Below are 72,089 nucleotides of genomic sequence, written 5' to 3'. Positions count from 1 at the left end.
GGTTCCATTTACTTTGAGACTTAAGACATAAATTAAGAACTCTGAGACATTACTAAGCTTCTTTATCTCTCCAGTCTACAGCCTGGATTATATTTCTATTGTCCCCTGTCATTAGTGGTGATGGCGATAGCAGCTGATGAATCATCATATTTTATTAAAGGCGGTTCCTGCTACGTCCCAGTCATTCATCTCCTCTCACAGATCAGAAGTAATTTCTTCATCATCATCTGAGTCCTCTGGCTGATCCCCCATCTTTACACCCAGTCCGCTGTCCAGATCGGTGTCATCGAAGTTGACTTTTGGGGTTTTGTTGACAGGTTCGTCTTCCTCATCACTGTCATCCTCTCTTGTGTCTGGGATAATCACCACCTCCTCCTTGGCATTGGGGTCGATGTCCTCCTTAAACCAAACTGCCTTGTATCCCTCCTCCATGCGCCTCTCTTTGGTCAGGATGGGTTTCACCTCCTTCTCATTTTCGGCCGTGTCTAAGCCCTCCTCCTTGGTATCATCTGGCAGGAGGGCGTGCAGTGGCAGTGAAGACTTAACAATGGCCTCCATGCTCACTCCCCCTTCTGGGCCACTAGAGCCTGTGCTTCCTCCATCTTCATCATTCTGGAAGGCCTCATTGGTGTATTCGACACCCTTCTTCTGACCACCTGAGCTTTGACCCAGCTTTGGAAGGAGAATACAATCAGGGAGAGAAAACAGATCAAGAACAAGGTGACTATTTAAATCTGGGACAAACCGCCAAAGTCATGACACAACCTGCACAGTCACCTGAGACATAGCTAAATTGATTGATCCAAATCTCAAAGCTCATCGGCTATCATCAGACAATGAATTAGCCTCTATGGCAGTGGTAGCCAGCCCGTCAATCGTGATCTACTGGTTAATATCGAAAATCATTACCCTGGATCCCTCACTCTCTGGACCCACTGACTGTAGTTCTACGGTGTCTGTTGTTCACACATGCTCTGTGTCCGCTAATGGTGGCAGAGCTGCTGATTTATCTACTTTATTTCCTTCAATACATGTTTGATTATGTACTTAACTAAATGTCAGGACTCTACGGTAGGAAGACGCCCATCGTCCGGTCTGTCCATAAATTAAAAGCCCAGTTAGAACAAATAAATGGAATCAGAAAGTGAAACGCTGGAGTGCTTTTACTTTGAAATGTTTTCGGGAAGTGTTTGAAATACGTATGTTGGTGTCATAGACGGATAAACATTGTGATTGACAGTAGAATAAACACAGAAAAATGTCTTTAACCTTAGTTTTAATGTTAATCAGATTAATTTATGTTACAAACATAAATGGTTGCAACACTTTCTGTAGGCGTTTCATGATAAAATGTGATATATGAGTATCAGCTTCATAGTGAATATAACTGGTATTTATCTGAGTACTCAGGACTACTTTGATACAAGGCAATAGTCATTTTTGTGGCCATTTTCCAGGCAAAGCCTATGAAAAATAATTGTGCTGCCATAGCAGCTCCTCTGCAAAAGATATTGTTGAACTGAGAAGCTTTTGTTTTTTGAACAGATACTGTAAATATGATTTAATAATAATGATCTTGGGCTTGAAAAGGTTTGTGACCACTGCTGTAGGGCCAATGGCCAGTATGGGGCTCCAAGTGACAATATCTGGGCCAAGATTCGAACAAACTTAACATTTCTCCACACAAAACAGTTATTTCAGTTCAGAGGACATTTCGGTTAATCTATATTCATGGCTATCTTCATATGAAAGCAAAACGTTTTAAAGCAGATAGCTGATGCAGTTTGGTCAATGTGTTCTGCTTCTTTTGCTGAACAGAATCCAGAAATCCTCCTGCTTCAAAATCTTGTCCTTCACCTACAGATTCTTTACTTTCACATGGAGTATCTGCTGTGGAATTATTTGCATCCTTACTCTGCAGGATAGATACTGATATGTAGGTCCATGTATATTATAAATACCTGGGCAAGAGGTTAATGAATAATTCTCCGATCACAGGGCAATCTGCTCTAGCACCTAGCCTAAGCTAAACGTTTTGAATCTAACCAAACACAAAGATGAGCCTTTAGCTAACCAAAGTCAAAATGATTTCTAGTGGAGTAGTTTTGAGGCTTCGTGAAGTCAAGTTCAACATCCTGGTGATTTAGCTTAGCAGTCTTAGCAGCACAGTGAAGATGATACTGCTGAAGGAAAGGTCATTTAATCATCTAGAAATTTAGTCCTAAAGATCATCCAATAAAAAAGAAGGCTGACTAAATCCACAGCAACTAATGTGGAAATCTGAATGGTAATTAGATATGTCTATTTATTGAAATCTGGTAAAAATAGTTAAGTTAAGTTTAATCAAATCAAAACATGTATCTCTTAATTGTACAATCTCTTTAAACAGGAGCAGGGATGAGTCTGGAGGTTTGGAACATGTTTCTTTGTGTGTACGTTGCCTTATTATGAACTTTGAACTCACAGAGCTATGAAACAGGCTGACTTCGTAGATCTTCTTCCAGTCTGCTTTGCCTTTCCTCATGCGATGGCTGAGCACACCGATGACCACCAGACAGACAAGCAGCAGGACACCCAGTGTCACACCGAGGGCTATCATGTCCTCCTGATCATAGCTGCCTGATGCTATGATAACTGCAAGAACAAAATTCACTTTATAAAGTAGTCAGTGAAAAACACTTCCTGAGACTTCCCTAGGTGATGAATATTTAATGTGACTGCAATCTTCATCTTGTTAAAAGAGTAGCAATTGACAAGTCAGGGCTCTATTTTATAACCATAAATAGTCAACAAAAAGGTTGAGGGATTGTAAACTTTCCAAATAAAGAGATTTAAACATTAAATCCTGTGGTCAAATTGATTGGATATTTAACCTCTTTCAACAAGATGAGACTAGAAGTACCTTGAAAATTTGATGTGAAGCAGAAGAAAAAGGAAAAATAATTCATCTGGAGGAATTACAGCCTAAGTTTGCGTCTTTTGTTGTGTATCGTACTTGTAGTTTGCCAAAAAGTGAAAAAAGGCAATTGAGATTTTGTAAATATTATGTAATATTAGAGATTCAAAGAGAAATAGAACAAATATTATGAAAATAAATGATACTTATATGTTTATGAAAAAATATTTAAGAAACGAAGTAGACTCCAAGCAGGGAGAATCCTGCTTGCCTTTAAGATAGACAGTTCACACAAGTCCTGATACAAATCATGATGAGGAGCTAATATGAAAATAGATGGTTTTTTTATTTGTCAAACTTGTACTTAATACTACAAGACGTTCTTAACTGATCCTTTTAACCCATATGACGGACTATTCTCCCTCTAAAATGAGAATTCTCATTAATTTACTTTATCATTACTTTATTTTATTTAAGTGGCCCTAATACTACATTGTTTAGCTACTTTTCAGGTGTTCATAATTATAGTACTGTTGATGCTAATGGCTTACTCCAGTGAGACAATCTAGTAGCTGAGTAAGTTGAAGGGTACAGACTAACAGCAGAAAATCGAAGCGCAGAAAATCTGTACAAGCAACAAGGCTCACAGTTTGAGCACAAGCAGAGCAGATCCAAGCACAAGCAGGGGCTTTTTGAATGCATGCGGAGGGTTTTGAGCAAGAACATAATACATCTGAACATGAAAGTCCTGCACTCAAACTCAAAGATCACACTTTTCGATAAAGTTAGGAATAAACCCATTTGGAGGTCTTTAGTTTTTGGGAGGGTATGCCCTCCTTTTCAAAACTAACTGCTATAATTGCAAGACAAATCTCTGAAGGTGGTTGCCTGAAACAACTTTCATATGTGTTGATATTTGTTACTGCCTGCTAACTTGCTAGGTACAATTTTCTCCAGAAGGATAATACTTGATATGAAGGAGAAGCTACTGCAACCACCTGTGGGGGGATGAGCTGTGCTGCCAGGGGAGACGCTTCCTTCAGTGGTCATACTGGTTTTAGTGGTTGAATCGCTGCCTTCAGTGGCAGTGGACGTACTAGGATGTGTGGTGGAGATTATGCTTGCACTGGTGCTGGGGATGGCAGTTGAGATGCTGTCAGTGGTCACATTTGGGTTGGTGGTGGACACAATATCCTCAGTGGTCTTGCTGTAGGTGGTGGGTTCACCTAAGGGCGTTGTGGTCATAATGTTTGTGGTGCTCAAAGGGAAACTGGTGGTGGTGAGACCTGGGAGAAGAGCACACTTTGAAACTTAGTGGTTTCACCCTTTGTCCCAGGTTTCTGCTTCAGACTGGAAGGTGAAAATGTGAATCTTCGCCTTGATGTATTTGTTCAAACCTGACGGATTGAGGACTTTTCTGAAACTGGCTACGAGCAGCCGATGGATTGCCTACGTTTTTGTTTGATGGCAGCTCATCCCGCAAGCAATAATTGATCAAAGCATGCATAAAAAGGAATAAAATATTAACTTTACCACACCTATACTTACTCACAGCTGCACATATTCAACAGTGATGAATCCCACACACTCAAGCCTACAAGACTGGCTGCTTCTTCATAATGAAACATTACATATCCACTACGCTACAAATGTTCAATAAGTTCCTTTTGGATGACCCCTAAAGTGTTATAACTAAATTTTGTCTAGTCAAATTAGTGCTGACATTGTGCAGGAATTCAAACTCTTCTTTCAATACTTAGAGCACAGAGAAACGAAACTAAAGCAGTTCATATCATTTGGCATATTGAAATCCAGGTACATGTACAATGAGAAATCAACGCAAATATTGAAAAAACGACCTCATCTTGTTAAGGAAATAAAAAAAAAAAAAAAAAAATCTCTCTGCCTGAGCTTGGCATATCGCAGGGCCAGAGATAAACAGTCATTCACTAAATGAGGAAATGGGAGTGCCCAGAATAAACATGCAGTCACCCCTAAAACTCCAAGCTGGGATTCAAACCAGGAATCTACTTGCTAATGTTAAATGACAGTATACCAACCACTGTACCACTGATATTTGAGTTGTTTCACCTAACAAAAAACATTTCAACAGGAAAAGAACACAGAAACCTCAGAGAGTTGCAAATGAGGGATCCCTCTCAGACAGAGGTGCAATAGATTGTGTGTGTAACAGAGCACATCAACAACATTAGAAGACAATGTCTAACATAAATTTAGAGGTTTATATGTTTAAAGTATTTATACAGTGTACAACATGTCTAACGGAGATGAAGGGAGAGGGGGGGATAGTAGGCAGAGGTAGTTTGAACCATTACATTTGAACTGATAAATATGGTTCAAAGGGTTTTACTCAGTCTCGTAATTTATCATGGGTGTGTTTTGGGTGTAGCGTACAATAAAGAAATCACAGAGCTGTTTCCCATTGTCTTTGGGGGGAATGGCTATTAACTCTTTTCTGCAGAAGAAACACTTTCGATTTGTGCCTGAACAGACCCTAGCTTTATGTGACATGCATAGTGTATGAGCATTGTACAACTGCGTATGTAGACACAGACTAACTTGGTCTCAATTCAGCGTCTCTGTCCTTCAGGGGACGCACCCTACCAAGCCCATGATGAACACCTCATATATCCGCCTCTTTTTTTATTTACATGTGTATAATTAGCTGTTTGGTTGAGTAAATGTTCATGTACATGATACTAAGGCATCAGATGTCTTGTCGCTTAGCTGCACCATGAACTCTTTGAAAAATGGTTCGTCACTGAAGCGCAATAAATTCTGGGATAGGTGGGGCTGTAAAGGATCCACCTGATGAATCATTTGTGTCTTGGGGAAAGAAAGGTGCTGCCAAACACTTTATTCCTAACAACTGGAGAGGTGGCAGATCCTGGGTCGGGGCAAGGGGGGGACTGGCTACTTATAAAATCTGATCAGCCCCTAAAGAGCCTCTGTCCTGTCAGCAGTCTTTTGTATTATTATTAAATTGTCTTACTAACAATAGATGTGAAAATGTTTTAAGAATTTAAATTTTTTAAGCTTTTAGTACACATTGTCCTTGAACAAGGAACCATTTTCCAAATATGTTCAATGATGTGTGGCTTTAAGAATGTGCGCCTTAATTTACACATTACTGAATCAGTAATCCACATTGGATGTTGAACATATAATTGGCTCCTCTCTGTAAATTGTGGCCACTTTTTGCCCCTGATTTATGAAAATCTAAGATCCATCATTAAGCTGGTCTCCATTAAAATGTGATACGATTGAGATGCAGCTTAATTATAAATAAAGCTCATAGTTGTGTTGTTTGTTAGAGCTGTCTTTGAGGGTTTGCGTCCTACCTGATACCACCTGCACAATGAGCTGAGCTGTATCAGATTGATCGTTTGACCCGTCTGTTGCGACCACCTGGACGTACACAGAGGAAAACAGGTGCTTAATAAGAAAATAATGAATCAGATGCATTAACCGTTGTTAGATTTTGAACTTACTTGTAGGGTTAATGTGCTGGCTGGGAGATCCTTAGTCATGAATAAATAGCCGTTAATGATAGTGAAATCGCTGCTCCCACTAATGGTGTACACGATGTGAGGATTTGTAACCTGTTTCAACCGAAATGAGAAGGTTAGTTCTGCACATTAGGGTATACTTGCAAAAGTCATCAAACCATCAACCCCCCACTCATACATTTAAAGCTGGGGTTGGCAATACTGGAAAAGTTAGTATCGCAGCCTACAAAAAGCGCAATTACAACTCTATTACAAGAAGGAAACCTTAAAAAAAATCTACATTTTACTCAGAATTGTCTTATTTCACGAACTGGATGACTCATGACATTTTTGAAATAAGAAGTAAATGTTAAACACACCTCCAGAAGATTGTTTAAAGATATTATGTGAATATTTGGAGTTCTTGGCACCAATTTTCCAGTCGGGCGCCATTACGTATTTACAGAGAGACAGGGTCCCACAAGAAAACAGAAGTCAAACCTCAGATAAATAAAGATGATGATAGAAGTATAATGGAGATAAACGTTTGTCCCATGTATTAATTTGAAGAAAGTTGTAGTTGACAGATTCCTCAGATCAGTGGTTCTCAAAGTGGGGGGCTCGGACACTCTCCAGGAGGGGTGCAATGTCACAGACAAAAAAATAAAAATAAAAAAATTATAATAAAAAATTTTTTTGTTAAAAGACAGACGACCTGTCACTGGTTAGTGAAAGCTCCCCTAGTGGCGAGATGCAAGGGGCTGGACTGACACAAGCAAATTAAATACTGTTTCGTTCCTGATCCAACAATCAAAAGAGGAGTGATATCATTTGAACGCGAGTTGCAGAGAGTAATTTACTCCACAGTCTTTTTTAGAAAGCTCATAGCCCCAAGAGCTAGCCTTCTCGCTAGCTAACTTCTTCCAACAGCAGCTAGCCCTTTTCTCCTTAACACCTACCTTTAAATCTTCAATCATCCACTGTGTTGCAACATATAAAACACCAGCACTTGTCTACTAGTGCTGGTGTTTTATTTGTTCACTCTGATTCGTAAAAGTCAGGCAACCAATGCGCCAGTTGCGAAGAAGCCAAAGCTTCGCAAATATGAGAGCTATTTGAAGTTTGGTTTCATTGTCACTGGCGCGACTGAGCAACGTTCTCAGTGTGTTTTGTGTGCCGAGGTGCTGGTAAATGACATAATGAAGCGAGCCACCTCGACACCAAACACCCTGACTTGAAAGAGAAGCATGTGGACTTCTTCAAAGGTAAACGTGATGGCCTCCAGCAACAACAATCCACCATCTCCAAGCATAGCACTGTCTCCAAGCTATCTATCTATATATTGTGGTGTAGTTGAGGGTGGTGCGGGGGGGGGGGGGGGGGCAACTACCGTTAACCAGCTTGGGGGGGGCCCGGCTTGCAAAAGTTTGAGAACTCCTGCCTCAGATAGTCAAAGGTTTAAGTGACACATCCTGTATGTCATTTTCATCTTACTTAGTCTCTTTCCATAGCACTTTGTTGTTTATGTTAGTTTTACCAATGCATCAGTTTTTTCACCACTGCGAAGCTTAAAACTTCGCAGTGGTGATTAGTTTGGCTTTTTCTTTTCTTTTATTGAGTCTGTTGTCTTGTTTTACCTCACTGTAGTCTTCATCTGTAGCGTGGATGAACAGCGGCATATCTCCATCCATGGCCATGGAGCCCATTGAACTGACGACCCCCTCGTACAGAGGCTTCTGAAATTTTGGAGGGTGGAGGCTCTTCACCTGAACACTGATAGTGACAAGGGTGGTGGCAAACTGATTACTGTTCCTCTTCTGGGCGGCCTGCCAGAGAAAAACACAACATCAGTTTTACTTAAGTACAATATTTATGTACTTCTACTTTTCTAGAGTATATTTATGTTTACTGCATTACATTTTTCTGTCAGATATAGTTACCTTTTAGAATAAAACTTTCAAAATATAATCCCTGGACACCAAAGATATGAGACTGCATAAGCAGGCAACACTAGAAAATATTAGATTGAATAGAACTAGCAGACCTATATACTGAATGTTTGTAAGGGTTTAAAGTGTGACTGCAGGAAAGGAGACTTCAGAATATGAGAGGACATAATGCATGGTTGTTGTATTGATGAATTCAGTTTTTCTCCTTGGCCAAGCTTCAATAATTACTTCAGCATAAATCATCAACGGGCTCTTGAGCTCTTTCTTCACTGATGAGTTGACCATTGACCAGAAGATTTTCCACAACAATTAAAGGAACACTTTTGCTTGCAATCAAAAAATGAAAGAGATGGCGCCCTATTTCCCCCGACCTCTGTATTTAATGGGAAGGAATGGAGCTGAAGCTGGAGCACACGAAATATGTCACAGTAATAAAATAAGAGCCTTACAAAATCTGAACATGAAATCAATAAGTCAGTAAAAAGAAAAAAAACTTATAATGCATCCTATTGATTATCTACAAAGTAGATCCTCAAAAGGGTTTGAACATACTGCTCTCTAGAGATGTGAGACTGGTGAAAATATATTCGAGACACATTCAAGACACAGACCACATGTTCAGAATGTACTGGATACAATCATGTGAAAGTTGAGTTGTTACCATCACTATCAGATTGATTGTACCCTCAACTTTGGCCGGCTTCAACATGCTGATATTCCCTGTGTTTGCGTTGATCTCAAACAGATTCCCATCGTTTCCTAAAACACAAAAAACACTGAGCTGTGAATAATCAGCAAGTTATCTCTTTTGTATGTTTTAATCAAGATGCTCACCACTAATAAACTTGTATGTCATCTCCTCATTTATCCCGGTGTCTCCATCAATGGCATAGAGGGGTCCTGGTTTCAGCGTTAATGTTCCATTCTGCAGTGGAGAAAACATTCTCATCATTATCATCATCATGTATCTAATATCAATTATTTTCAGAAGCTTCTTGAAAAGCAGTGTAGAACCAATGGTCACTCACTGAGCAATATATACCATCATGAATTGCACTTGCCTCATTGACACAAGAAAATTGGCTGAGAGATACAAGTACTAAGGAGGGCCCTCCTGAACCCCAACCATTGTACTCTAAAATATTTGCATTTTCACAGAACAATTTTAAATGTCTGTTTAAGCATTCCTCTGACATTGTGTATTAGTAGTTTTCAAACAAAAACTTAAAAGGGTGTAGCCTTATATAGATCAAGAAATAATTAAGACTATATGATAGGAGTGATATCATCATGTCAGAAAATAACAACGTATTGTGTAGTAATACATTAACTTTACCATCCGATGAGATTAGAGACACGATCTACAGGTTATCTAGATTAACAGATTCATTATCATTATTACACTGTCATATTAAAAAGTCAGCATTGCCTGTTTTGGGGTATACAAAGTACTTGCACGGGGCATGTATTGCCCCTCTGATGCTTGTCATTTGCATGTGCTTTCTTGTGTTTCTGTGCAATGAGCTTTCAGGACCACCAAACTTCAGTTTTTGTTTGTTCTCCAGTTCTGAGATTTAGAACAAGAAGAAACACTTTGACTTTAGACGTGGTCGCCCACAGGACAGCCCAGCAAAGCATAAACATGGAGCTTGTGGATATGGTTCAGTATCCGCACAGGATTTTTTTGGATGCACACCTCTTGTTCATTTATCAAAACTCTGCCAGTGTATCCTTGACTCTGGCAGATGGTCACAGTTGATCCTATCACGGTCTTGTTGCATGGCTGGAACCATGGTGGCCTGTTGTCCGCATCTAAGATGGTGACCGTGATGGTGGCGGTGGCATTGAAAGAGGTTCTGTTATCTGTTGTTGTCAATGGTGTGTCCTGAAAAAAAAAATGATGATGGAAATATGATTATTACAGGACTATATACAAATATATACATTTATTATATTTGTTTCAATTTCATTTTATGACTTTATAATCTTCTTTGCAGAAAAAAAGGGTATGATGTTTTCTTACTTCACTCTGCACTGTTTATAAAAAGATCTCTACTCAAACAATAACTAGAATCACTGCACTGCGTTTGTATGCATCCGCCAGCCAGTGCAGATACATGTTTACTTATTTCTAGATTTCTTTTTCTAGATTCATATGAGGTGCCATGTGAGTTTTAAGCACTGACATGTAATCACTTTAGCTGTGAGTCCAAATGTGTGATATCTCAAACAGTCTTGAGATATCACATTCCAGAGGCCAAAAACATTGACCTTTGACCACTGAGATCTAATCAGTTAATCAATGAGTCCAAGTGAATTGTACCAGATGTAATGAAATGCCCTACTTGCAGTACTCATATATCACATACACAGGGACGTAAGCTAGAAAGAGCTCAGGGCCAAACCCTGCAGCCTGCTCAACCACTCATGCCCCATATTCATTTGAGGTCTTTACTGATTTTGAAGAGAATATATCCGCCTGAGAATAACACCGAGAGCAATATTTGATTCAATTTATATGGAAGAAAGAAATCTGTGTTTAGAACCAGCAGTGAAAAAGACTCACCTGAGCGTATAACACCAAGTTTACATTTTTGACTGTATCATAGTCGAGAGGCGACTTGATGAGGAGGTCAGGGGTGGTGGGTGACTTCAATTCAAAGCTGTTTTGCTGAAATCACATAGGACAATAAAACGTTCAGAAACGCACCTTGAACTAGCATCTTACCCCTACTTCCAGTCTTTGTGATAAGCTAAACATGTCCTAAAAACAAATTTTACGAGATAAAATCATTAGGTCTTACAGATTCAGGTGTCAGAGTGTAGAAGAGCTGGCTTAGTTGGTCTCGGTCTGTGGCAGCAAAATTTCCAACTGTTGTTCCTACAGGGGACATCTAGGATAAAAACAGACAGAAAATATCTTGCTTCCTTAAAAAGTTAAAATACGTTCTTTAATAATTTTAAAATTTAATTTAATCTGGACTAATTAAACAACAGAGAAAATACAAGTAAACCCAAAATCTACAATTTGTACAACAATTATCAGACTCTTACCTCACTGACGCTGACTTGGTAGAGGCTTTGGTCAAAGACTGGAGGGTTATCATTCACATTTTCCAGAATTACCACAATTCTGTGTGTTAACTGGCAAAAAAAAGACATTAATTTTAGACTGCATCAATAGCCTGAATCTGTGAAATAATATCACACGTTTTTCGTCTGTTTAACCTGTGCAGCATTGTGGAAAAAACTAAAACCTGCAAAATTGCTACAGGCACAAAGAGGACGTCTCCTCACACTATCATAGTTTTATGAAAGACCTGTGTAGGTTCCTCAAACTCCTTTAAAAAAAAAACTGTATACTCTCCTCAAGCAGCTGCACAAATCCTCCATACAAACCCCCCTAAAGAACCTACTCTCCTGAACCTCTAGAACCTGGGCAACCGCCATGAAATCGACATCCCAGGGGATTCTCCTCAAGCACCTCTACAAGTCTTTTCAAGAACACATACAGTGGTGGGGAACATGTGGCCTTTCAGCCGTATTCTGCCCATTCATTACAAAAAGCCATCTAAGGAATAATTGATGTATTCATGATAGCGATGATTTTTTTCTCTAATGAAACAACCAGGTCCATTCAGGATGTTCCCCTCTGGCTGTATGCCTGTCAAATGATGGTCAGTGCGAATTAAACAAACCTGCTCTTATGATGGGTCATCATTGATAAGCATTGTAGAGGTTTATCACCACCTGTGGCTGCAGAGGGCGCTGTGCTCAGTGAAACTTACATATTGTTGCTTTAACATGTGTTGAGGAAATGGAGTTTTACCGTAGCGCCTGTAGCTGTCTCAGTGCAGGTGATCAGGGCTATTGGTGATTCCCCGGTCTGCAAAAGAAACAAGCTTCTAGCTTAAGAGTCAGTTTTAGAATGTAAACAGAGGCATACGTTTGGAACTTGTTGGCACTTTTAGTCATTATCTGCAGTACCTCATAGTCAAACACCTCTGCAGCTAACAGCTCGTTTCCTCTGAGCTTGAATTGGAGGTTGGAGGGCGGCATGAGCTCCAGGGTGACCCCTTGTTGCACAGTTATCGTTGCCACAAGATCATCCACTTTGTTGTTTTCTTTAAACTGCACAGAACCTGGACCAGAACAGACTGTTGGGAGAGAAGCACAACTTTGCTGTCATAACATTCAGTAAAGGCCACGAAAGTTTTTTTCTTCTCCAAAAGCAGATTACAACATGGATGCTTATCCAGACCATGGATCAGAATAACAACCCAAAACTTGACAGCATTGAACACTTGAACCAGACCTACATTACATATCCAAGCATCAGTACTGGTTGAATAAGTGGTCTGGAAATTGTTTAAAAAGTCTCAGTGATTTGCTTTTTTGAACAAATTGAGTGCACCTTTAGGCATTTAGCAGAACCTTTTCCTGACATTCATTAATATTTAGTTTATAAGAATAAGTATAATATTATAATAAAGATTTAAGTATTTCTATAAAACTCAACCTTGACTGTCCCTCACCATATTCAATACACCATAATTATACAGCTGCTAACAATACCTCTGATCTCTAAATCTAACCACAATGGGAGACTGTATGTGGGAAGTAAAACATGATCTGAGAGGGAAATATCAAGTTCTCCCTCTCAGAAGGTTTTACAACTTCAAACTATACTTTCATTATTTGCCCAATGATTCATGAAATTTTTGCCCAATGATTCATGAAATCCTATGCATAACAGCCCTCCTCAGATTGACCTGTTTTGAGTGCCCCGCCCCCCTCACCCCCGCTGCTGATGGCGCATCAGCAGCATCCTTCCACACTGTTGAGTCAACGTTTAGAGGTGTCCCGGGGGTCCCTTGTTTATGCGGCCACTTAAATGTCTGACGGGTAGCCGGGCTCGCTAACCGGGCCGGTGGAGCCAGGCTAGTGTTAGCTCGCTTGTCCAAGGCATAGTGTGACTATGACGTTTATTTTGGTCCTAATCCCATTCGACGCACTCTAGCGTATCGTTTCTGACATAGAGGAACCACAACAAATCACGGGAGTTGTTTTTTTCCAGAGTTTTTGGGACGGTAGACATGCCAGATACCCAAATTAACGTGTAGAAGCACTACAAAAGTGGAATTTTCATAATATGTCCCCTTTAATGTCTCAAAAGTCAAAAACATATCAATGCCAAATCTTCTGAGAAATTGGATATTGTCTTCTAGAAAAGAGGTTTGAAGATCAACATTTGGCCAGGAGTTGGGCTAAGTGGGAAGAAACACAAGTTAAACAATCAAATACAATAAGGAGGGTTTTGACAAAGCAATATGAATGCGGATCTATTTTGATGATATATTACATTTTTAAACCGTTGTCTTCCCAAACAGCTTTTGCCTACTCAGGCATATTTTCACTAGTAATTTTATTATTTGTACAGAATAACAATGAATAACAACAATTCCCCCCCAACTTTAATTTTGTGTGGCTCAGTGTTGAGTATTTATAAATATAAATAAAATAAAATAAAATAAAAAAAATTGAATTGAATCTCTCTTTTCCACTACAGTGCTGGATATTTACACCATTGTCTTGTTGGATTTCATAGCTCTTTCATTAAAGAAAACAGGAAGAATCAGGGTTTACTTTATCAGTTGATTCATATGACATTATTACACTGTAAATCACAGGCTTGTGTTCAGTGTTACTGAAGTATTTCAGCTCCGTACAAATGTAAACCCACACACTATTAGGTAGGTAGTAAGTTGATATGAAACTATTTAGTTACAACATAACAGTAAGTGCTGACTGGGAGTCATCATAAACTCACAATCACCTTCGGTGGCTGGTTTTCGCTACAGACGTCACAGCACTTGAGGCTAAGCCCCATTTTTATCTGCTTAAAGACGCATTAGTCTGTGTCTCTTTACATATACTACTTTTAAATGCCAAATAGGGAGACTTAAAGGAAGCGGTTAACAGTGAGGCTAACAAAAGCCTCGTTCTGTGTTTGAGAAATGAAAGTGACAAAATAATTCCATAGATCAGATAAATATCAAAATGTGCACCTCCATATTGAACATCAACACTCTCCCTTTTGTCCTCCATATCCATATTTCCTTCTGTGCTTTTTTTATATCTATATTAACACAGTGTGAGTAGTTGTACAACTGTACCAGAAGTGCCTGTTAGCAGATGGTCATTGAGCCCATTATAGTTTGTCAAGTGACACCATCAGTCTGATAAAATAAACTCAAGCAGCTGAGTTCAGTACTCACTTGACCCGCTGGACATTTGGAGCAGGCTCAGAAGTATTAAGATGAAGGACGTCCTCACAGTTAAATGTGGCTGAACAGCGTCCATGTCTCTGTCCGTCCTGTCTGCACTAATCTTCCTCCCTTCTCTGTCCTCTGCTTATCTGCCCGGAATTACGACTGCTGTGGACTTTTCCCCGCCATAAAACCACACAAACAATGTGCTGGGAAGTCGCACGTACCATATATATATAGTACCTTTTTAATGGAAAGTAAATTAATTGAGGAATTATTGTCAGTAATGATAGAGTATCTGAGAAGACATATTGTATATCAAGCAGTCTATTTGAAATCATAGTCCACAATCAGCTGCCATCTCGATCATGGTCCACCATCACGATCGGATGCCAACATGAGACAGGATCCGCCATTACGATCATGACCTCTGATTCGTGATCCACAATTCTAATCCATGATGTGGCCGCTGCCACGGCCCTGGATCTGCGGATGATAATGCAAAGGGACTCCAGTGAAGTCAAGTCAGTAACATGTATTGATGAAATCCATTTCTTCATTGTGATAAGGAGTGAGAAGAGGAAGGAGAAGCTTGAAAGAGAAGATCTGTGTGTCATCTGTCCCCCAACATTCTGGACCTATAGCAGCATAACTAACAGCAGGTCCAAGACAAACCTGTACAAGTTCTAACTAAGCTTGTTAAAAAATGAAGCTTTTAGGCCTACTCTTAAACATAGAGATGGTGTCTGCCTCTGATAATTGTTAACATCATTATTCTGCCACATTCAGACACTGAACTAATGGACGTCCATGGCCATGTGAATTCTCCATCCTTGCTTCCTATACAATGTAGAGCTGCAGCTTCAAATGGGACATGAGACCTTCAGAGAAACTAGCACTCAACTGAAGAATGCTCCAGGGTTGAAGTCAGACGTCTTCCTGTGTACGATATAATATCACCCGTTGATCCAGTAGATTAAAAGCATATACTTACTTGTTGCTCCAACATTAAGCAACAGCGTCCCAACATGTGTCCTCCTTGGTGTTGTCTTTATACAACATGTTCCGAGGATCATACAACTCACTGTACTTCTCCACTTCAATTATTAATTTAATGTCATCCATGTTGAAGAACTTCGCTGTTTGCTCCGTTAAATGTCGGGTGTCGGTGGTAAATTACGTATTCTCCACTCAAACCTATGTGGAGAACGTAGCCCCCTCTCTCTCTCTTTTTATCTGTATCACTGCTTGTGTGGCTGTAGTGGATGGGCAGAAGGGGATATTTAATAATGTCATTGGTCAAATTAAAACTCCAGGACAACAGAAGGGAACTTCAAAGTATGGGATGCATATCTGATCATTTATATCTTATAAAATATGTCATCAATATAGTTTAAAATCGTCTTTCAGTTTGTTTCCTGGTGCGATACACTCGCGTCAAGCGCAAAAAATAGACTCGACGCCGAAACGATCGCTGCACAGCGCGAGGCAGCCTCGCGGTGCTTCAGCCTCCGGTGTGACCCGCACAAAGTTTTAACATGGGAGTGGATAGGAGCCAGCTGTTATTTAAGGCTTGACGCTGCGCTGAAGCGTCCGGTGTGAACCCGGCGTTAGTAAATAACTCACAATGCGTTGCTTAGCATACGTCACATACTACGTTGCTCTGATTGGTTGTAGGTCTATCCAATTGAGCGAAGAGGAATTTTATTTCCTGGTCAGTTGAAACACGCCCCATAATCACAGCCCAATGGAGCAGTCTCAGACTCACATTCTGACTAGATTTGTGAGTCTGACGTCAGGCTATAGATGACTAGTCAAAAATACAAAATGGCTAATTACAGGAGAAACATGCGAGCCATTTGCTTTCCAGAAGAAAGTGTAAATGCTTTGAAAAACAAATTTATGATGAATGCCTCACAGCCAAAAATGCAAAGAAATCTAAAAGGCTGAAAGGTAAAAAATGTTCGGTCACTCACTGCTTGCGAAACAGATGGAAGCCAAGAAAACTAGGAGGTGACTAAGACTGAAGAATGATTTTAGACAAAGAAACAGTGAACCACGTGCCATATAACATTTTCCCCAAGAAGAGTAGGTGCAGGGAAATCCAGCTGCCCACGAGTATAAAGCTAAGTGGTCTCACTTTATCACATTGATGAGGTAAAAGCTGGATTTCCCCATAAGGTGTGCTTGCTCTTATTATTTGGTTTTGTGTTTGTTAACTGTGAAGACTTAAACATATTCATGATTACTATAAATTCAAAACAAACATAATTCTTGCAATAATTTACTACTTAACAGCACTAATTAATTTTGTGTGTGTATGTCAGATAAATCCTGAATTCCAGCGGATCACTCCAGTCCCTCTTGAAAACTTTAATGGTGCGGTCTACCCTACCTGACGTCCCTATTCCAGATGAGGGGAAGTGTTTTGGGACAAACACTTGCAAAACATCTGGGAATCTTGCAAGAGGTACACATAACTACAAATTGCCAAATAGACTTAAATGTACCGGTCCTGCACCAAATGAAGATCAAGGTAGTTCTTAAGTCTTTGCTCAAAACTAAAGGTGACCAGGCTTTTGCACTCAGATCTCCCCCTGGACCTCCCTGCCTGAGAGCTACAGATGTTCACCAGATTGGCAGGACCTCACAGCATATGGACATGTTGCTATTCAGTTGGTTAATGGTAATAGTTGGTTTAAGGTGGACTTACGGATTCTGGAGAACAAAGAAAGACAATTGACAAAGAGGAACAGCCCTCCCTACACAGCTGCTTCAGAAGTTTTGCCATGGTACACCACCGCTCTCAAAAACAAAGAGGTGGGGCTCTGACACAAAAACAGAATATCTGTAGGTTTTCTCTCACCTTCTCTCTCTCTCGCTGCCGGATTCTGCTATTATTGGTTGAGGAATGTGATGGAAATCCGAATATACAAGAGGCTGGAACCCCAAATTTATCTTTGTGTATTTGAATAGGGGCTTTATGCAGAAAGGATCAACACAAAGAGTCACAGGGATCTCAGAGTGTTGAGTACAGTCAAATACAAGAATCTTATATCCGAGAACTAAGGCTGTTTGTCTGAGACAGGAGTTAAGACACAGGAAACTAAATTGCACAATTTGCTTTCGAAGATAAAGCAGACGGAAATTAAGTTCTTGGACAGTCAATAAGTAATAGAAAGGTCATAAAGGTATTAGAAAGGTCATATAGGTTTCAGGTCACAAACAGTTCAGGTCATAAAAGTCTCAGACAGGATTGCTTTTCAACTACAAAATGAGTTTCAACCACACTTATTTAATTTACCCTATGGGAAGAAGGTAGGAGCACTTGTTGTGATGCAGCTATAGTCTCCTTTTAAAATGCAGCAAAATCTTTCCCATTGGTGTGAATCCAGATCATATTTTAATATGATTAAGGTCTACTCACTGGACTTGTGGCTCTCAGTCCCAAGTTCATTGGTTCCTACTGAAGACATCATCCTTTAAAAACAGCTCATAAATATATAAATTTCATTTGGTAATAATGCTCTTTTCATTTCCTGGAACAGCTTTACGCTGTAGGTTTGATTAACAATCAGAGGAAAGTATGCATTTGTTATGGAATCCACATGATGCTGTAGTGAGTATTTACAGCAGGACGGTGGAATTGAGTTAAATTACAGTGTTTGTTTTTTTTTGTTTACAGGACGTCCAAGGAGATGATATCCAGAGTGATATGCAGAAAGCCACCATGGGCAGATGCTGTATGCCATTAACAGGGAGGGTGGGGAAACCAGACACTGTTATGACATTGGAATGTGTGTAGAAGGAACCATCATCCTGTGCTGTTAGAACGTGTGACGCAAGTATCAGGAGATATACTGGGATGCTGGGGGAGACATCTTCAGACTTGGGTGACACTTGCTCATGTTACTCTGTTATTGTTGTAAATTGTTTCAACTTCTGGTCTCCTTGATGCATCATGTCTACTGCTGCCTGAGTTTTTCTTTCACCAGCTTCCAGGAAATTTCCTTAACAGTGTGCATATCACTACTGCTCCCCGCAGGTCGTCCAGCTGCTTGACAGGGAAAATGGATGGCTGTCTCTGTACTCTGTCACAAACAATGGAGAGGCGAAGCCTGAATCTTCTCTCAACCATGGGGCCACGCAGTTTTGGTTCGGAAAACACTTCCACACAACTGCACAAAGACAGTGGTCAAGAGGCAGTAATTGCCCAAACCTTTCCTTATTAAGGCAAGAAGCTCTCCTAACACACCTTCCGGTGCAATGCTGTAACTCTTTTATATTTATAATTTCAACATTTTAAATGATGCTTCTCTATAATGTTTCTATTATAAAAAATATATTCTTAAATGAAGATCTGCAGCAACACAATGTCATTATGAAAGATATTATAAATATAAAGCGATACAAATGTTAGTTTGCAGTCCTGTTTGTGGCCACCTGATGAATTTGATTTGATGATTTGGTTTTAGCTCTGTTTTTGGTTTTCACCCTCTTCTGAGGAAAATGTTGCTCTTTGGCCTCTAAATGCTTTGCTATGTTCACCATCTAACTGTATCTGCTGTTTGCTGAACAGTATTCATTATATCAAATGTTGACTACAGCAGCTTTGAGGGTCCTGTTCATTTTTGCCTACTAAGCACCACAGAGAAAGAGCTTGTTAATTTCTTCAGTGTGAAATTGTATTTGTTTTTTGTGTGTTGAGTTTGGCCTCAAGCAAAGGGTCTGCAGATCCAGCCCTGACAGAAACCGAGGTGCATTCAGGTGTCGGATCTCAGTCTGAAAAGTCTATATGCCACCAGCAGTTACACATTTCAATAAAATTGTATTTGTATGGCCCATATTCACAAATCACAATTTGTCTCATAGAGCTTCAACAAGGTGTGACATCAATGTTTGATTAACAGAATGTGTTGAAAACTATTGCTGCTATTAAGTAAAATGTGTCAGTAGAGTGTGTTATTATATTTGTAAGAATTGTGAGGGGATTTTATTTTCTTGAAGTATGCTGTGTTTCCAGCTACTGTGTATATATATTAGACTTGACAGTTCTGCAACTAAACCAATGGGATGAAATTGAATGCTGAGTGTGAACCACCCACCTCATAGATGGTTTTATTGGTGTCATAGTCCTGGTCAGAAGAAAATCCCTGCAGTGACGGAAAATTATCCCTTCAGTTGAAAGGTGCTCTTAAAAATATTATTTATTAGAAAATAAACCTACCTCCCTCAAGTGTTGGGGAAAGTTGAGTTTAAAAGATTTTTCTTATCATGTAATCAAGGAGAAAAGGGTGAAAACAGCCAGATATTGAATTACATCTCACAGGCCTTTGTAGTAGATTCACTAATGAACAAACATTTATTTCCACTCAATGTATGATTTATTATAAGAACAAGTTGAAAAATTGTCTTAGCAGGCATGTTGGTCAAACACTAAAGCACAAGCTCACTACAGGTAAGTGGAATGCAAATGAAAAAAATGTATATAATAATAACCAAAAACAACCATTTTATGTGATTTAATGTCGTAACAAAATCGAGATGATAAGCGCACAATTTCCCTCTAATCAATTATTTATTAATGCATTTCAACAAGAAACTTGAGGTTAACCAGTAAAGCTTTTTTTCATACTGCCAATATGTGCAAAACAGTGTCAAGACGAAAGCAGCAACCAAAAAGGCAAAAAAAGCCTATAACCAATAAACTGCACAAAACAAACTCATTTAAGTTTCATTTATTTATTTTTGATAATTGATTATTTACACACAATGAACGATAAGGCTATATTTGAAATTTGATTAATCATTCTTTATTTTATTTTTTACACTTGAACTATTGTGAGAAGGCAACATTGGGACATTGATTATGGGGCTGCGTGCCCCTCAAACACACTCTGGAGAGACATTCAGTACCTTGCCTTCACACAGGGCGGCTGGGGTAGAGTGAGGGGTAGAGTGGTCGTCCTCCAACCTGAAGGTCGGTGGTTCGATCCCCTGTCTGACCCATCTGCATGCCGAAGTGTCCTTGGGCAAGAACCCTCAATGGTCCCCCATGGAAAAACAAAGTGCTGTGATTAGATGCACTGTATGAACGTGTGTATGAACGTGTGTGTGAATGGGTGAATGTAAAACTGTACTGTAAAGCCCATTGAGTGGTCATCAAGACTAGAAAAGCACTTTATAAATACAAAACCATTTACACTTTCCTGAACTTCACCCTGCAGGTCCTTCTCCTCAGTTGTCATGCATGCAGTTCCGGTACAGCAAGCATTGATGACAGCAAAATCCAACATGTTATAAAATACTGCAACGGGCCCAGTGTGCCTGCCACCTTGAGAGACAGATATTATAGATTAATTAAATATCTTATTTTTTAAAAGGGGGAAATTTTACCCAGTGGCGGTTTTTAGGTATAAATGGCTGTGATTTTAATATGGACTAATCTTGACTATATTTAACGATCGGAGTGCAACACAACACAATTTTAGGAAAAGCAAAAAATTGGGGGTCTTCAAACTTTATTAAAAGATAGTTATGTACATTGGAAATGCTGCGGGTAAATTTGACCTGTTGGCAGTTCTATTGTTAAGAGACTCACCTGGACAGATCCTGCTCAGGGACCAGATCAGACCTGTAGATGGGTGTCAGACTCCACGTTATGTCCTTTTGTACCCCCCACAGAGATCGACCCGCCAACAGACCCGATTTTATTGTTTTGAGTATTTACAGTGTCAACATTATCAGTTCGGAGTCAGATTTTCCAGCCGCTGATACGGTTTGTTCTCTTCATAAAATGTTAATGTTATCTGACTTCCTTAATAAGCTGTAATCAGTATTGATCTTCACATTTGTATTGTTTTATGACTGTGTCCTTTGTGCTCTTGTTTGCTCCATCACTGACCTAAGAGATTTGGCTTAGGTTCGTTCTTAACTGATGGTGCAAGGGGGTGATGCTGGACACCAGGACTGTTTCCGTCTGGAGTGCCAACCAGACTGAATAAATAGTTAAAGGGACAGCATACTCGGCGAGAACTGCATATGTCGAAAAGCAGGAGGTGATTATACACCAACGGGTATATACTTATGATTATATGAATTTTCTACCATCAGATCCTAAATCCTTCACGTTGGACATTTAATGTCTCTTGTTTGGAAGTCAGAGGTCAATTGTGCAGGATAAAAACAAAACAAATAACTTATTTTTGTCAAGCATTATTACCTAACTGTATGAAGGAAAATGGATGTGTTTCGAATTTTAAAAGAATTATAAAAGATCCAAAATCTTGTGTTTTGCCTATTGTGTGTTAAAATAATGACTATTCGTTTCTTCTTAAAACTCACTTACGCAGTTTTTATGAAGATTCATTTTATTCACCAATGTTTTCTTATCTGGGATTTGTTCTAATGTTAGAGCAGAATCTACTCACACTGAAGAGCACTATCACGCACTCTTGACAACTGAAAAGCTTCAGTAAAATAATCAGTTATTGTGTTTTGATTTAATTCTACAGTTGTATAAAACGTATAACTTGTATAACTTACCATTGTATTTTATCACGTTAGCTATGTATAAATTCTGTGAAATTTGAAGTTCTCTCTACAATCAATGGATTTACTTGTTAGTGATTAGTATGTATGATAATTGCTTCCATTGGCTTGTAAGGCTCATTCTTTTCATGAAGTCTTGAGGAATTTTATGTACGATTGTATTTGTCGATTAACTGATTCGACACATGTCATCATAATGGTCTTAACTGAGCCTCAACAGAGTGACACAAGGTATTCTTCTAGTTTCTGAATACTGTCTTCACAAAAATCAAATTCTTATTCATCAGCTGCTATCTGTGTTAAAAATATGGAGCTTTTGTGTCTGCAATAAAGTTGAAAAGTTGAATTGAATTCAGTGACAACATTCAAACAGTATTAATTATGTTGACTTTATGGAATCATAAAACCCTGCGCTGTAGTGGTTTAACTCCTTAAAGAGGGTCTGCATGGTCTACAGTCACAGCAGTTCATGATTCTTATAAGCAGCCTATTGTGCCAGCTGGTAACTGGGATGAAAGCAAGTCAAACAATGTAAGGAAAAAATAAAACTTCTATTAGCATCATATCGGAATTTCCAGTTCATCCAACTTTGAACCGACCAGTTGGTAATGTTGGTCACTGTTACTTGAGAAGTGGGACAAAACAGGATCCAATATAAAAAAATAAAAACTTAAAGGGATAGTTCACAGAAAAATGGAAATGCAATCATTATCTACTAACCACTATCTCGGTGGAGGGGTGGGGGAAGTGTTTGGGTCCACTAAACTCAACAAAAAGTTGTCACCATTTACTTCAATTACATTTAATTTGGCTGCTACACTGTTTACTCCTGAAACTCCTTAAGTGTCTAGTGGACTCAAACACTTCACCCACCCCTCCATCGGCATAGTGGTGAGTAGATAATGAGTGAGTTTGAAAAGTTGGGTGAACTATCCCTTTAAACCATTAAATTTGCATGTTTTTTGTTTTTAAGCTTTAACTCATCGTCATCCAGTTTAATTTAACCACCTTGGCTAGAGAATAAACACAAACATGGCTTTCAATCAGTTACAAGACTTGAATTTATTTTTGGTAAGTTGACAGCGCTTTCTCCCCTTTTAAACAACTTTATATTAAATGAAATGAATAACTACTAGACCAAAATGCTAGCAGGGAGGTAGCCATTAGCTTGCAATTACAGAAGTTCACTTGCGAGACCTCGCCATGTAACTTAGCATGTAGCACTGCATATTTCTTAGAGGCGCAAAAGGGAATTTCGTTACGCCATTTTCTGTTGTGTCTGCCTTTTGGTCTCCAGGTATAATTTGTAAATGCAACATTAGCTAGTAGCAAGCCAGCTAACTATTCTGGCTGAACAGTAACATACATTAGCTTCTGTCTACTGAGCTAGATAAGTGGGATATTATGGCTGACTACGGGCTGACATGTTCCCGGCTAAATAGAATGTTAGCTATACTATAATCACCAGCTACAGTATGCCACGTGTATAGCATTGTTAGCTTCCAGCACCAACATTCTCATGAAAAGATGCAAATGAAGGTACCTCTTTCACACCAAATCTGAGATTAATTCTATGATACTACTGTAACACGAACATGTTTTATTAATCATTTCAGCAGGCTAAATATGAAGAAGATATTCAATCTTCTCCTGATAAAAATGTCACCTCAGTCATGCATTTTCATGGTAGCACACAAGTGGTAAGTTTTAACATCCAGAGTGAGTATTCATCTAAACACAGAATTAAAAAGATGAATCTATATAAGAGAAAGAGCTGCGCTACAGGTCTTCACAGGTCCAGGCTCTAATTGAGACCTCAGTCGGGCTCATCATGTCTGTGAGGGCATTTGGTTATTGTTGTAGTGGTGCATCACGCTGCTGCCAATGCTGGTGTTTACTCTGTTGGCGTTTTTGAGCAGGTATAATCATCCTTGCCTTTACTTAAGAACAGTTTGTCTTTTATTAAGTAAAAATAACATTGTTTTTCCACGGGTCTGCTTGGTACTGGGTCCAACATATTGAGCCTGTGAAGACCTGAAGACAACTGTTATAGACAGCTACATCACAGAACCCAGGCGGGTATTTGGTCAGATTAAAATCAGGACAAAGCTAAAAAGTGATTGATCAGAGTTTTGAAAAGCACCGTGAGCTGCTACAGGTCCTCTCCTCCGTCAATTTGAGTCCAGCTCAACATCAGCAGGAAGGAACAAAAACTGCTGTTCAACAAATGAACAACTAACTGAAATACAAAGAAACAGCTTCTACTCAGAAAGTCCAGTGCGGATACCCAACTTCCAGTCTGATTTGTCTATTTTACAAAACAAAGATCCAGATATATCAAATAGAAACCATCATATTAATTCCAAAAAAAACATTATTTAAATTTTGAATGATCATCATTGTGCACCTAATACAATAAAATGTGTAACCTTCATACAAAATAATCGTCCCAGTTGGTGTGGAAGAACTTGACTGGTCTATAAGCCCTAAACACATGCAGCACATTTGGGATGCAGCTATGGAGTGATACATTGGGCCATGTAGTGTAGGAGGATCACACAAAGCAAATAAATTGTTTTTGAAAAAGGAGGTAAAATTGCTTTGAAACAATTTTCTTTGCACAAACATATTTGTGTTGTTTGTTGAATCATTACTCCTGATTCTTGGAAGGTTCATGTGATTATCTTGAGGTTTTAGGAAAAAAAAAAGGAACCAACTGACAGCTCAGTTCAGAATGAAAGCTACAGATACAATTTCAGCTCATTTCAAAGACTATGAAGATTACCTTCAAAGTTAGTTTGGTGTTAAAACAGGAAACTTTCACGATGACGTGTTGTCGTGTTTGCACAAACAGACTGAAGTGATTTGCACATCGGACAAAGCGATTGAAAACATTCATATGTACGCTGTACAGCATCCTGAGCCACAACCAGCTTGGCTGACTACTTTGGTTTTGATGAAAGTTACACTTTTCCAAATTGTCCTTTTCTATGCTATTGAGAATTCATATATGTAAAAATACAACTTGAAAGCTACAACTAGGCTTAGATCGTTTCCTGAGAAATGATGGAAACACTAACCCAACACTAGGTGTGATTTTGAAATCAAATGTAACAGAAGCCTTCACACAGCTGAAAAACAGATAGTGACTGTTAAAGAAAAATTCAACAGTGAAAAATAAATCACATGTCAGAATTACCTTTTCCTTCGAGTACTTACCATGTGCATGGGGTTCTACTTTGTGAATCAACCCTTGACCTATAGGGATAATTTGACCCTGGGAATGACTGGCAGGTGTCTGGCATCCTTCAAACATGTTACAGATAATTCGAAATTCAGGAATTGGTTTTGGTTGAAAAATAATTGAAACTATTTCAAAGTGCAAATAAGATTAAGTTTCTAACCCAGTTGTATGGCAGAAGAGCTGCAGTCAAGACCACTGACTCACAAGTTGAGTCAGAGACAAATTAGAGTCGAGTACGAGTCAAAACACACTCAAGGCAGAGACACATCTGAGATGATAAAAAAACGGATAACAATCAAGACGAGACTACAGCACCAAAAAAGACAAATCTAGAAATAAATGAACAGGCAATTTAAGTCAAGCTCAGGACAAGTCCAAGTCAAAATGTTTCAGAGTCAAGTCCAAATAGGGGTCGAGTTTAGTCAAGATTGGAGTTACAATTGAGAGTAACTGGTAGCCAAGATTAAGACATGTCAAAGACAAAACAATCACAGGTACAAGGTGAATTGGAGATAATTGAAAATAACTTTGTCGATAGAGATGTGACTTGAGTTCTACAGCAATTCAGAGAATTAATCCTGGACAAGTCAAAGCTAGACAAGCAAGTTGAAGTCCGAGTCAAAACCCCTTACATCTACCAGACTTCATCCTCAAGACAAAAGACTGTTAACCAAGACAAGTCAGAGACAACAAAACTCAATTCAAAAAGTGACAAGATCAAGACAAGTCTGAGTTAAAGCGGCTACAAGATTGAGGTGTCAGACACCCGGCAACCACTCAGCTGTCACAACAAGACACCAACAGTGTCATCCACAACTAATCCAAACTCTAAGGTTGAAACATTTCTCTCCACAAGGTCTATCATTTTGTGTTTGATTTCTAAAAGCAGCTGCTACTTCCAAGGGGATACATATAAAGCAGATCAAGGCGATTTAAGGAAACTCATTTTGGACATTATTAAACCCAGGAAGTTACATTGTCATACGCCATTCAACATCCTGTTGAGTCTCCTGGTGAAGGATGCGATGAGTGTTGCATGACTATTCCTGCAGCAGTAACATAGGCGATGGCTGGAAACAGAGAGAAGACTCCAGTGTCTGATGGGGGGAAATTGGGGTAAGGGTTTATATTGCACAGGGGTTGGTGAGATCCTCGAACACTGCCTGTTCTTCGATCCCTCGTGCAAACAGCTTGATCAACTGGCAGTGCACTCTGGGGGAAAAAAAGAAAGGAATAGGTATCATCTTAAAATGAAATCCAAACAGGGCTACAATATTTGAAAACTGCTAAGTCATAAAATCACGCAGCCTTGTGGTACCTAACGTCGATGGCCGTGTGGGTCAGGATCTCGCCATCGCAGTTCCAGCTGCTGTAGGCGGGGGCACAGCTGCAAGCTGGGTGGTCTCGGCAGATCTGGCTGAAGATCTGGCGTTTGCCATGCTCTTGCAGGTCCAGCTCCAGGTCAGAGTCACTCTGGCAGTGACGAGGCGTGAAGCGGAAACGCCGCACTCGGTGGACCTCGACAAAGGTCAAGTCAAACTGTGTGAAACGAGGGAAGGAGGAGACCATAAGGGAGATCCGGAGGAAACAGGTGCAACTATGCCAGGTGCCAGGAATTGACTCAGGGGACTGACTGCTAGTTAACTCACTAACACAGTCGGTCTTCCTTGGACATTGATATTTTACTGTAGTGATTAGTTGATTGAACTTTTTTATCACTTATCACGCTACATAAAAAGTGATTCACTCTTGTTACTTCTGGAATTTTCGGCTTGTTCATGTATTATTAGATAAACAATCTTGAATTTGGTCTTTTGGTCTGATAAAACAAGAAATCAAAAGTCACCACCTTGAAAGACTGGCAAATGAAAAGACTAAAGAACATTTTTCATTCATTCTGACAATTTAAGGAAAAACCATCAGAGAGTTGAGAGAAGTAATTCGCAGATTCCTCAATGATTAACATAGTCACTTGTAGCAGCCCAAATTGATTCATTATCTTGCTCTCAGCTGTACCTGGTCATCTTTGCTGGTGTGTCGCAGAAGGTGTCTGAGAAAATTAAAGCGGGAACATTTCCGGACCAGAATGAGGTCGGTGGTGCCGTCAGCTAGGTGAGCGGCAGGTGAGAGGCCCTTGGGGCTGCGAGGACAAGCACAGCTCATACTGGCAGCATTTATAGCCAGAAACTTCCCTCGGATCATCTTCCACTCACCGTCACTCTCTGGAAGAACAACCCCCCACAAAAAAGGCATCTTTCTCACTGTTGTTGTCATAATGTTGATATTCACAGCACAGTTGTAAAATACGATGACCATATCATGAAACATTCAGCATCATATAAAGTGTCAGAACCCATAGTTGTTTCTTGAGCAAAAGACCATGCTGTGGTTCCGCCCTGGGCTCTAGTCAGAGACCACTTTGATTTTCCAAATACATTATAAATATCCTCTGAAATGCACCATATTATCCAAAAATATCACTTTGCTCCCAAAACACAGGCTCTTTTGTGGTTCTAATAGTCTGTAAGCGCAGACTGGGAGGTAGAGCCTTCAGCTACCAGGCTCCTCTCCTGTGGAACCAGCTCCATGTCTGGTTTCGGGAGGCAGACGCCATCTTTACATTTAAGGTTAAACTTAAAACGTTTTTGATAAAGCCTATAGTTAGAGCTGGATCAGGTGAGTCCTGCACTATCCCTTAGTTAGGCTGCTATAGGTCTAGACTGCTGGGGGAACTCCCATCATGCACTGAGCACTTCTCCCAATCTCTCTGTACCCACACTCTTTCTCTCTTTGCAGGTATCTCTGCCTCCAGAGCTGCAGGATATCAACCATTGTTATTATTATTATTAACAATAATATGTATTATTAATTAATGATTATATCAACTGTTGCTACTATCATTAATAATCAATAAAATCCTTACACTGTTAAATATAACTAGTCAGAGTTGATACCTGACGGTGCGCAAGTGTTCCTGGTCTCTCTCTATCCTCTCTCTCTCCCCTATCTCTCTCTCTTCTCCCCCCTCTTTTCCACCCATCTCTCCTCCCCATTTTCCCCTGCTCACCCCAACCTGTCGAGGCAGATGGCCATCGACATGAGTCTGGTTCTGTTAGAGGTTTCTTCCAGTAAATGAGGGAGTTTCTTCTCTCCACAGAGTGGTTCCACAGGAGAAGAGCCTGGTAGCTGAGGGCTCTGCTCATTGTGGGAACTGTTGGGTTTCGCTATAAAAAATAAAATAATTTGTAAATAAATATTTCTATGCAAAGTGCCTTGCCCTGTTGGACTCACCGCTATCTGATGCCTCATCCATCTCGTGCCTCTCAGATGTTTCTGCAAGTTGCTGCCCGTTGTGCTGACAAACCTCACAGCTAGATATACACAGACACACAGACGTCATTAAAAGAAGAAAAGAAAAACAACAATAATCAGATTAGTTAGCAGGAACCTTAAATGACTTGACTTAATGCAAGTGTCACCCACCTGACTCTAATGCTCAAACTTCTTAAGTGAACCATTGCTATGCAGAGCAGTTAGCTGTGCTTGAACTTGGCATCAGCTTGACTGTGGTGAAGTAAACCAGAAAGGATTGGTATCTAAATCCAACTGTTAGATTACCTGAACTAGACTAAACTGAAACATTAGATAACTTTCTCTACTTATTTGAACTGCTAAACTGAAATGTCAGTTTATCTTAACCAAACTATTACAATTGCTTAACTGACCCGAAGCTTAATGTTTAGCAGCTAACCTGACAGCAAACTAGGACCAAACTTTTGTTTGCTTCTAAACTAAAGGGTTACATAAATTGACCAAACCTTGGATGCTAAACAAAGTGATTGTCTTAACATAAACTTAACAATTGGACTGATCTGTTCACCTCTGATAGCTAACTTGAACCAGACTTAAATGACTCCAGCCGGAGTTAAAATTAAACAGAGAATGTTGATTATTTAGATTTTTCAAACACAGTGTAACACCTGTATAACATCTCTCTCTAGCCCTTACCCTGATAGACACCTGGCCGCGTCTCGTGGCGTTCCCATGATGCCTCTGGCAGGCAGGTAGGACACCGTTCCTTCATAATAATGATGAGTCAGGAACATTTTCAGACCTGCATGTGTCAACATCATACCAGTCCATTACAAAAAAAATTGATTGAGGATGATTCAGTATCAATATTATTCTTTGTAACTTTTGCTTTCTGTTCATAAAAAAAGAGCAATCACACTCTCTCTTACATACAGACATAATGCATTTATTGCTGCATCGGTTCTGTCCTGTAGCAATTCTGTTTTTGTTATTTGTGAGGTTCAGGATGAAATCTGATGCTCAGTCCCTAAACATGACATCATAACTTTGAAGTGAAGTTCTGATATTGATTCTGGAGAACAGCCCCACATGCACTATAAAAATTATTTTCCAAAGGAATTTCAAATGGCCATGTGTACATTAAATGCTGCCCCAACACTGTTGTTGTTTTGTATGTTTTGAATTTGATACAACAATGTGTATTTAGAAGAATCATAATTGCATTGCTAACAACTATTAGCTACAAAACTGAAATATGTCCCTGCACACTGGTGGTCACAAACATCCCACTAACATCCCCTGGTGGTATGCATTCATTGTTGTTGCAGAACATACACTGCGTATTCTCCATCTTGTCCCATGTTCAAAAAGGCAAAGTGTTTAGTTTAAAAAAGCATTGAGGTAATGATGTCTGATCTACTGAGCAGGCTAAATGGCTTTCATAGTACTGCCATACAAACCAAAGCCTAAGCGTACCCTCAAGTTCGGATTGTATCATTGATTACAAGCCCAAAATACTTGGTGGCGCTAAGGTGCACAGATATGTCCATAACACGACAAGGCACCAAGTAAAATCTCTGGAGAATGTTCAAGTGAGCCAATGTGAGAACACACCAGGAGAATCTCCAGAGGAATCACAGCGAGCGTGTGGGTCTGTTGATGACATATCTGACACACTACTGATGCAAAACAAAAAAAGAGTCTAGAATATCTCAGGATGAACATGTCAAGAGAGTTTTTGGTGACACTGGTGTCGATGTGCTGTAAACAAAAACATGTGATCTCCGAGGTGCAATCTTTATGTTACGTACGGCCTGAACACTCATCATTATTAAGTTAAAGTGTAATGAGTTCCAAAAATTTGCATTTAAATTAAAAAAAACATCACACCATATGTACCATACGTGGTTCATATGTATTGCTACATTACATTCCTGAAACATCATCATCTCTTCATTCATGTAATGATGCGTGTGTGTGTGTGTGTGTGTATGTGTGTGTGCGTGCGTGTGTGTGTGTGGGGTTTGGACTGTAACTAATATCAAAGATTTCCCCTCAAACCCCCCACGTGCTAAACACTTAACAACACTTAACATCACTAATTAAGTGTTGGGCACGTGAAGAGTTTGAGGAAAAATCTGTTTGTACAGAGCTTGTTGTGTGTCTACCTGATAAGTCGTATCTGGCCGGCCCCATCCATCTCTTCCTCTCACTGTCAGTTAGCACGTCGCCATAGAAACCGTATCCCAGCAGGGAGACAGAGTATCGCAGGAATGTGTTGTTGTGGTGAACCGAGCATACGTCCATGGGCTGGGAGTCTCCTGTACGCACAACATGTAAGCAAACACATCATCAACAAATCAACCTGGAATTATTTTTCTTCAAATTAGTTTGCAAACAGCTACACCAGAGCCTCCTCAGATCAACACCGGCACTGACCCAGAACAATGTGGGCTCTAAGGCCTTCAGGTAGTGCAGCAAGTGTCCTGTTCAGAGCATGTTCTCTGAAATAACACTAGATGGCAGCGTTGGGCAAATTTCAGAACATTTAAAACATTTTAGAAATGACCGTATTAGAAAAGGGAATTCTTCAAAAACAATTATAACTTTATGAAAACAGAAGAAGAAAAGATTTTTAGCATCTTGATTTAGAATCCGCACCAACTGTGTTATGTTAAAAATTGGATGTAATTTGGATAATCCTAGGGTGAGATAATTAGTTAATGATATATTATCATATTATAAATAAAGACCAATATTAAATCAGTAGTTGGCTTTTTTTATTTTCAGAATCAATTGGTATTTTTTACAATTAATTAGTATTTAAACAGTTTTACCAAAGCAGCGTCACTTCTCACATTAGAGAGCCAGAAGGATCATGGACTGTTTTACCTGATGGACTACTCGAGTATTTGTTTGACATTAAATACAAGTTGTGCAGATTTGTTAATGCTATTTGTGAGGGAAAATGTCGATACAAAGCATTTGAATGTGCAATCGTAGCAAAATATTGATCAAAAGCAATCACATATTGTTTATCTGTGGTTATTACAGGGGCAACACTTTTAGAGTTACAGATATATTAACAAAGACAAAACGTAAATCAATTCATCTTCTTTCAAGATAAAATTATGAATTAGAGCTTCATCACTGCATGACAAACTTCTTAGCTTGAACCCACACATTAGTTTTGTGTGCACCCTTTTAAATAACCTCTGTGGTGCAGAATTGATTCATGCTACAGTTGATGTTGTCACTGACCCACTATGATGTGCAGAGCAGAGGTCACAGGGTCGTTGGTGCCCACAGTGGCGAAGCAGATACAGTCTGTTGAACCTGGAACAGAGAGGAAACAATGAAGATGATGATAACAGAATACAGAGCAAACAACACTGCACTGTCATGGAGACCCGGCCAGGCCTGGACAATGATCAACTCTTCTTCATACATTGATAACTGAGCTCGACAGATTAGATCAGTCGTTGTTTTTTTGAAGCTGTTTGAAACTTAATCGCTGGCTTTTTAAGAGATATAATGAGAGAATGTTTGAATAATTATTATTTTTTATGCAAACAGGCAGGTTATTGAGGAATTATTATGATCTGTGGATGTAGCTCAAAGTTTAAGACGCAGTATTTGGATCACAGTGATACAAATCTGAGTCGTATATCTACAAGAACAAAGTTGTAATATGACAAGAGTAAAGTTTTTAAATTACTAGAATAAATGCATTAAATTAGAATAAATGTGGAGCATCTTGTTGAATTCGATTTACTATAAGTTTCACGGATAACAAAATACTTAATCTTTTCTCAGATTAGCGTTAAATTGAAAACAATGCAAGAAACTGTCTATTCCAAAGAAAGAACTACACAGACCTGGAGGAAATTGCCTCTTTTGTACAGGATGACATTGGTCAACAACCATTCTGACCCAGTAGGACTCTTTTCTTAAAATGTCTTGTAAAATTACTTCTTTGTTCTTATAAAAAATGTTAACCTTTTTTTTAAAATATTGTTTAATTACAACTTTCTTCTCGTAATAATTTACTATTCTTTATATGTTCTTAAGTTCTAAGAATTGAATCACACAATTAAAAAATGATGATGTTGGCATTTGTCTGTCTGTTGAAATCCATCCACATAGACTTTGGCAATTTACTTAAATTGTTAAATAATGTTGCTGAAATGTGTTGATGCTTTTTAAGAGTTTCATTTTCACAGATGTCTCATGATGATCTCTGAAGTCTCTTGCACATCTATAAAAATAGACTTTTACACATTAACCTATTGATCCGATGGATCCCTCACATGACCTTTGATCGGTACTAAAACTCTCGTCATTCTGCCTTAAAGTGCAAGAGGGTCTCATCCAGGGTTATAAAGAGTTGTTAATGTGCATTTTACCCGACAACACAACTGCAGCACCAAGCTACACAGACACACACACACACACACACACAGATGATATATATATATATAAATATATATATAATAAACCAGGTGAACTGTTCTTCTTTCAGAGAGAATGAATGTGTCCCTCGTGGTTATTTGAGGGAACACTTGACGGAACAACAGAAAACACAAATGAAACAACCAAAACTGATGAATGAGGCCAAAATCCCACCCTGCATTTATATCCTGATAACAGAGAATCAAGCTCTCTGATTGGTTATTTAAATCATATAAGTGTTCAAACATGGTAAAGGCCAACTGGAGACTGTCTATGCATCTGTGAGTACACAGAGCATGTTGTTATTTATGGCACAACCTAATTTTTAAGTTGATGTGGAGACAGGCTGAGTAAAGTGATGTGAAAACCTCACAGAACTATTTATATTTTCACGCATTACATCAGCGTACGACGTACATCAGCCTTTCACAGTAAAAAGTAGAAAAAGGGTTTAAATAAATACGTGAATGAGCTGTTTTTGAATTTTTGACATTTTTGTACTGTCTTTGTGTTTATAAACAGTGAAACATTATTATTACAACTTTGATCTGTTTAACTTGATTTGAGTCTGAGATCCTGTTCAGACCTGGTATTAACATCCGTCCTGAGTGATTTGCTCTCTAGTGGTCAGCCCTAAGTCGAGGTCTGAATGCATCCTCATAGCGGAGCGGAACCAAATTCGTCCAGCCCCTCCTGAATCCTATCTCGCTCGACACACACACAAATAGTGACATCTTTAACAGTCACATCTATAAACTTAGACTGGGTAAAAACAACATAATTTGGTATTCATACACAAATGGCGTAGATGATTATTTGCATGGGGGGGGGAGTGAGAGTTGATCATAAGTGCTCACAGGAAACACATTTAGGAACACATGTAGTTAATGCAGTCAACTCATGATCACATCTCTCAGGACGGATGATAACCAGGTCTGAACAGGGCCAGACTTAGCAAAGCGGAGTTTGTAATAGATCAATTTGTCCAACATAACAGCAGAGAAAGTCATGAAAAATAGACCCAAAACATCTACAGAGTGATAAACTGCAAGTGACCATCTCAACACAAATTATGCTACAGGTTACGCCATTTCACTCAGGGACCACAGGAGCATCCTCAGTGCACCAACACCTCTACAACTCCCTCAAGGACCTTTCAACTCATCATCCTCTTATTGCTCTAATACAACGACTAAAGGTGGAATCTGAACAGAAGGATGGGGACTGTATTTTACTCCAATCAAACGTATTATTTGTTTCTGACCTGCAGGAATGATTCCGATGCGAAGTGTGCAGGGAAGCAGCGCCTCATCCGCACAGTTTGGATCTACGCCACCATCGATCTGCGCTCTCAAGATCAGCCCGTGGATGATCTCGCTGAACATGCCGTCCCCTCCAACGCACACCACACTGAGCCAGGGTCAGAGTAAAGTGTTAGGAGATTACAAAAGTGAAATTAATTATCTGTGTAAAATGCAAATCCATTGAAGGGTCAAATATAATTTCTGTAAAGTGTATAAATTTGCCAGTAAAACAGCAGCCAGAGGAATGTTTTCTCTGTGGGGCTTTTATTATACATCTCAATAGAGAGCTCAACGGCCTGGTTAGAATCATATGAGTTGAGAATTTGATTATTAGCCATAATATTTTCATCCAAGGTAGATTTACCACAAACTACAAGACTGACACATTTTATATGCTGCTGTAGAAGCCACACGTTAATATATCAACTGCATTTTAAGAAAATGTCAAGGAGAAGTACTACACTGTGACGTCTCTGATTGGTGGAGCTCACTGTTGCCATGGAAATGTTTAACATAACCATTAAAATCATGTCAGCTAAAGTTGGATGGTTCAGCATTACATCACATTTACCACAGAGTAATCATTATTTCTATTTCTAACATGCTGCAGTTTTTTTTAAATGGGATGCATTGTTCCTTCACCCTCAAAGTAATTATGTTCACAGTCTCGTACCTTCACCTTTGTTCAATTTAACAATGTTGTTTTTTGCTCCGAATCAATTGTTTCATGTTCTTGATTCATCTCGTAGCTGGTGTAAAACTCTTTAAGTCTTTAAATGTCATTGGAGAATTAATGGGAAATTTACTTACACAACCATTCTAAAAGTGGGCGGGCACTGTTACGTTGTTTTGCTGTGTGTTCTATGATGAAATGACAGAGTTCACAATGTTTTTAAGAAACATTTTCATGGAGGGGGCTGGTGTGTCAGACTGGGTCATTAACATGTTCCTCAATATGGAAGTCTCCTCTACAACCTTGTTACTCTTTAACTCTGTAAATGTAATAATTTACACTTCCTGGTTGTCCGGTTACATTTCAACAGTGACAGAAATCAAATAACTCGATGGGGAGTTCAGAGCATTAAAAAACATTACCATTGACTTTACTATTTCTTCTTCAATAATATACATATATTGAATTTTTTAATATAGGCGAAACACCTTGAAAACTGTTTTGAAGAGGTCTATACAAATAGAAGGTATAATTATATTCCCTCTGCTTTAACTAAAGAACAATTACTTAATAGGTTTAAGGTCTTTCAGGATACATGGGAATCCTAATTTATATTTTGAACTGTGCTTTGTGTAGGAACTAAGCTGCAGGACACTCACCCATCATACTTCTTCAGCTCCGCCTCTGTCCTCAGGTGATCCCTCGCATGATTGGCATACTCTGTCACTATAGCAACCAACAAACCGATAAAACATGTTAAGGTGTAAAATCGCTGACCCAGGAAGTCGTAAAGGTAATGCAGGACGTACCGATGACATCTGTGGAGATGCCGGCCTCAGCAAACAGTGGGACGACCTTCTGCTCATAGATGCGTTTTCCCTGTCGCTTCCCCCCATAAGGGTTGATGTAGACCAGCAGGTGTTTGGGTCTGGTGACTTTAAACAACAACTATGTTACTGACAGTTTCTAGGAACAATCATGTGAGTGTTACTGCACATTCACACATACAAAGAGGTTTGGCGTAAAATCTCAAATTTCTCTAAATGAACTTAGTCGGTGTGTGTTAGTCAGTGTGCGTTACTGTTGATGTATTGTCTTACTGATAGAGGCGAGCTGCTCTCTGATGCTGCTGACCCAGAGTTGACACAGTGCCTCATCTGAACACGTGAAGGTGACCTCAGCACACCGCCAGCGGTGCTGCTGACACCTCTCCACATATAACACTGGAACCCAAAAAGCACACACACAAAAAATTCAAATTCTAACATCATAACGTTACAATAATATGGGTATTTTGCAGCATTGATGCCGCTTCTTTCAGTCCGTACTCAGAAAGTACTAAGAGCCAGAGAGTGAACAAACAGCAGCTTTGTTTGTTCTATTTACAGATGTTTTTTTCCAGACTGAGTGTCTAGGTTTGTTTCAAGAAGCTTTTCAGACGAGCTCAATGTGTTTCCAGGTCGGTCTATTGTGCTTCCTGATGGGTCCACATGTTCTTTGTGTTGCGAACACATGTAATGCAATTACAAGTGTTTTTTCAGATATTTTCACTGTGTTAAAGGTTATGATTTCTAAGGGTGTTTCAAGGTACGAGATGATACTATGCTTCCAAATATTTACAGGATTGTTTCAGGATGTGCTTAATGTGTCACCATATTTACTCATTGTGATTTTCAGGAGAGTTACCAAGTGCGATTCTAGATATATTAAATGTTTCTACTTGGGTTTCCAGATGTGTTTACTGTAAATCCAGATGTGTGCTCAGTGTTTTCATGTGTGTCTAATATGTCTCTAATTGAGTTGAATGCGTGTCAAGATGACTTCAATGTGTTTCCAGGTGTACATACGTTTCCTGATGTGTTATTATGTTTCCAGTTGGGTTTACCTGTGAAGGTCTGCCTGCAGTCCTTCCCGTCTCTCTCTTTGATCTTCCTCCAGCTGCCATCGTCTCTTTGTCTGCTGCTGTATTCCTCCTCTTCCTCTCTGACAGAGATGATCTCCGACACTGACACACTGTGATGTACAGCTGAACACACACACACACACACACACACACACACACACACACACACACACACACACACACACACACACACACACACACACACACACACACACACACACACACACACACACACACACACACACACACACACACACACACACACACACACACACACACACACACACACACACACACACACACACACACACACACACACACACACACACACACATTACAGTTAACATTATAGTCCTGCAGCTGCCGCTTGTGCATCAGATTTCAGAGCTTCTTGGCAGCAGATGAATACATCAGACAGCAGATTAACTTTCGGTTTGAAGTCATTGACCAAAATAAAATCACATGTTCACTGTAATGCAGAAGGTTTCACATAAAATTCAAAGTCATGAAAGACATGAACTGAAACCACTAGTGGCTTGGAAATATGAAATTGATCAATAAGCAAATGAGAAGTGGACTGAGTGATTGTTTTTAAAGCTTATAGCTTAACGTAGGGAAATCAGAAGATCCATACCACAGCTGCTCCTGTTAGTTACTTAACTGCGTCTTTTCCTTATATTTGTAGTGAGATTTGTGTTGCCAACTACAGATTACTTGAAATTGATGATGATAATTACATATGATCACATTGCAAATATAAAAGCCTTGCTGTGTTTCAAATGAAGCTCTATTATTCCCCTCACAATCACTCAACTCAAACATGTTGCTGTGTATCCTCAGGCCACATTGACATTAAAAATGTAAATCATACTCCGGTTGTTAATGACTAATCACTTGACACCTTCAGTTCCATGTCGGGCATCTGACTCCTGTATCTGTATCATATGTTCACAGATGCATTGGCGTCTTACATAAGAAGTGGGAGGGAACCTGATCAACTTTCTGGAGTGAAATCCTGCTCCTGTTTCCACAGAGAAGACCAGAGGGAAACTAAAACACATGAGACGGACCAAGGAAATGTGACCCGAGCTGCGATGACATTTGCATTCAATAAGCATTTACTCTCGGTACAAATGACTCTGCAGTGGACACAGGTTTTTAAATCGGCTCCACAAATCCAGGTGAACGCGCTAATCTGGCAGCGAGGTGAGAGTATGCCTCATTTTTCGGTGTGTTTATAATGTCGAAGATGACGCACTTTGGGAATAATAATAGAAAAGACAAACTCCTTCTCTGGATGGGGAGATGAATCAAACACCGTTTTAGAGGATTTACTTGCATTTAAAAAAATGTGCGTATACCTCCTCATTTGTGTGTAAAAAGCACTGACGTTGAAATTGTCCAGTCTCACACATGTCTGGGAATTTCTCAAATAAACTTAAGATGTTTGTGATGTTATCACAATAAAGAATCTGTGTGTCTAGTTATACAGTCGACCATCGTGTCTGTGTCTGTGCTCGACTACAGAGATATCCTTCATTCACATGTGAATCCTTCTGCTTCTAAACAACCTGACGGCATTGATACTTGTGCTTGTGTTCTATGACTAATATGTATGATCCCATGATCCTCTGCACTATTGAACACTGACTAGATATAAAGATGGACAACATGCCTCCACTTCCTCCCACTGCACATACATATGGCTTAAAGTGGAGCAACAATATCGAGGTACCACCGACACACAGCAAGTCCTGAGTCAGTCTAAGCTGTCAATCATTTATTCGCAGCCCACTTTTCAATAGAATCAAATAAATTAAAACCAGACTTTTTAGTCAACCACCAGGGGGCAATCAATCATTTTTGGCTTCAGTTTTGTGAAGCTGTATAGACGATAAAATCACAAAGCTTGTATGCGTATGATGAACCGCTGGACTGTGATGAGATGAAACACTGAGTTGGAAAGAAGAAGCCAACCAACACTGTACTGAGCTTCCTGCAGCAACAGACTGGTTCATGTCAACGTTCATGTTTGAACCCCATTCGGAAACCAAAAGTGCCCCTTTGTGATGTGTGATAGAAAAAGCGCTACAAAAATACAACTTACAACTTCAAAAGGTGATCGACTGTAGCACTAAATATATTGCTTATTGACAAACTCATAAGGTAAGCCTACAATGAGACGGTTGAGATAAAAAGGGGAGAGAGAGAAGTAAACTACAACTCCCAGGTGCATATCACAGTAAGAATCGTGGAAACACCCGATCAAATAGATTCACATTCTGCTGTCTGCTGTATAAGTGTAACCTTTTTAAGAGCTATGAAAACATACAGCAGTATAGGGTCAATGTCTGATTCTGGATCAGTTTAGGATATTCAGCTGCAGGTCACAGTGAAATCATAACTGCCAGGGTCTCATTTGAAATTAAAACCGTGTTGCTCTGCTGTTTTGAATATTCAAATACTAAACTAAATAAACTGTATCAAGCCACAGCTCAGCTTTGAATCAACATCCTATAATGTGGAGACTTCAGGGATTAAGAGGATTAAGATGCATTTATTAGTCCCAAACACATGCACAGACATGCAAAGGCACACTCATGCAGGTAGGGAAATTGAATCTCTGCTTTTGACCCATCTGGTGCAGGACACACAGAGCAGTGAGCGACCATGTACGGCGCTCGGGGAGCAGATGTTGGGGGAGTAAGGTGCCTTGCTCAGGGGCATGGATTTTTGGACAGATCAATCCAGGTTCGTCTTTTGTTCTCTCTCCGTGGAGTCGAACCAGAGACGAACCAGAGACCTTCTCTGCCCATAGTCCAAGTTTCTGCCACTAGACCACCGCCTCTCCATAATGTTAAAAGGACTTTATGTTTCTCTTATTTGTTTAATTTTCTCCCAAAAAAATGAATGATTCCCAGGCAAATTCTGCAGTCAAAAGAATTTTTGCTATAATTTCCAATCACATCTATGAATTTTTATTCATATACAATAATAACCTCAGACAGTGGAAGGCACACTGAATGGAAAAACGATTTTACTGCATCATAATGAGAATTTCTGAATGAAATTGACCTTGTGCTCCCCCTCTCTCATTTGATTGTTGTCATTTGTGGAAAAGAGTGTTTGTTCAGACATTGTCACGATAATCTATGTAATAACATGCTGTGAATTCTAAACAAACCCACCACAGAGGTGCACCACAAAACAACCAAAAGTATTATCCACAAAGCGACAGAATTAGTTAAAATCCTTAGTGGTGTGCTGGTCTCATATTCATCAGATTAGAGTGGATGGATTAACCATTAATATAAAAAAGTGTTTGAGTTTACTTACAACTGTCTCCCTAAACCATAATGTTTTAACTGGTATTTCTGCTGCGGTCCACAGCAGGAACGACATTCAGCGCATAGATGACATGTGGGACACTGTGATCCATGCTGAAGGGGAAGTGAATGTGATTCTCCTCTAAACTTCTCTATAAAGTGAATCAGGTTTGGTTTGCGTGCCTGCAGCCTCACTCTGACCTCCACAGATCGAGTGTTACACTGGATGTAATGAGTTATGTAACCGGATGTATCATGTCTCACTTATTGTCCCAGGCCAGACTGAATCATGCCACTCTGTCCTGCCAACTAATGTGTATTATCTTTATGTCCAACATGTCCCTCTGTATCCTCTCTGCCCTTTGTTTACCACGCAGGATGTAGCGGTGCGTCCACGACAGAGGGGATAGAGACACAAACACACACACGCAGCGGACAGACATGCTATCTTTATCCGGGTCTTACAGGGTCTGAACGGGTGGTACACCGGGCTGGAGATCCGTCTCTTCCAGGTGAGCAGGGACCGGCTCAGACTCACATCGTACGCGGCGTTTCTGACGCGGAGCTCGGACAGAAGCAGCAGCCTGCGCGGCCTCTCCATCTGCATCTATCCGTTCTGCCAAGTCCTTCAGCCGGCTGGGGAGGCAGCAGCAGCCCGGGGGACGGTTACCTCTGTCCGCACATGTTCTGTGCTGTGTGTCCGGAGTGACAGGCTCCAAATGAGGATAAGCAGGGGCCTCTTCCGAGCAGCGGTGACCTCTGAGGAGAGAGTCCGTGTAGCGGAGCTCAGCTCTGGATGTTTTTTTTCAGACACATAGCGGTTTCTTAACGGAAGTAGGAGGGGCCAGGTGGCGCATTCAGGCGCTGCCAGAAAACTCGGATTACTTTTAACGGAGTTGTAAATATTCTCATCTCATCCACGATGCCTCATCAGTTCCAACTGACTGGATGAAAGACTCTGTTAGGTAAAGGGATGGCTCAACGAACAGTACTTTTCCCCCATTATCTACTCAATATAACGGGTAAAAAAAAAAAAAAAAAATCAAATACAATTTAGGTTACTTGTGAGCACTTCTTCAAACGTAATAAAGGAGGGATGCTTGCTGACTGATCAACCCAACATGCCCCTATTAATTTTGCCCATGGAGTACTTTCCTTCTGAAGCACAGACGATAGTCAGTCGTTTACGACCGACTCTATGAAAAGTTGGCTTCCAGTAGTTGTTACTCAGCGAAGGTTCATGTGGTTTGGGGGCGTAGCTGGAACGAGAGGGTCGAAGGGGGGATTGGAATGTATTGGCTGCATTTTTGCAAAGCTTAGCCTGCTCTTTTCCAGGATTATCAACCCTAGGTTTAAACTTTAGCACACTGCAAATTTCAACGGCCCTTGCAACAACCCCAATGAGGGTGAATGTATGGATGTGACTTGGGATCTGAGTATTTATTTCACCACTGTTACGAGAAAAGTGGCCTTACAACTAAAATGCGTTATTCTTTTACAATAAGCTATATCACCAGTTTCAGGTAAGATATCTGTACTTTTACTGAAGTATGGCTTTCAAGTACTTTCTACACCATTGTTTCTGAAAGGAAATATGTTTTTGACATATAAAATGTAAATTTTGACCACATAGCTGGAACATTATCGTTGATTTATCTAAACTGATTTATATAAACTGTCAGGATAATCATCAGTATGAAATGTTTGCCTCTTTTTACTCATTTCACAATCAAACACAAACACAACATAACACATTGCAAATGATGCACCCCACTCTTCAAGCACTAGTAAGCATCAGAAATATGCTGCATCTGACCTGACTAACCTCGTGATCAGGGGAAGGACCTGATCACATTAAGGGCAAAAATATACAGCATTTTAAAAAAAGGTCCTTTTTAAATAATAACCAATAGTCAACTATGCTGTATTCATAATAATGTGAAATACCAACAGGGTTTAATCACAGCACTCTGACTAAAGTGGAAGAACAATCTATTCATTATCTATTTTGATTTGTTTTATAATACTTCTGACTTTTCCTTTCATTGTAAAGCTCCTTCAAAATTTCAAGGGCTCAGTTTATTAATTTCTTAAAAGATGGAATCCACCGTTCTCCATTCATCATTATCCAGCACTGGAAATAAATACCTGAAAATGAAAAGCATGAATCGAAACAAGAAGCTTGTGGTACGAAGAACTTTTACTTTAATCTGGAATATTACTTAAACAAAATCCTTACTATTTATCTTTTTTAAAGAAAACCAAAACATTTATGTGTCTTTTAGATGGACTGACAAACTGAAAGATGTTCTGAACATCACTGCAGTTTTTAAAGACATTTCTGTGACAGGTTGGTTCTACTGTATATGATGTGTTGTTTGCTAGCTCCTCTTATTGGGAGGCTTTAGCCTGAGACAGCAGGGGGCGCTGCTGCTGCACACACTGCTCTCTCTGTCTCTCGCTGTGTTTATGTGCACGTAGATTATGCTAAGAATTTTCTTTGAGTGTTTCTAGTCATTTGAAATTGTTCGGCCTCAGCTCAAACAGCTTGACCCTTGAACACCTGAAATCATAAATTCACAATTTACCTGGAGATGAAAGTCTCGTCTCAGTCTACACTTGTGTCCCTTTTAATTAAATCCAACTATTTTTTGTGTCCAGGAGGCAGGGGACGGCGCAATGATGCCCGAGTATCCAGGTTCAGTATGAGGGCAGCTGAATATTGTTTTATTTCAAATCAGTTATTGTTTAGTGTGGCGTTGGTGGCAGATATTTTAAACTGGATTTTGTCTGAATAAAATTAATTTAAACTCTGACTTTCAGGAGGCTCTCTATGTGCTGCTGCATTGCTGGAAAAGCAATTTCCTGCCTTCAAGGAGAAGAAAACCTCTTGACATTTGGCATTTGTCTGTGGTCTGTGCGGCCTTTTGCTCATCAAACTGGATCCCCATTTTGAATCTCTAATGAATGCTGAGCAGATTTCATGGTGGTTTGATACAGTAGTGTTGTAATGTTGCAGGGCAGTGACAGGAAATCAACCACCTGGTCAAAAGATCAGAGCTCTCCGTCATTTAATATTCACCAGGTCGACACAGACAGGTGTTCCTGATAGGTAACTGTCTCAGCTCAACCTCAGTTGGACTTGGTCATTCAAAAAGTCAGTAAATACCCGAGGAGACTGGGCAGATGTCAAGCTGAACACCACAGAGTCCAGAAAACTTCAGCCAGGAAGTCTTCTGATTTGTCTTATTCATCCACAAGTAAATTTCACACTTTTAATCAGATGACTGTTGGGTGTTTACAGCATCAAATCAGATTTTGCCACAATTTCATTCGGCCAACCACGTCGTTGCTTTCAAACATTGAATCTATTCTCGTCTCTGTCAGCTGTCATTTCAGTAATTCACGGCTCACTAGATTTTATCAACCACCGTCAGTGTATAGACCCCATGGGTTTCCTTTACCATGCGGCCACACCCCCTTTCAAACTTGATGACATCATAAGGGGTCTCCACACCAAATACTAATTTATATCACGTTCATCTTATACATTGCATGACAATACATTAAGTACATATTCAACTGAAGTCTAATTTATAGAACACACGATCAACCTGCCAGTCACCTGATGAACCAGAACGTCTCATCACTAAACTGATCTCCCAACATCATCCACAGCTTCCAGATCATAAATACTTTTTTAAGCATCACTTTGTCCCTGTAGTTTAAGTTGATGTTCAGCACATCAACTACTGTGGACATACATTATTGCTGATTAATAGTTTCTTCTGCCAAAGGGGGCACTGCAGTTGGAATAAGGTTTCAAAAGTAGGAGGCCAGGACTCAGGTATTTCCTGCTATTAATGATGTAATGGCTCAAAAAAATACTGTCAATGTGATCTGGATAAAGACCCTTATTGTTAAGACCTTTGTAATGGAAAATATCACTGACCAGTGTCTAAGGTATTGGAAATCCCCTTACTAAGTGTCTCACTGCTGTGATACTGTCTACCTGTCAGGATGGAACCCTTATTTGGTGATGTTTTTATTTTAATTGGTACCAGGGACGGTAGGGTGAGATTTTTCTTCTAACTGGTACCAGGACGGAAGGACACAGCAGATAAGACAGAGGATGAACTCATGTCTTTCATGTCTTATGAAACGCCTCGTTGTATAAGTTCTGGCTTCTGTGAACTTGGGGCCAGTTGTTCCATTTTGAGCACCCGTGCTTGTTGTGTAAATTCTGCAGAGCTTATTATTATAAAGACTCAAAAGCAACTCCGGTCAGAGAATTTCATTATTTCAAATCTCAAGATGAATTTCCATCACACCTTGATGTTCAGTCTGACCCTGTGACCTCCAGTCTGAGGTCATCCTGAGCTCCCTAGGGAGAGAGAAACGGATCAAAGCAGACGGCAAGCTCCTCTCCAGCCCGTGATGGATGCTGCAGCCTGTAACTCTTAGACCGTGTTGAAGGAGATGAGGCTGTGTCATGATACATCGTGACACAGCCCCTCCAGCTGTGTCCACTCAGGTGTTATCTTAAATGGACGAGGGTGGAGTTGCAGCTGTCCCTGCACAGAGGGGGCACATGAATAGTCCATTTTGCCTAGGAAGGTGAGTGAGTTAAATGACCAGGTAGTATTTTGGCAGCGGCCATAAGAGATGTTTTTAAAAGGAACAGAGCTTCAATGCTTCCCATCTCCTCTCATTGGAAACACTAGACCAACCCTTAGGCTATTAAGGAGAAAAAAATGCCATCCCACTCTTTGTGTTTAGTTTGTCCAGTCTGGGCTGCTGTAACAACATGGCGGCCTCCGTAGAGAGGACCTACTTGTGATGTTAATATAAAGCAATTCAATATAAAAAGGTCTGATTGTAAGGTAAGGAGAAACAATTCATAATATTTAGTTCCATCTGACAAAACAAACCAGGTCTCCAGAGCTAAATAGCTTTAATAATAATTGCATTGAAGTTACTTTTCTTTTTATTTCTCAGTGTAGAGGTTTGTCCTTCACTATAATCGGTCCAACAGCCGTTTCCTGTTCCCACACAGCATCTGCAACACAAACACGACAACTCCACAGTAGCAATTATTGGCTAATATGTTAAGGTTTGAATTTGCATGGTGCAAAAGCCATCTCTTAAATTGAAAAGCTAGTAATTAAGGGGGAACTTTCACAATTGGTAAAAATTAAGTTATGCCAACCTAAAAAAAATAAAATTTGTAAATAATACAATTATATACTGTTTGCAATCAGAATTACCTTTATTACATAAAGAGATAAGGTAAAACTTAAAAACTGCATACACAATGTCAAGAGTGCGACTGACTCGTGAGGAGGAAGTTGTGATACTTAAAACTACAAACATTTATTTTAAGATGTTGATTCAGTTCTGCACAAGTGATGCCAATACAAAAATGAACGAAAAGGGAAACAGTTCAGTGTTTCTCATGCACCCCACCCATCCACTCACCTGCTCTTGACAGCTGACTCTGGCCTCCTGTCCCACAGTCTCCATCGCAGCATGAACAGGCTTGATTGCTGCCACTGGCCTCCAACCACCTGTCAATCAAAAGCTAGTAATTTTAGATAATGCTATCTGGTTAGATGATCAACAAGACACTAATGAATCTGGGAGATAAGCAGATTGTCTCATCAGTTTGACAGGAATTACAAATTAAAATCAAAAGGATGCAATTTTCACTAGTCAATTGGCAGAACAAAGTGAACATTTTAGGAAAAAATTATATAACCCTTCTCAGGATTGATGAGGTTATATGAGAGTTGCATTTTCTGCATCTCACCTGTTGGAGAACGAACAGGCCTTGTTGTTTGCATCAACAGCTGCAGTAGCAATCGTAGCTTTCAGACTGCAGGTGATGTAGATCTGCAGAGACAAAGAGGGTTTCAATCTTTGATTTAAAAATAGGCCATCTGAAAGGGGCAAGATGTAGAGTTGGAACCTCACCACGCCACTGTGGTCCTGCTGGAACTTGAAGGCCTCAACCTCAAACTGGAGTTCGTCGCTGAGAGTCCGAGGTAGGAACTGAGAGCTGGACCCGGTCAGCTGACTGTCAAACAGACACCTGAACGCAACACAGGACAAGATAGACAACTGAATGTCACAAGAAAAGCCGAATGGGATATTAAAAAAAATCAACTTTAAAATAACCAGCAAAGTGAACTGACCCTTTGTTTCCCATGAAGAGGTATCGAGGGACGGTGTCAATGTTTGGTATCACGGTGGCCACACAGCTGTCCACAAACACTCGGAGAGGGACGTGGTGAAATTGTATTACTGAAACTTTGAACTTCATCTTGTCTCCCAGCAGGAACTGACTGGATGGACGAGGGTACTGCCAATCATCTGAGAGAAGTAATATCAGGCAGAGCTATGGGATGTTTTAAAGATTCAGTGTGTAATATTTAAATGAAATTTATCCATTTTCAGAAATTTTATATAAAATAATCCTACTGATGTTTTAACTAGTGCGTTTCAACTAAATTTTTGTTTTCTCAACCCTATAAAAAAGGGGCCCTTTATATTTAATATTTACATTGGGAGGGGGTCCCCTCAGAGGCTCCATGGTTATTTTTGACAGTAGCCCAGACTGGACAGAAGAAGCACCTTTTGAGTTATTAATGACAACTGAAGGCTGCCAAAGATTCTTCTTCATGCTAGGAGCGGGGGGGGGGGGGGGGGGGGCAACTTCACCACAAGATGTCACTTAATTCTACACACTGAACCTTTAATCTCTGCATGTAAAAAAAAAAAAAAAAGGGATACTGCAAGACTACTTGAGATCATCAAGTCGAGAATAGAGTCTGAACAAATACCAACCAGTCATGAGTTTAAGGGAGAAGTAGAGATTTTCCTCAGCAGATTTAGTGTCAGTAAATGGATTCCAGGTCGGCTTCATCCTCCCAGTGCTCACGCCATGCTTCCTAAATACATTGAGAGCAAACATCTAAATGCAGTTGGTTTATACATTGAGAAACATTTCAATAGAACAGACACTGAGACGGTTGAAACAACAGAGCCTCCATGGTTGGTTCCAGTCCGACCTCTGGTAGTGACACAGGATGTTGACTGAGACGTCTATAGTTCGGACGATTGGAGTGTCTCTCAGAGGACTAGGGGTGTAGATCAGTGTGAAGACGTAGATGAACGAGTCCTCCGACATCTGAAATATAGGCGGGATGAACCTACAGTAAATTATTTCCAACTGTGTAGCTCTACTTTATTTGATAGAGACAGAACACTTTAAAATAAAAAATGTTTATATCCTGGAGTCGGCAAGAAGGTTAATCTATATCTGTTGTCCCTAGGCAGGTAAGAAACAAAATAACATGAGACCGATACTGTACAAAAAATGAAACATCTGTTCACAAAAACATAAAGAGAAAAATGCTAAACTGAGCATTTAGCCTTGTTAAGCTTCTAGATTTTGGATGTTGACTTGTTGCCCGGGAGCTACAGTCAGATTTGAAGCACAAGATCATCCATGTTGCACTGAAGAGCAAACAGAGTTTCATTGTAACAAATCTATCAGAGAGTTATTAACCAATTTACAGAGCCAAATATGGACCTTAAGTCACTCATTACAGCAGTAATCTGATATTACAGAAGTAATGGCAATTCTCTCCACAATCAGTGTTTGCTCGTTGTGAGAACTAATGGGCTTCTCCATAATACTGCAAGTTTGAATTTACTATAAGTGCCATGAGAAAATGAATGTTGTGATTTTGTGCTACAAATAAAATGTTCCTATACAAGCCTTAAATTGTGTTTTGCTTTGAAAGTGATCTGTGCATTTTTTTTTCTAAAATATCACAATTGAAGCAAAGATGATAATGGGACAGGAAATTCAGAGCGAAATGAGCTACTTACTTGCATTCAAAACAATTTGGTGATATGAAATCGGCATTCTCTAAAGAGCTGGATTTAAATTAGTGCTCATTCAAGTGAGTTTAAAGTTTTATTTAAGTTACAAAATATGAACCTTCCCCCACTTTTTATAAAGCACAAGAGAGGTGCAACGCTATCTCATGTAGGAACTGAGCCAATTGATGCCCCTTGTGGTTGATTGGAACAGCAACAATTAAAATTGCTCAACCAGAACAACGATGGTTTATCCTTTTTTACAAGCCATTCATAAAATAAAAAAATAAAAAAAAACAGTTGGATCTCACCAAATTTCAATATTGATTTGAGCCTGAATAAAAATGCCACGTCTAGTTGGAGTGAAAGCATAATGTAAGGTCTCACCTGTAGCTGGCTGCCGCATCCATGCAGCTCCGATTCAAACACCAGGACTTGAGTGTTAGGATCCTCCCCTGTGGCAGGACACCCTCCCAGCGAGACGTCTGCAGTCAAGACTGGTTTACCGATCCCCAGCAGATCTTTCTTTACCTCCACCCGCACAGAATCCTCGCCGCAGGTGGCGCTGATGGAGTTGACTGCAGTTGGAGTCTTCAACTCAAAATCCGGAGGGTACAGAGGCTCTTCCTCAGCTGGTGGGTCTGGAAACCTCCAAGTCAAGGGTTCATGGAAAGACTGCTGCTCTTGTGATTGCTGCTCTTGTTTGACAGCTAAGATGGTGGATGATATCATAATTAGTTTTAATTAACATTAATTAACATCAATACATTTTTCAATTATTCAGCATGTTCCCCAAATAATCTGATCTGCTGTTGAATGTTGACGCTGAAGACACACAATTTAAAGCCAAAACGTAATACTAAGCATGTAGGTTCCTTCAGAGGAGACAAGACACTTCCAGAAGTCTTCATCAGACAAGAATATGCTGATCGTAGTAGTGGCCGCTGTGATGTGGATCAGACATACCTGCTGGTTGTTGGACTACTGGTGGATGTGATCTCAGGTCTGCAGATTGAAAGCTCCTGTTTAAGCTACGAGCTGTTGCTCCGCAGAACAGCCAGAGAAGTACTTTGATGGTTGACATTATGTTGTGGGGTATAACGTTCACTGCGTTTTCTTTGTTTGAAACACTCACTTCTGCAGCAGGTTGTTTGAAGGCACTGAAGTTTGGCTCCGCCCACCCTCTGATTGACCTGATGTCCTCCAGCAGTGTCTTGTTCAGCTGCTCCTACCTGCACACACTTATCTGTTTTTACTATGACTGTGGCTCTAAGCAGTCTGCTGCATTTCTTATTGTTGTCCTGGAAAATAATTTGGCTTCCACAAACGCTGTCTTGTAAGTAGTTTTTCTAGCTTCCTGGTTGTGACAACTCCTACACAGTTCAGAGCTCTGCTATTATTACAACCTTGTCTGAATTAACTACGACCCATAGATACTCTCTTCACTCTCAAAGCAGTACCCAAGGTCAGGTTATAGATAAAGGATCAGTAGAGTAAATTGTGTCTACGTTGAGGGACGTTCATGTCTAACTCAGATGCTCCAGATAGAGAAGCACCAACTTCAACTCTCATCAACTTCAACTCTTCTGCGTATTTCACCAGTAGCAAGACGTAAGGACACAATGTGATTTAGGAGGCAAACTTTAGGCTTAACTATACAATAGGATGCGAACACCTACATGTAACATAGGGAGTGACAGCAATTCTAACCATCCTTGATGTGCTTTTAGAATGGGTGATGCAAGAAGCGGGGGGGGGGGGGGGGGGGGGGGGGGGGGGGGTATATACTGGGATGCTGTGGGAGACTATATCTATAGACTTGGGGGTGACACTTGCTCATGTTACTCTGTTAGCAACCCAGTCTCATTAGAAAACTTTCAGTGGCAACGTTGGTCCACTTGGAACGACGTTACCATCTCACAATCTGGCCTCTCAGATTGTGAGATGGTAACACTTAGTCCTCCCATTGTTTTGCATTGGCGTGTTCTCACGTCACGTGACTCACAAACTCCCGTCTGCGGAGAGGAAAACATGGCGGATATTCCTTGTCTTTTCAGATAAAAATATAATTTTGTAACTTAGTTTTGGCATAAAAATATATTCTGACACCATTTCTAGCGAGAAATGTGTGCTCTTTGCTTCCACAGTCTTCAGCCAGTTCGTGCTTATGATAAATATTTTAATAGTTATCACGAATGTTTTTATTGTTGCTATGAGGGTTGCTATGACGCTGCCATAACACCACGGCGTAGCGTGCTGTTTAAATCACCGTCCCTGCAAGGTGTCGTTCAGTGATCGTGAATGTTATTCACGTTATATAATATTAATATTTGAGGCTAGATTACACCTCTAATGCGAAGGATCCTGCATGAGATAGTTCATACCGAGAGCTCCACGGACCGAGAGCTCCGGGGACCGCGAGTTCGCGAGCGGACATGAAGTGTGGCTTGTAAACAAAACATCCGGTCCATTTAACTCAGCGCTCCGTCATAGCTGGAGCGCTTCCTTCTGTCAGGTAAGTAGTTTATTGTTTTTAAAGATCGTTAAGATCTAGGTTTACAGTCCGAGTGCTGAGACAGCGGATGGGGACTCCGTTGAAACACACTGGATGCTATTCATCAGCTAATACGCCATTGTTGGCCACATGCTACAGCCCACCGTAGCCTGTGCTACCTGGGAGGAGAATACATGGTTGTTGAAACCAGTTCAAGACGCTTAGCTCATCCTTGACGGACGCTATAATATAAATATAAACATGAATTTGATTTATGAATGCTTTAGATTAATAAGGAGTGTATTTCTCTACCATTACTCCACAATATCAGATCAATTTGGTTTAATGTATAGTATGCAATATGACAATATTGTTACCATGTTATGGAGTTGCGATTCATTTTATAAAACAATTGCTATGTTCTGTTTTTTAATCAAGGAGGATCCAAGTGAAGCTACAGGAGTTTCATTAACGTCAATAACTTGGACCGAACACTTTGTTTTGCTTGATGAAGAGCAGGAAGGGCAGCCTGGAGAGAAAGAGAAGCCGGGTTGAGCCCACTACCATCATCCACGTACCACGAGGAAGATGAGTGAGAGAAATGATCCTACCATTAAAGAGGTACTTTTAAGTTACATACCAGAAACACCATTTTATATAATGTGCCTAATATACATTTTTATTAAATCCCCAAAGTACACTTGCTGAAATACAAGTTAATATCACAATGAAAGAAGTTTGATCAATCATGCTTCCCTGCTGTGATTGTTTAACTGGGAAAACAACTTTTTCCACAGGAAGGCAAGTAAATTTAAGGAATATGTGTGCAAAGTTTTCCTCTGTTATGTATAATGATGACCCCCATCAAACATAATGTTAGCAATATTTACACCTTTTAATTTGTACTGTTTATTTCTGTCTACATGTGTGAATTTGCCTTCATTAGTTTCAGAAAAGAGCGATGATGTATCGGTCACTGCGCGGCAGCACGAGACTCCGCAAACTAGTCTGTAAGCAAAGTAGACGAAGGCATCGAGGTTGCGGCCTGCCATCATTGTTATTTTGCTTAAGGGACTGAATATGTTTCATGTAGAAATATTAGCATTTCCCTTATATCTACCAAAACTGCTTGTTTCACAGACTGCAGTTTTGTTTTGATCCGATGTGGTGTGCAAATACAACCGTATCTGCAGTGGGTTGTGGGGCATTAACATTTGTAACTCTAATTTTGTTTTGACAGACTGTGAAAAGAGCGTTGAGAACATCACCACTCTACAGGAAGACGCAGTTCAGTAATGGGTGTCAGAAGTTCAGTAGTGAACGACAGGTACTGTGGAAAAATGTGTCATTGTTGTACAATGTCCTTTGACTCTGTTTACACAAGGTTAACACAAAAAGGTTTGATTGTAAACTGATATTGGTATGAATTCATGTTATTCTCCTCTTCACAAGAAATAAACAATCCAAATTACCTGCAGAACCCATTTATTAAAAAAAAACTACACTAGAATTACCGCACTGCGTTGTATGACTCCGCTAACCAGTGCAGTGTCCGTCTACATATTTCTACATATTTTCTCTCATATAAATGACACTGTAATCTCTTGACAACTGAAACCATAAGATGAGGTCAGTGTGGCCTTGACCTTTTGACTTTAAGACAAATACACAGTTAGACAATCCGAAAACATGCAGTTATTAGTGTAGTAGATTGGATTTTATTGGTGTTACATTGGACATCTTGTATGGGTACACCAAAAAATATATTTGGTTACACATTCTAGATGCAATAAGCAGAGACATCAACTCAGGAAAAATATTTCTGTAGAAAAGAAAGCCCTGTATGTTTGTATGTATATGCACTATTGAGACGTTTTGTTTTTTATCATATATTCTCAGGCAGGACAGATGCATGTACTGAGACGGGACGTGAGGGCCTACTCTGCGTGCTCAGAGTTCAAGCCCAGCAGGCTGCAGCGGGCCTGACATATTCCGGAACAGCAGCACAGTCTTTGGATGAATCCTCTGAAGATGAAAACATGGCGAGGTACTTCTCCACTGATGAAGAACTGTGAGGGCTGTGATTAGCTATACTCTATTGCTACAAGGCTACTCTTGCTACTCCCTGGCAGCATTAGGAAGGCATTAGCTTGCTGTTGGGTAGCTATTAGCTTCAGCATTTTTAGTTTTTAGCGGCCTGTCTGACGGTTATGTTTAAAAAAACAAATCAGAGGGAACCATCTTAATAATTTAACACTATGGTTTGTTTGTGTGTCCTTCAGTTCTTCTCTAGAGAAGCAGTACAGGTGTGCCTCAGCTCCACGGTCCCTCCTGCAGCGTCCGCTCCTGATGCTAACCTCATGTCTCCATCACACCAAGCAGCAGACCTGGATTGACAGACCTTTCTCCAGAGCTGCCCCCTGCCTCTGAAACCCCCCTCTCCAAAACACTATTTGTGGCGTTTTTAAAGTCTTATTTGCATGAGAATTGTTGATCATAACATTTCCAGCAGATGCCTTAATGTAATGTTTGTGCACAATAAATTACATTGATCATAACATAATGGTATTTCCTTGCACTTCTACACCATGTTATTGGCAGATAAGATGCTGATTACATTAAAGCAGTGAATGCTCTGCTTTAAGCAACATAAACACACAATGATCCAATGGATCTGAAGTAGAATGGGCCCATTACATTCTTTAGAGAATGCCTCAGTTATTGAAGTCAGAAAATAACTTTCTTTATCTGAGGTTCCAGTCATTTATAGTCACAGTAAAGTTTTTGTATCAGTGCAAAATACACTAAAATTAGGTGACCCAGATGTTTCACAATGCAATCTGATAAGGTCTTATGAGAAACATTCTCAACATTAAAGAAATGAACACATAGGATAGCAATAGATGTTTGACCCAAGTCAGTAGCTGATAATCCGCAGCCTGACTTATTCAAACACATTAATACTACAATGAATGAGGCAGGGGTTTTCTATCAGAAATCAACAGGTAGCACAGGCTACGGTGGGCTGTAACATGTGGCTAACAATGGCGTATTAGCTGATGAATAGCATCCATTGTGTCTATCAACGCACTCCGCATCCGCTGTCTCAGCACTCGGACTGTAAACCTAGATCGTAACAATCTTTAAAAACAATAAACTACTTACCTGACAGAAGGAGGCGCTCCAGCTATGACGGAGCGCTGAGTTAAATGGACCGGATGCTTTGTTTACAAGCCACACGTCATGTCCGCTCGCAAACTCACGGTCCCCGGAGCTCTTGGTCCGTGAAGCTCTCGGTATGAACTGTCTCATGCAGGATCCTTCGCATTAGAGGTGTAATCTAGCCTCAAATATTAATATTATATAACGTGAATAACATTCACGATCACTGAACGACAACATGCAGGGACGGTGATTTAAACAGCACGCTACACCGTGGTGTTATGGCAGCATCATAGCAACCCTCATAGCAACGATAAAAACATTCGTGATAACTATTAAAATATTTATCATAGGCATGATCTGGGTGAAGACTGTGGAAGCAAAGAGCACATTTCTCGCTAGAAATGGTGTCAGAATGTATTTTTATGCCCAACCTAAGTTACAAAATTATATTTTTATCTGAAAAAACAAGGAATATCCGCCATGTTTTCCTCTCCGCAGATGGGAGCTTGTGAGTCACGTGACGTGAGAACACGCCAATGCAAAACAATGGGAGGACTAAGTGTTACCATCTCACAATCTGAGAGGCCAGATTGTGAGATGGTAACGTCGTTCCAAGTGGACCAATGTTGCCACTGAACGTTTTCTGATGAGACTGGGTTGCTGTTAGCGTTTGTATATTGTTCCACCTTCTGGTCTCCTTGATGCATCAAGTCTACATTAAAATCTTCATTAAAAAGGCATCAGCTGCTGAAAAAATCATTTTGATTTTGAATGTGTTGGCAATTGTGAGATGGACATTTTTCATTTCACAAACAAATTTTTTATGTGGACTAGCTCCATCAACAGGTCATAAAGTACAGTTTTGTCCAATTTATCATTTTCTTTTCACCCTTTATTTGTTTTTTCCCTTTATTTGTATTGTCTATTACTAACTTGTTCAAGTTGTTATGGGAAATAGCTCTATATTTATTAATTTAATCAGAAAATTACCTTTTTTTCTGACCACCTACACAGGGTTGTCTTGCCTCCTTGTCCCATTGCATCCAGCTGATTGTTATATTTCTTATAATTACTTTTCCTGCTTTGCTGTCATAGCACATTGTAAACTCTGTTCTTAAAAAGTGCTATACAAATAATGTTTATTATTATTGTTATTATATTCCAATCAGCCTCCACAAAACTTTGTGCTAATGCTAGCACGCTGACAAAATAAATTACGATTTTTAACAACTTCTTAACATTTAGATCAAAGCACCACAGCTGGTGACATTTAAAGAAGCCAACCTAAACACATTTAGGTATTACTCAAATATTGTGTTTTTTTTTGCATATAATTTTGCGCTTATATATATTGTACTTGCTTGATCTTTTAATTTTTAGCACACTAATTTGAAAAAGCAGGGCTGTAGCAGGTGTTGTAAGCACAGATAATGTTAATGAAGCTGTCATAGCTGTCTGGAAGATATGTTGAATAGAGCACATTATATCATATTTTATCTATAGAACACATTAGAACCCTGTATCCCACAATGGCAGGAAACGTCACATTTAAAAACAGCTAAAAAGATACAACAAAAAAATGTAGATAAATACAATGAAGACTCAGTACATGAGTAAATTACTCTCTGTGCTTGAATATGACAATACTTTGATGAAATATGGTGGTTTAAATTCCTCCTTGTGTGGCTGCTCAGTCATGATGAAACACTTTCAGATAGGGAGGAGGCAGATCAAAGCTGAGGTACAGAAAATACATCCAGACTTATCCTGGATCAGTCCGGCTCAGTGCGGATCACCCCTCCGCATCAACAGTGTTATAACTGACTCTGGTGCTGTGGTTCAAACCAGACTAGATTTTTTATAGTGTTTTTATTCTGGATTACTCTTGGTTTTAGTACCAATGTTTATCAAAATAACTCTCTGTAGTGTAAATACCGACCTTTTTATTTAATTTCACTACAGTGACCCAAACATGCACTCTTGCATATAATTCGACAACAGGTGGTGTTACATGATAATGTCCACTATAATATAACAGAATTATTTCTCTCTCACTCCCTCTGTGTGTGTGCATTTGTCACACTGACTAATTAGGGTCCTGATGGAGTTGATCCTGTTAAAATTGTTTATGAATCATTAGAGGCAGAAAAATGTGCTCTCCCCCTGTGTCCTCTATATAAATAATTAGTCCATTCAAGGTCACACGGACACACACACACACACACAGACCCACACCCATACCCACTTACACACACATTTTGGTTTCCTGTTGACAGAGGTCCTTTAAAGGAAAAGAGAAGAAGAAAGAAGGGAAAACAAGGGGGTGAAGAGTGAGCAGTCATACAACAATCTAAATATGTAAACTCATATGTAAACATATATAGTCTGTAAAAGAGTCTCTCTGTCTCTCGTTCTCGCTCTGTGTGATTTAGCATTAGCAATAGCTCTGGTCATTTCACTCCATTCATTTCCCTTGTAAACAGCAGCAGCCTCCTGGGGCTATTAGCTGCTCACCTTCACTGATATTAATGACGTCTCTCTGCTCATTTCCTGTATTTATTAACTGCTAACCGCCAAAGGAAAAGGGTGTGTGGATGTGAGTGTGTGCGTGTGTAAAGGACTCAGCCGTTTAGTGTCGTGTTATATTTACGCAAACGAGGCTGTTTTTGTTTCTGGAAAACGAAGCAGTTCTGTTAATGATGATGAGGGCAGCGAGTTTTGGGGATGACCTTGATGAAGGAGAGTTTCTAGTTGACAAGATGTTGCAGCTGCGACAGTTTGGTTACAGGCAAAGGGACGAAGATGCAGTGAAAATATTAATAGAAATGATAACAAAACAGTGAGAATTATAAAATGAATTCCATATAAGAACTAACAAAGCACCATACAAAATGATGTGAAAAATAAATATAAAAAGAAAAGAGGGAAAAAAGGATCCTCATCTGGATCAGGATATATGAGGATCTTAAAGAGACAAAAAATATGAGAACATCATACCTCTCAGATGTAAAAGGCCCCCTACCTTCCTCCTTTCTTGGTTCTTGGGTTTAATTAGGGCCCGAGCACCAAACGGTTTGGAGGCCTTATTGAAATTGTAAGGATTCTTATTCTTATTATTGTAACCCAAATGAATTGGCTTTTTGAGGGCGCTAATTATTTGTGTGTTTTTTGGACATTTAGTGTTTTTGTACTACGTAGTGGTTTTGTATTTTCTTTTTGTGTTTCTTTGGCTTTTATGTCTCTCTTTTTTAGATATTTTGCAGACCAAGGGTCTCTGTGGTTTTGAATGGGTCTTTCATCATAAACCACTCCCAGCTGGTGCATCAGTGATTCAGTGTGACTGCAGAGAGGAAACGAAGGGGTGTGATTGGAAGATGCTCAAGGTCAAAGGTCAGACAGGGAGCGCAGGACTCAGCAAATTCCACCACAGCATTTTTTTGTACGTTTGATGACCTCTGTTTGTCTGGGCAGCTACATCAGCTTCACCACATCTCTGTGATTTCTTGTGTCGTGCAAAACACACACACACACAAAATAAAGCCTTGAGGGTTTAGTGTTTACTGACTTTCTTTGTGTCCACTTTTCAAAGAGGAACAGACAATTGTGATGCACAGGTGGCGCTAGAGGACAATTCAGGGGATCCACAGAGATGGTTGGATTCATCCTCTGCAGACCACAAATGTTTGCCAAATTGTGAAAAGAGACTGGATCATAGAGATAAATTACTCCCAAAGATGACAAATGCATGTTACATGAAACACAAAAAGAAACATTTTAATGTACATGACCTGTCCAAACAAATAATCAATTTGGATAAATGCCCTAACTCTATTCTGTGTTTACATGCTTGTTTCTAATTTAATATGAATTAAATCAATTATCAGTCTACAGTTAAACAATTATTTATAATATTAGATGGAATATAATTTGCTTTTACAGCAACTTCTAACTTTAAATTCATATTCACTGACTCCTGCTTCATAATTTGCTATTTAGAAATGACATGTCACAGCTCCTCTGTGCCCCCCAGTGTTGTTCCACTTCCCCTTGTCTTTCTCCCCTCTGCAGGTGTGTGCCATCTTCCTCTGATGGCTGTGCGGAGGTGGGGCCAGGGACAGCTCAGCGCCTCACTTGCAGACCAGCACCTCACCTGCAGGATATCTGCCCTGCTCATTCATTCATCGCCAGTCCGTCTTCGGCTCTAAAGGGGTAGTCGCCCGTTCTTGGCCGCTCTGAACAGTGCATTGAGCATTTTCCCCGTGTCTTTACTTGTGTCCATTCACAGTGTTTCTCTTTGTGCCTCCAGGATTCACCCTCCGGTTTTCCTGCCTTCCCTCCTCTCATCCTCGTGCCACCTTCGATCAGAAAAGCACCTTGAACTGGTTGTACTATGTTCTGTCTCTGCACTGGGGTTTAAAGACGCTTTAAACACGACATTACATTTCCTGATGCATTTAAAGGCAGCTTTTAGAGTTCAGAATCTGGGACAGGTCACGTATGAGGCTTTAAAAAAGCTTAATTTACATTGCTTTATGCATGTCATGGTCAATATTACTATTATTAAAAAAGTTCTATGAAGAAATACAAAGAAAATGTACATGATATGTTTTTAAGAAAACGTTAAAATCCATCCAGATGGATTTTGCATAGGGAAATATGCATTAATAAAGAAAGTCAAGGGTAAGAGAATGAGAGTAGTAGTGATTTAGTCTCAAAGGTCCTTGTGGCCCTCAGCTGTACGTGTGAATGATTCTGTGGCGTTTCAGGAAGTGCATCAGGATGCACTGTATGTTGGCGCCATTTTACCTTAAAGAGCTGTAAGTACCTTACTAAGTACCCATCTGTTCGTTTAAGAGTAGGCTAAAAACCTTCCTTTTTGATAAAGCTTATAGTTAGAGCTAATTAGAGCGCCAGAACGTTACTTGTTCTATTTTAGGACACATGACACACAGAGCTTCTTTTTCCAGCTTCTCCTTCCTCTTCTCCATCCCTTTCCCCCTTCCCCGGAATCCCTTTGCTTTATCACCCGCAGATCCAGGACCTCTGTGGCCGCACCATGGATTGCGGTTTTTTGATTGCGCACAGGGGGTCGCGATGGTGGATCCAGTGTGGCGGATTCTGTGTCGTGTGGGCTGGTCGTGGTGGTGGTGGCTGGCCCTGTGTGGCGGATTCTGTGTCGTGTGGGCTGATTGTGGTGGTGGTGGCGGACCCTGTGTCGCGTTGGCATCGGGTACGGGCATTGGACCAGGACCGCGGCTGTGGCTCGTGGTGGGTGGTGGTGGACGGTGACTGAGGACTGGAGTGGCGTTCTGGTCTGGATGGTGGATCGTGGTCCTGCTGGTTGCTGACCATGGACTGTGATTGCAGTGGCACTGCTTGGCATGTCATGTTGGGGTTGTCCTTCGGGATGCTTACCCTCATCAAATGCTGCTAGAGACTTTAATCTTTAATCCTGAAGACTTTAATCTTGATGATGTTTTCCTGCACGTGGCATCTATTGCACTTCTGTCCGTCCTGGGAGAGGGATCACTCACATGTGGCTCTCTCTGAGGTTTCTACGTATTTTACCCTGTTAAAAGGGTTTTTTAGTAGTTTTTCCTTACTCTTGCTGAGGGTTAAGGACAGAGGATGTCACACCCTGTTAAAGCCCTATGAGATGAATTGTAATTTGTGAATATGGGCTATACAAATAAAATTTGATCGAATGATTGATTGATTAATTTATATTAACATCCCCTTTTCATTTGATAAATAACTATCTTAAAGAAACACTAAGTTCATTTAAAACATTCTATTAAAGGCGCATCACAGAAAAAATCACCATTGGCCCGCATCCTCTCATCAAACCTGAAAGGCCAGGAGATACTTTTACAGCTTCCTCCTGAGAGATGGACGGTTGTGAGTGTGAGAGCTTTCCTGCATCAGATCATCCGTTCCAGCTTAGGATGACTTGATGGAAGGAGACAGGAGGTCCAGGAGGAGGACAGTGCCTCTCAGCTCTTTACCCTCCGTCATTGACTCTGAGAGCTGGAGGCTTTGAGAACAGTAAAGGAGTCGAATCATGTTTCATGATTTATAATTAATTTGTGGAACGAACAGTACTGACACTGAGATAGAGATAGCAAAAAAGAAAACCCACATAATGTCAGGACACAAAAGCATTTAAAATGAAATGTATAGTTTCATTTTTTAACTGTTTTTAACGATTGTGTCTGAGGGGTTGATTAGCAGAAATCCGCATGAGGTGTCATCAATTTCCCTGAATCCCTCCCCACATAGTAATGCAAGACTTTTTAAAACAAAAAGACAAACCAGCTAAAAGAGAGGGAATAATGGACTGACACCAGAGACACAATATCTTATTACACTGAGTCTGGTTCTGCCAGAGGTTTCTCCAATTAATGAATACCTGATGAAGGTGTAAATTAGCAAATTCCAATATTAACATAAAGTTGTGACTCAAAGAGGTAATGACAACAAAAGTGAGGCAAAAACATCAGGAGTTTTTACTCTAGAAAGCTACGTACACGTGTTAAAAAAAAACACATTTTCACCATTTTTAATTAACCGAAGAACATTTTCATCCAAAGCTGTGTTGCTAGGCTGCGGCTATAACGACGGGACTAGCTGGTTGACGCATTAAGTAGATCAGCATGTCTCATTTCCGTTCAGCCGGCTGTTGGAGGATGCAGCCGACGTTGGCTTATTTTTTGCTGCCTTTAAGATTCCTAAATTAGACAAACAAAAGCAAACATACAAACAGGGACAGAGTTGTTTTTGTATTTTATCTTGTAGTATTTCAATACCATTGAATGAAAGTGCTCTAAAGAATGATGAACCTTCTATAAATGATAAAAATACAATTATCTCTGTTGCTACATATGTGTCTTTATTGCAACTTCCTCTCAAACAGTTTTTAATGTCTTTCTATTCATACTTGAATTTTCTTTTTCTTTCCAGGTTTGTAAAGCACTTTGGTTTAACTCATGTTTTTAATATACTATATAAATATATCTAACTTGACAGAAAAACAACAGCTCTGGCCTTCAGGAGCACTGTATATTAAATATAAATAGCATGAGTAGCATCAAATTCCAACATAATTCCAGTCAATAAAAAAAACTCATACTGGTATGTGATATCTTTCTAGAGATAAATAGCTCCTATGGTAAATCAATGACCATGAAATTTCACCTTAATTATGAAAGGTCTGATGAGTACATGTTTCAGTTGGAACACTGGAGATCATCTAACTGTATTTGGGTCCAAACTGCATAGACTTGTGCAAACTGTCATCGCCACTGTTCTTGGATTGGTTATTATTAGACAGCCACAGACTCTCCAGCTTTAGTGCGAGTTCCTCTTAGACCTAAAAACACAGGGCAGACATTTTTAGGAGTTTGTTTTGACTCAGCCATTTAGAAGAAAACATTTAACTTTGTGGTAATTTGTGAATATGGCCTCTGATATCTTTTTGTGCATCGTCCCAAACTGAATATATGCCTAATAAATATTTTACATTTTTATCGGCCTCTTTTATTAGTCAGAAGCCTGGTCTCCTTTGAAATGTACATTCTGAAATTTTACAACCAAATAACCTGCATGAGAAGAAAAGATCCTGAATCTAAGTTTACAGGTCAACATGGCTGCACATGGGAACACATGCATGGCTGTAGTGGGACCTTTTCACACAACAGGCCCAACTGGCACAAATCTGATTTCTTTCCCCTGATGTTACAATTTCATATGTTGTTCTAAGTACATATCTAAAGCTGTGCTACCAAGGCCATAGGGTGGAACAATGCATTTTAGTAGCCGGAAACTAGCAGGTTAAAAATCCTGCTGCTGCCCATGTATTTTCTGACACTCGTGCTAAACTGATACTTTTAAAATGGTTCTTGGTGATTTGGTCCAGGAGACCCTGATTGGCTAAACTGCTGAAACAAACACATATTAGATGTATTAACTGAGAGGACGGATCACGTTCCCAGTCTTGCTTTGGAGAGAAATCATTTTCAGTTGTTCAACCCTCAGAACCGCACTGTACGATGTCCTACAAGACTTCAGGATTCAGTTTGCTTGTTCGTTCTCTCCTCCCTAAGTGCTGTCTGCCGGAGCTCAGCAGTCTCCCTCTTATGAAAATATCCTCCAGCATTCATTCTTACCCATCTATATAGTGTGTTGTTAACAGTGGCAGGGCGCTAACTGCTGATAATGATGGTGAACATCGTGTGACTGTGGAGAGTGAAGACTCATCAGTTTGTTCTTGTTGGATTTCACTGATGTCCTTCCTGTCTGAACCTGCAGATTGTTTGAATCCAGATTTGGAGGTTCAGACGGGCCACACTGGGAGTCAGACCAGCGTCTCTGTGAGTCTGATCTTTTTGGTCTCTGCTGTCGGCTTGAAGATGATGTGAGGGACCTGATCTCAGTCGGCAGCTGTATGGCGTGGTGGAGAAATCTGCAGAGGGATTTGAGCTGGTCAGTGAAGGATGCTGTGGTCAGACTGGACTTGAGTCTGACTGTAGGGATGTCTCTGTTAGAATAAATACTGCATTGCTTCTTTCAGCTGTTTCCTACGACTGAAAACTGACCTTATATTATTAAGTTATGTCTTCATCTGCAGGTTTGTGCAACGTTCGGTTGATTATTGATTTCTCAGAGAGTAATCCATGATTGTGGTTATCCAATGAATTTAAATGTGGTTTCACAAGGGGACTGTTGGTTTTTAGTATGAACTGTACTGATTGTCCTTCTCATTTTGTTCATAGACTTGAATGCGCCATGGGTGCTGATTGGCAGGGTTGGGGGTCTTCCATCTCAGAGATTCAACATCACAATAGGTCAAAGTGAACTTTTTCTGTTTTAAACCATCTTCCATAACCATTACCTTGAGTTGTGAAGTCGTTGTTCAGACTTCCTTGTGTTCATGTACTTCGAAGTCAGAATGTGGACAAAACATTGACAGTGTAAACAAAATATTGTATTTAAATGTATGTGTTTATTTTGTTTGTTCTTGTATCAAGATTCTGCTGATACGCAGTCACCAGTCATGAATCAGTCACTCATGGCATTTCCTTGTGTGTTAATAGTGCTGCATACTATTTAAAACCAACTTCCCAGAAAAACACTTGAACAAACATCAGTGTGATAAGAACTACCTCAAAATTACAGAAAGCATCTTTGACATTTGACAGGTACGTTGACATTTTTGAGTGGTCCACGTCCCATCTGCTAACATGGAGGGGACAGGGTTTACTGTTCTGTAACCAGCACTATAGGGGTGGATCAACATAATTTGGTTTCACTTTTAGGCAGCTGTCATGTCATCCTTCTTTATATACTGTTTAAGGTCTAAATTGAACTATTAAATTGAACTTATCACAGTAAATGTGTACTAAGTGTAGACACTGAATGGATGTTTGTGTTGGTGCTTCATATCTCTGAGCAGAGTAATTGTTTCTCTCTATGTGTGAAACTTTTTCTTCAGGCGATTGTGTAAACTTTGATCATTTTTCGAGGAACATCCAATTACATAATGACACATGCTGTAATTGAGGGAATAGCTCATTATGTCACATTAGTCTGATATAAATAGTGAGCTATTAGCACTAATTTATAAGGAGTACTTGTTGTCCACTGCGGCTCCTCAGTCTCTACTGAGAAACAATTCAGTTTCGGAATGAGGCACCAGTTTGATAAAATGTCCAACCTTTTTTTTTTATCTTTCTCAGCCAGAGCAGTTTCTTTGGTCTGGGATTTTATTGAAAGGGCGTAACTGGCATATAAGTAAATTTCTAGCAGACCACTGCTCCACCCAAAGAGAGAGAGCTGCTGTTGACTTGTGTAATGTTATAAAATCATGTGATAATGTGAATAATGTGTATGTGGAAAACCAAGCCGGTTCACTGAAGCTCACATGAGAACTGCTTGATACTCGATGATACAGCTAGGTGATACTTCTGGTGATATATAAAGAGATGCTAGCCTGTTTATGAAGTGAAAGTAGATAATTATGAGGCTAAGCATTGTGCTTCTGCAGATTAAGTTTAAAATCTCTTTCCCGATCTTCCATGTTTAAAGTGTCTGACACCCAAGTTTTCCCTTGTGTTTTCCTCTGATCAAAAGGGCTCATTTATCATCACAGAGACTCCCTCTTTCTCTCCCCACCTATGTTGGAACAATAATATCCCATTCAGGTGTGATGGACGTCGGTCAGGCGGTGACAGCTGGTGTGGGTGTCCAGGCAGAAAGTGAAGGAGTAGCAGTGGAGACCAGCGTTGACATCAGGAGTGTTCATGGTGACATGGAGATGCCACATCCTTCACTTGCAATAAAACACCTCTGTTGTCCAAAAGTTCTTCAAGGCTCAGCTGTGATTGCAGTGTGGCATCAAAAAACATAAGAAAACGCTTCATGTCCAATACTGTGAATTATTGGATCAGTTTGTTTTCCACTTCTGAATTTATTGTTTCTGGCTCAGTGTGCAGTAACTTATTGGAGTAAACCATGAGTCTGTTTTCTATGCTCCCTGAGAACATATGAGGTTTGGTTTAGGAAGACATCTGCAGTTGAAGCGATGAATCTGGACTGAAGATGTTAATCTGTTTTAGCTTGGAGAAACTCCTGGTAGAGTCACCAAAATCAGGCCCTGCGTTTCAATGTCAAATTCACCAATGCACATGCACTCAGATCCAAATAGCTCCTGCGGGCCTTGGCAGCTGATTGGCTAAAAATTCAAAATTGCAAAATGAAATGGTCAAACAAAGCAAAACCACACAACCTCTTCAAACGATCAGCTCCCCTTGCTTGTACCCATATATGAGAGGTACAGCTAGAAAGACTGGATTTAAAGTAAAGGTGATGCTTGTGGCAAGTTGAGTAGTTTGTGACTGGTTAGATTATACTAACCAGTGTAATCAAGCAAAACAACCAGACCAGGGGTGAATGGCACAGCACACAGGAAGGAGACACCCAAAGACACCAGCCCCCACCACCTTAGGCTCCTGCAACATATAGAGGACACACACGCATCAGTGGGGCGCCACACAAATTCAATCAAGAAACGAAAGTAAAGAGACATTCCGAAAACAATATTAATTTATATCAGGTTCAGGATAAAATGAAAAAGAACCATATCTACAAAAACCCTAAAGACCTAAACTACACAATAAATCTAAATCAAATATAATCTACTCCGCACACTGGAGCAGCCAGTGGAATGACCTGGCACACGAGTAACACCGGAAAAAAGGCGACAAACCCCAGACAAACATGTGCACTGTGAAAAAGGCTCAACCTTAAATGGCAAACACTCTGACGTGACACTTTAAATGACCAAAGGCAAGGTAAAGCAAAGTAAGACAAAACAAAGCAAGGTAAAGCACAGCGAGATAAATCAGAGTAAGCAAAACGAAACCTCATAATGAAGCAGCCAAACCCCAACCCAGGCTCATTGTGCATGTTGCAAATTTGATTTAAAATATGAGATGGCAAAGCATTTCATAATAGGGATCCTTTATAAATCAAACCATACTGCAGTTGAGATTTCATAGTTGTTTCCATTGAAAGAAAAAGTAATAGGCGATTATATGAGAACAGATCAAAGAATGGAGGAACTCTGTTTCTCGCAGAACTGTGAACAAAAAGGCATTTTACAACTGATCAACTTAATAAACAGTGAAATGTCTGATTCAAATACAAAGGTAAGATGAATTAGTTTTAACTTCACAGTCAATTATTCCCAATACAGACTGAGAGAAAGAGGAGAGGAGGAGCTGAGAGGGAACCACCTTAGAACTGAAAAGGAGAAAAGCTCTGGAGGAAAGTGATGCCGAACACTGCAGGGGTACATTCACCAGAAAGGGACAAGGGTTGAAAAACTAATTTGAAGGGATTAGTCAGAAGACTAACATTCACATTAACAAAAGTTATTCATAAGAGAGAGAATCCCGATGAAGATCAGAAAGCTGAACACACCAGGTAAGTAAGCGTGGTGAAGGAGAGATGTAATCTGATGGCTTGATCACACTGGCCTACACTTCAATGTGTTTGTGTGTGTGTGTGTGTGTGTGATTAAAACATCACTGTGCTGGAGAGATAAATACATTCCATATGACAGTGTTACCTACAGACTTCCATAGAGTCTCATATATAGTAGGTATTGATTCATTCAATGAGGAAATTGAATTCCTCCAAACTGGAGAGTTTTAAACAGCAGAACTTCCCAAAGCAAATCGAACTACAGTATTCTGCCATGACCTAAACCCAGGCCAACTTTGTTATAAATCGACTTTGACCTTGTCTAATCTGGCCTAAACAGAGTTATGTTTCAGTCTAAACCCACGCTTACCCGGTCACCTAGCCTGGTCAAACCCAAGTCCAATAAAGACAGAACCCAGTTAAGTTCAATCTTATTAATTCTAAGGCTGTCAGTTTTTCCAAAAATCAAGTTTGAACAAATTTGACATGACACACATCTTCTTTGTATGTATGTATTTGAATTTGATACTAAATGCCAGCACGCTACGGTATGAAGACATTAATGTTCAATAACAATAAAAACCTTGTACTGTGGCAAATATGAATGTTTGTTACATATTAGACAGATAGAAAGAGACACTGTAGTAAAACATAATTTCCCCTGTCTATTTTGCTGTGAACCGCATCCTGCACGTGAAGAACTGTTGTCACATGTAGGAAACGCGCCTGAGACACGTGTCACTCTCTGCTCAAACCTGATAGTATGGCTGCCGAATTAAAAAGCAAGATGTTCCGCCGATGCACACACAGCACTCATGCATATAGTGTAACTTGGGCATTGGTCTCAGTTCGGTTAGGCTGTATCTTCAGATCTCGGCACAGATACAAGTTTGTATTGTCACGACCCGGCTCATGGTCGGACAAATAAAAGGAACTGCGCAGGTAAAAGTAACAAAAGGATAATTTATTTCCCTAACCCAAGGGACCAAAATGACGGCAAAGCAAACCAAGATAACACAGTAGAAAACGAGGGGCTGCGGCGGAGCGGCACACCGCTCTCCCTCCGGAGCCAGGCGATGTCAGGAAGAGACCGAGGCAGGAGGAAGGACCAGCTTAACACAGGTTTGGGAATTGGCCACGCCCACCAGCTCATCACCTGCAGGTTGACAAAGCAGAGGCCACCATACACGCATACACACATCCACAGGCAGGAGGCCGTCACACCCCCCTCCCTGAAAAACGGGGCCCAACCCCGAACTCGACAATGGCTCCCTCATTATTAAACCAAAACCAATTTTTTTTTTTTTTTTTTACTTTGCACATATATAGGCTACACATTCTACCTACTACAAAGTTTATTTTCTTCACAAATATATACATTCTACTTACTTTGAAGTTTTACTTTTTTACACGTATAGAGTTCACGATGTTTAAGGCACACACACAAGGGCACACACATCCGAGGACAGGAACACCAGCTGCTGTTGAGAACCACACAGCTCACTACGCACATCTTCCACAGCCCCACCTCAGCAACCTGGTACCAGTGGGAAGCAATTTAAGAGGGAAGGATGACAGAAGAGGGAACAGGAGCGCAACAGGACAACATCATAACAGCAATAAAGTCTTAGCTCAAACCTCAATCCTGAGGAACGCGAGACAGTGCGTCGGCTACGACGTTTTCCGCACCCTTTATGTGTCTAATATCAAGCCAATGTGACTGTAGAAATAACGACCAACGTATCAGACGCTGGTTAGGACATTGCAGCGAGTTCAAAAACAAAAGTGGGTTGTGGTCAGTGTACACCACTACGGGTACCGCTCCAGAGCCCAAGTACACTTCAAAGTTTCTCAGAGCCCAAACTAAGGCCAGTGCCTCCTTTTCAATCGTTGAATAGTTCAATTGATATGAGTTAAATTTCTTGGAAAAGAAACAAACTGGTTTTTCCAAACCCAACTCATCGGCTTGCAACAAAACGCCACCTACTCCGATGTGACTAGCGTCGACTTGAAGCGCAAAAGGTCGGTCAAACCTTGGAGCGGCCAGGACCGGTGCTTCACACAGCAGAGATTTTATCCTCTCAAACGCCTGCTGACAGAGAGGAGACCACACAAATGGGACACGCATTTTAAGTAGATCAGTTAATGGTGCAACGACTTCTGAGAAATTACGGCAAAACCCCCTGTAATACCCCACCAAACCCAGGAACCTCATCAGTTCCTTCTTAGTAGTGGGCGGAGGATAGAACTGGACAGCTCTTATTTTCTCTGCAACGGGACGGACTTTACCCTGACCCACAACCCGGCCCAGGTACGTCACCGTGGCCCGTGCAAATTCGCACTTGGCGAGGTTGATGGTCAGGCGCGCCTCAGCCAAGCGCAGGAACAATGCACGGACACGCTCCACATGAGACGGCCACGAGTCTGAAACCACCACCACGTCGTCCAAATACACAGTGCACCCCTCTAAGTCCCCCAAGACTCTGGTCATGAGCCTCTGGAACGTGGCAGGAGCGTTTCTTAAACCAAAAGGCATAACATTATACGAGAAGAGACCATTTGGTGTAATAAATGAAGACAGGTCACGTGCACGCTCGGACAGCGGAACCTGCCAATATCCTTTCAACAGGTCAAATTTACTCACAAATGCGGCGTGGCCCACTTGGTCAACGCAATCCTCCATACGAGGCAGCGGGAAAGAATCTGGTTTCGTTACAGCATTTAGCTTGCGAAAATCAGTGCAGAACCTGAATGTTTTGTCTGGCTTCGGCACTAAAATGCAGGGAGATGCCCAACTGGAAAAGGAGGGAACAGCAATACAATTATCCAACATATACTTCACTTCCGTATCAAGGGACACACGTTCTTCAGGACTAACGCGGTAAAACCTTTGGCGAATTGGGAGTGCATCACCTACATCTATATCATGTTCAATTACATTTGTTTGAGTAGGAGTGTCACCAAACAGAGATGGGAAGGAACTTATCACTTCAACTAGGTCGGCTTGTTGTGACTCAGACAGATGGCCCAACAGAAGATGTAATTTGTTCAAGGACTCCGAGTTTTTTAAACGACCTTGCTGCACCCCAGCATCAGCGTCGGGCAGACCATCCTCCACCCCGGCAGGCACCGACTGTGGAGGGTAAACCACAGACACTCTACTCACAGAACACACAGGCCGCGCAGGCACAGAGGAGGCGGAGACAGCTTCACCTGGAGGGACACGTTCATAGTAAGGTTTCAATAAGTTGACATGACACATCTGGACATTCCGTCTACGATCAGGCGTAGCAATGATGTAGTTATGTTCAGACGTTTTTTTCTTTATTTCATAAGGACCTCCATACTTCGCCTGAAATGGAGAAGTAACGATGGGAAGTAACGCCAAGACCCGGTCCCCCTCACTGAACACACGCTTCTCAGCCCTCCGGTCATACAGTGTCTTCATCTTACTCTGTGCAGTACCCAAGTTTTTCTTTGCCAATACCCCTGCAGCATACAACCTATGACGGAACCCATTTACATAATCAAGTACATTTTTTGGTGGAGCAGCATCCTTCCATTGCTCGCACAAAAGATCCAGAGGGCCGCGCACAGTGTGCCCAAACACCAAATCGTTGGGACTGAACCCTGTGCTCTCTTGGGACACCTCCCTCGCCGCTAACAGTAACCAGGGCAACCCCTCCTCCCAGTCTCCGTCCAGTTTCACACAATATGTACGTAACAACGACTTCAGAGACTGGTGAAAACGCTCCAGGGCCCCCTGACTCTGAGCGTAATATGCCGATGCTTTATTGTGTTTAACCCCCAACTGTTTCAAAACTTGTGAAAACAGGTGAGAGGTGAAGTTTGATCCGCAGTCAGTTTGAATCACCTTCGGGATACCGAATATAGCAATGAACTGTGTCAGGCCGCGCACCACAGAACGCGCTGTGATCGTGCGTAAAGGATACGCTGCCGGATAACGGGTGGTTTGACACATGACAGTAAGCAAATAAACAGCACCCGACTTGGAACGTGGCAACGGACCCACACAGTCTATAATAAGGTGTTCAAATGGCTGACCCACAGCCGGTATCGGAAACAGAGGAGCTGGTTTAATCACCTGATTTGGCTTCCCCGCAAGTTGACAGGTATGACAGGTTTTCACATACTCAGACACATCCCTCTTTAATTTAGGCCAAAAAAAATGTTTCAGCACTCGGTTGTATGTTTTTCTCACCCCCCAGTGACCCGAGTCATCATGGGCCCGGCGAAGCACCGTCTCCCGGAGCTTCGAAGGCAGGACAATCTGGAGGACGGGATCCCCTACAAAATCGTTCCCGTGAGGCACCCATTTTCTCATGAGCAATCCCTTCAACAGAAAGTAACAGTGAGAGTCGTTCTTTACCTCCGACGCAGGCAACACCATGTCAAACAGTCCCTTCAGGGACGCGTCGGCTCGCTGTTCACTCTCCAACTCTTCCTGCGTAACTGAAAGGGAATCATCAGACAGGGAGAAACACCACCCATCTACTGCCTCACCATCACCCACGCCACACTCAGGCGGCTCTGGTGGAGAATGTTGGGACATAGACCGCGTCACCGCACACGCTGTGAACACTTCGGGGAAACTTATTTCATCCTCATCAGGCTGCTTCCTCACCAGGGGAACTGAGGAAACCACTGGAGACGGGGCCACATCACCCCACACATGCTCACCTGCAGCACCGTTACCCGGGATCAGAGTGACCCCCTCAACAGGCAGCGCCGGCCACACACCCACAGCTATCTCGCCCTGGAAGAGATCAGAGTGTAATGGCTGCGCCATGGGACCCCCCTGGGGAACCCTGGGTTTAAGTGCGTAACAATCAGCTCTGAAATGACCTCTTTTATGACAATAACTGCAGGTTTTCTCAAAACCCCTCGAGTTACGTTCCCTGGCGTCGGATTTACCTGAACGACCAACATAACTCCCCAGAGCTGCCTCAGCACGCTCTGCAAACGGTCCACCACGGCTGCCACTATGCGCGCGCCACTCACCAAAAGAGCGTTTATGCGTCAACACATAGTCATCTGCCACTGAAGCAGCTTCAGACACACGTCTTACCTTGAGATCGTTAATGTGTTGTGCAATGTTTTCAGGTATGGACTTTTTGAACTGCTCCAACACAATTAACTCGGACAAATCCTCAAACGTCTCCACTTTTAACGCGGCACACCAACGCGCAAAATGACCCGTCAGGTCACAAGCAAACTCGAGGTGCGTCTGCTTCTCCACTCTCTTCCATGAACGAAAGCGCTGACGATAAGCCTCCGGCACGAGCTCGTACACTTTCAATACGGCAGACTTTACACACTCATAATCTTGGCCATCAGCCACCGACAGAGCAGAATACGCCTCCTGCGCACGGCCAGTCAGTGCGCACTGGAGCATCACCGTGCGGGCTGACTCAGGCCACTTCCGTGACTCAGCCATACGTTCAAACAAAGAAAAAAACGACTCTGGATCCCGCTCATTAAACTTCGGAAGTAACCGCAGATTGCCAAGCACATCAAAACACTCGTCTCCGCCCCCGGGACGAACGGAGGAACTCTCCTGCGCTCCCGAGGCGGCTCCACCCGAAAATCCAGCCTTCAGCAACTCCAGCCGAGACTGCTCTACCGACAGCTTCGCTTGCTCCATCTGGTAGCGGAGTTTTTCCACTGCAATCTGCTTCTCTATTTCAACTGACTTCAACGTCTTAGCATGCTCCAACTGCAACAACAGTAACTCTTTCTGCTGCTCAAACGTGAGGTCACTCGCGCTCGCAGCCAGTGGAGCCAAACTCTCCACCCTGGCCTGGGGAGGACGCGCAGCACCCGACAATATACCCAACTTGCATAATGCAGCAAACAAAACATTCTGAATTGTCGCGTCTTTCACTCTTCTATCTGGGATATCGATACGATAATGCTCCGCTATTTTAAACAATTGTTCCCGCGTGCACTTATCCAGCAACTCCTCCGACGGAGCCTGAACAAAAAACGCCACATCCGCCATACTCTACACACAGTAATACAAAACTCCAGGACACTTACTTTTGCTGCTACTTACCAGGTAACTCCCAAACAAGGAGCTACGAAAAAACACAAGCCGAGACACCCCAACCCCTAGCCGAGACACCCCAACCCCTAACTACCTACCACAATAC

The 72,089-nt window shown here is 40.7% G+C and overlaps 3 protein-coding genes and 1 long non-coding RNA gene across 5 annotated transcripts in view; 1 reads left to right on the top strand and 3 right to left on the bottom strand.

The window, feature by feature from the left end:
- Window positions 1-14,745, bottom strand: part of cdhr5b (cadherin-related family member 5b) — a 15,252-nt gene extending 507 nt beyond the window's left edge. Inside the window, exons 1-15 of one of the 2 annotated variants that reach the window (XM_062389391.1) lie at window positions 14,633-14,745; window positions 12,342-12,511; window positions 12,184-12,240; window positions 11,409-11,498; window positions 11,159-11,248; window positions 10,921-11,025; window positions 10,051-10,239; window positions 9,189-9,279; window positions 9,016-9,113; window positions 8,043-8,231; window positions 6,409-6,519; window positions 6,259-6,325; window positions 3,895-4,182; window positions 2,465-2,634; window positions 1-672 (exon numbers count right to left, since the gene is read on the bottom strand). The exon at window positions 1-672 is cut by the window's left edge and continues 507 nt beyond it. In XM_062389391.1, coding sequence (XP_062245375.1) covers window positions 196-672; window positions 2,465-2,634; window positions 3,895-4,182; window positions 6,259-6,325; window positions 6,409-6,519; window positions 8,043-8,231; window positions 9,016-9,113; window positions 9,189-9,279; window positions 10,051-10,239; window positions 10,921-11,025; window positions 11,159-11,248; window positions 11,409-11,498; window positions 12,184-12,240; window positions 12,342-12,511; window positions 14,633-14,717 — 2,277 coding nt within the window. In that variant the 5' untranslated portion in view covers window positions 14,718-14,745 and the 3' untranslated portion in view covers window positions 1-195. The remainder of the gene's footprint in view (window positions 673-2,464; window positions 2,635-3,894; window positions 4,183-6,258; window positions 6,326-6,408; window positions 6,520-8,042; window positions 8,232-9,015; window positions 9,114-9,188; window positions 9,280-10,050; window positions 10,240-10,920; window positions 11,026-11,158; window positions 11,249-11,408; window positions 11,499-12,183; window positions 12,241-12,341; window positions 12,512-14,632) is intronic. The other variant, XM_062389392.1, reaches the window with a different exon arrangement.
- Window positions 14,746-23,757: 9,012 nt separating this feature from the next.
- On the bottom strand, window positions 23,758-41,177 carry LOC133955463 (ceramide kinase-like). The gene is made up of 13 exons (XM_062390314.1): window positions 40,854-41,177; window positions 37,045-37,185; window positions 36,260-36,382; window positions 35,969-36,094; window positions 35,819-35,885; window positions 34,447-34,592; window positions 31,992-32,066; window positions 30,899-31,051; window positions 29,427-29,532; window positions 28,710-28,789; window positions 27,435-27,640; window positions 26,737-26,957; window positions 23,758-26,630 (listed from the first exon to the last, which is right to left on the bottom strand). The coding sequence occupies exons 1-13, from the start codon at window positions 40,993-40,995 to the stop codon at window positions 26,543-26,545; spliced, it is 1,674 nt and encodes a 557-aa protein (XP_062246298.1). The 5' UTR covers window positions 40,996-41,177; the 3' UTR covers window positions 23,758-26,542.
- Window positions 41,178-45,325: 4,148 nt separating this feature from the next.
- Window positions 45,326-49,463, bottom strand: LOC133955437 (zona pellucida sperm-binding protein 3-like). Its single transcript, XM_062390279.1, has 9 exons — window positions 49,242-49,463; window positions 48,663-48,985; window positions 47,459-47,577; window positions 47,235-47,338; window positions 46,583-46,760; window positions 46,362-46,479; window positions 46,198-46,280; window positions 45,867-45,955; window positions 45,326-45,447 (listed from the first exon to the last, which is right to left on the bottom strand). Exons 1-9 carry the CDS (start codon window positions 49,357-49,359, stop codon window positions 45,383-45,385), a joined length of 1,197 nt encoding a protein of 398 aa, XP_062246263.1. The 5' UTR covers window positions 49,360-49,463; the 3' UTR covers window positions 45,326-45,382.
- Window positions 49,464-51,163: 1,700 nt separating this feature from the next.
- LOC133955551 (uncharacterized) lies at window positions 51,164-53,321 on the top strand. Its single transcript, XR_009920888.1, has 4 exons — window positions 51,164-51,390; window positions 52,010-52,096; window positions 52,669-52,816; window positions 53,052-53,321. It is a non-coding gene; the product is annotated as an uncharacterized LOC133955551 (long non-coding RNA).
- Window positions 53,322-72,089: the final 18,768 nt, after the last annotated feature.

This window comes from Platichthys flesus, chromosome 6 (genome assembly GCF_949316205.1).
Source record: "Platichthys flesus chromosome 6, fPlaFle2.1, whole genome shotgun sequence".
Classification (NCBI taxonomy): Eukaryota; Metazoa; Chordata; class Actinopteri; order Pleuronectiformes; family Pleuronectidae; genus Platichthys; species Platichthys flesus.
Note: the sequence above shows the minus strand (reverse complement) of the source record. Positions and strands in the feature narration are given on the sequence as shown.

Coding starts and splice junctions, on each gene's coding strand:
- LOC133955437 (XM_062390279.1), bottom strand. CDS start 49,359: ATGTCAACCATCAAAGTACTTCTCTGGCTGTTCTGCGGAGCAACAGCT. Junction 48,986..49,241: donor AGTAGTCCAACAACCAGCAG/GTATGTCTGATC, acceptor CCACCATCTTAG/CTGTCAAACAAGAGCAGCAA. Junction 46,281..46,361: donor AGCAGGACCACAGTGGCGTG/GTGAGGTTCCAA, acceptor TTGTCTCTGCAG/ATCTACATCACCTGCAGTCT.
- LOC133955463 (XM_062390314.1), bottom strand. CDS start 40,995: ATGCAGATGGAGAGGCCGCGCAGGCTGCTGCTTCTGTCCGAGCTCCGC. Junction 36,383..37,044: donor CTGCAGGCAGACCTTCACAG/GTAAACCCAACT, acceptor TTTGGGTTCCAG/TGTTATATGTGGAGAGGTGT. Junction 28,790..29,426: donor GCGGCCAGGTGTCTATCAGG/GTAAGGGCTAGA, acceptor GTGTATATCTAG/CTGTGAGGTTTGTCAGCACA.